We start from the raw sequence: 72,089 nt of genomic DNA on the forward strand, positions 1-72,089 counted from the left end.
CTCTGCCCAATGTATCTCTTTCAGAGCGGGACAGACACAGGCCCTGGCTGTACCCTGCTGGGTCCTTCTGAAACCAGAGACTGTTGAAGTGAACGTCAGCACTGTCCAGCCAGTCCACAATGTCTTCCAGCCTCTCCGACGCTCCATGTGCCCTGTCGCACAGAGATGTTTCGGACAGTCTGGTCAGCCAGGCTGCTGTCCCACACCCCCCTCCATTCTGACTCGACCAGACCAGGGCACGGACCACCCTGGGCTGGTCAGCAACCCCTGCTTACACCTGCCATAAAACTTAAAAGCTACAGTCCCATCCTAAGGCTTTGAAGTGTTCAAAGCATAGCTCCCTGACCTTTGATGCAACTTTGGCCGCAACACATGTTTGGCGCACCACGTATAAAGCAAACCTCTCTCAGGCCTCGGTCCATGGCCTGTTGGTTTACATGTGTGAGATGCAGGGGCCCACGCATGGCAGCCATGCATACCCATCATGCTGTTCCCACCAGCGAGGGGGGCCCTTGAGCGGGAAAAGAAGAGGGCAGGAAGGACTGGCCCCTTCTGACCCCCTCATGTGTTCACTACTCATCCATACAAACCAACCCAACTCCCATCCCCCCAGTGCCTCTTTACAAACTCCATATCTCGTGCTTCATACGCCAAAAAAACGCTTACTGACTTCAGGAGGCATTGGGAAGTGAAAGCAAAATCAATGAAAACCTAATAGGGTGGGCCTCTTACACCGACTAAAAGTGTAACAACGAATTTTAGACTAAAGAATCGATATTCTTGGCTAGAAGAGCTGTTTTGTCTGACAAAACACTGAATCTTTGTGCAAGAAATATACGTAGTGTTTGTGCAAATGTGAATATCATTGATTCAGGATAAACTTTCAACGATTTGTGTCCCTACAAACAGAAGGGTCTGTAATTCCCTTACGTTTTCATTGCCATCCCCGCCAGATCAAACAGTAAAGCATTATTTGCAAGCCCGGCTTGTCTATGTTATATGAGGCATTATACATCTGCATAAATACTGGTGCTCATAATCGCATAAGGCCCGATTATACTACCTTAACCGATCATGGCTCTGTAAATGTCAAACATAGCACTTTGATATAGTGTCCGCCTCAGGGTGCATACTTTTACTGTCGGAGTGACAGTGTCATAATGACACAATGCCCACATGACCTGTGCTATAAATGCATGGAATTGTATAGCGCCATTCAGATCCTTTAAACTCACATGCATAAATGCCTGTGGTAGGTGTTCTTACATATTACACATACTACATTTTGTGCAATAAATAAGACCATGTGTAATTTAAATAGTTTTAAATGTGTTGCATTAACAAATTAAAATTGAATTGACATTTCTTTAATGTAACTTAAAAATAGAATGGTAACACTTCAAAATAAGGTCACATTTGTTAACATAGTTAATGTATTATCTAACTTGAACTAACAATACGCAATACACAATTGTTCGTTAGTTCACAGTGCATTACGTAATATTAACAAATACAACTTTTGATTTAAAAATGTATTATTAAATGTTGAATTAACATTGTTTACTAATGTAGTAAACCAATGTTAACAAATGAAACCTCATTTTAAAGTGTTACCAATAGAACATATAATGTTTAAAATTACATATGTTACAATTGCATTCAAATTAAAGATTAAAATTTGAGAAAATAATGTGTGAAATGTGAAACACTTCCTGTAAGCTTGCAAGTCAGACAATAATTCCTCCACTACATGAGCTTCCATCCACGATGCTTTGTATACATCATTTAAGATTATTGCATTTCTGCTTACGTGCCCAACTTCACTTCTACAGTTTCGTAATCCGTTACTGGAAATCTCACTTTTGTATTTATCCATGAGCTTCAGGAGTAGCATGTGCATCTCAAGGCAACTGAACGGGTCAGACAAATGCTGACTTGGCTGAGACAGCAGCTCCAAATGCTGTGAGCTTTCTCGGACTATGACCTTTGGAATGCACAGTCGACAAAGATTTTCGGTGCAAGATAGTTCTGCAAGAAATTCGTCTCAATTCCGGTGCATCATTTATCCCGTCAAACAGTCGTAGCGCTCATATTTAAACCCGGTGGATTGGTCGTGCACAACAAAACGATAATCCCCATGTCTCAACAGGTTTAATCCAATAAAGACTGCGATTGCGTTGCTTTTGATCATTTAAATAACAAAAGCGCAATCTGAATTTGTGTTGTGAAGATTGGCAGCATAATCTTACTGTTCTCCATTAGATGAAGTGTTTTGAATACGTTGGCCTTCTGGGAGTTAGACGGGGCCTGAGCAACACCCTGCAACGAGGATTACTATAGCATAACAGTTCTATAACAGTATGGGCGCAAGTCATTTCAGTATGGCTGTCAACACCTATGTGTCTGCTGACATGACAAGCCCTTTAAACTGTGACGAGCATAAATCAAGAGGCCATTCTGAAACAACAGGGTCGTATTCTTCCCCTGTCGTGCTTGGACCTCCAGTCCCTGCATGGGGCACCATTCCAGGCCTGGCTGGAGCGGGGTGCGCCTGAGGAGTGCCATACGGAACCAGGCACCACACGTCTCCTCCATCAGTGTAAATTCTAAAACCTGCACAACAACGTTCAACAAGTCATCACAGCTTTAGTATACCTGTCACTGCTGTTCAGGGAGTGCACGATTGTTGCTATTCATTGTGCCCACAAGTCTCAAACACCCACCCGCTCCTACGCCCACTGCTGCCATGAAGATTGACTGCATGCTTTTTTTTTCTTTTTTTTTGATGACATTATTATTATTTTATTTCAGAAGAGAAATTGAAATGATCGTTTTTGAAAGTCAATTTAAAAGTGTAGTTTACAAAATGTGTAGGTTTGCAGAGTGGAAACATGGTGACAGAACAGATCTTCATTAGCCTACTCCAAAGACTGCTTCTCAAACACACATGATGTGTTTTCATGTTTTATGGGGACAAAATGTATATTGTACAAACTGTATATTCTCTCCCCTTACACTAACCCTACCCCTAAACCTACCCATCACAGACAACTTTCTGCATTCTTACATTTTCCAAAAAATATGACAGTATGATTTATAAGCTGTTTTCCTCATGAGGACCAAACAATATCCCCACAAGGACAAGGATTTTGGATACTGCCAACTTTTTGGTTTACCAGTCCACACACACACACACACACACACACACACACACACATTGGGTTTCCATGTTTTATGGGGACATTCCTGGGACAACGATTTTTATACTGTACAAACTGTATATTCTATCCCCCTGCACTAACCCCTAAACCTACCCATCACAGAAAACTTTCTGCTATTTTAGATTTTCAAAAAAGGATAATTATGTAGGCCTATGATTTATAAACTTGTTTCCTCATGGGAATAAAACAAAATCCAGAGGTCAACATTTACTGGTATTGCTATATTTGCTATATTACAGATAAGGTAGGGAATAATGTATGTATGTCCTCATATTGGGAGGACATACCTATATAGGGAGTATAGGGAATACCCTCCAACACACACACACACAAAATGTCCCGAGTAATTAAAGTGTTAAACAATAACCATTCCCATGATGTTCCATTTTAAACAAGGCACTGCATTATCATTATTCATTCAAGTTATTAACTTCAACAAGTTATTCAAGTAATTTCAATTTCATGTTAAAATAAACTTTTTTTTTTCAAGTTTTTGTAAAACTTTGCTCAACATGAAATATCCGTATATCTGACCTGTTCTCCGTAGGCTATATTTCAAGTTGACTGTAGAGGGTTTTACTCTGTCCTTTTATCTCCCCGTGAAACTCTTGAAACTGTGTCAGGCAGTTAAATTGAGCATGGAAAACACTTTGTGTTTGTTTATTTGTTGGTGTTTGTTTACGGGTGTGCGCAACCACATGAACTGATTCTATGTGTTCTCGTACCTCATTAAGCATTGACGCGAAGTTCCGAGTGAATGGACATCTGGGAGAAAAAACTTTAGAAACACAGATAGGCTACACATGTAAGTTACATGCTTAAAATCAAGCCACGGGAATTGAATTGGTCTATATGAACATGAGCATTGTATTGTGGAATATTTAACTCAATTTGATTTGTTCTTTTAAATTTGTTAATGAAAAGTGGGCTGCGATATTACCAAATTAGTAGCCCACTTTTTTGATGTCTAAGCAGATTGAAGACATAGCGATTACCAATAACTCATTCACGCAAATCATGTTGACTTTGACCAGAGATGACACGGCCTGCTCTTTGTGTGTGTACACCCGTCCTCTACCTCGAGACTCTCCGTCACTCCAGTTCTCTTAGAGGGCTGTTTTACTAAGACATTGTGAAGGCCACTGACAGTGTCTTCAGTGGAGGAGGTGAAGGCTGAACATCCCTCTCTGTTCTTGTGCACTGAGCTGACTGAGGTCAGTCTATCTCGGTACAATGGTGGGCCGGGCAGCTGTTGTGGCCCGACAAAAGGTTCAGTGCTGTTTACTTAGCAACGAATTAAAGACGCATGTGTTACAAACCTGCACATGCGGGATAAAAAAGCCTTGGAGAAAAATCTGCCATGCGAGATGAGTTTCAGGAAGTGCTGTTTTTCTTTTTCTCCATTAGATATGTCATTGCAACTCACATTTAGCCTACTTCAGAAGATTTTTAAATTTGCAATTAAAAATAAAGTAACAGTTTATGCTAAAGTAGGTCTATATTAGTAGACCATTAACAAACATTTTAGCATACTTTAAAAATATCTATTTTAAATGTAATATTTAAGAATCGCTCGGCATTGTGCAATGTCTACATGCGAAGTGTAACCCTCAAATGTTTTCAGTTTAAATTAGTGCTGTCATATATATATATATATATATATATATATATATATATATATATATATATATATATATATATATATATATATATATATATATATATATATATATATATATATATATATATATATATATATATATATATATGTATATTATGTGTGTGTGTGTGTGTGTTAAATCTGTATACAGTTTCTCTTAGCCTCTCTCTCTCGCTTCATTGAGGGTCTTTAACTGCTTTGGCTTCGCTTAGGAGAATGTCCTGGAAACGGAGATCAGGCGCCTTTCCAATTCTTGCCAAGTACTTAGAAGTCAACATCGTCTATCTTTGATTCACAGACGCATCCACGCTCCCAAGAGTTCACCCTTTGATCCCTTTCATTTTTTTTCTCCCTCCTGTTTCTACACCAGATCTGTTATGCGCTAAAATTCTTTGGTTTTCCATAGAAACATCTCCTTTCCCTGGGAATATTGATGTTTTCTTCCTCGCGGGGGTTATGATATGGTGAATCAGAATCTCAAAGCCACGGACAATGGCAGTATTCATGGTCACTTTTTGTCTTTGTCTGGTTTTGTCTTGTTGTTCAAACCCCTCGTTTCTCAAATGAATACAAATATTGTTTATTCTGTTGATGTCCACGTTCTAGTCACTTCAGCTGCTTTTCAACGTTTCAACTCTTTGTTGGAGCAGCAGGTTCTGTACACTGGAGAGAATATAGACTTGAAGGAGGCCTCTTTCTTTCTTTCTTTCTTTCTTTCCTTCTTTCTTTCTTTCTTTCTTTCTTTCTTTCTTTCTTTCTTTCTTTCTTTCTTTCTTTCTTTCTTTCTTTCTTTCTTTCTTTCTTTCTTTCTTTCATTTTTATTCTTTCTTTCGTTCTTTCTTTCGAAATGTATCCATGCACGTCAAAAAAAAAGTCCATCGTTAATTTTCCCTGTATGGAAAAATGTTTCACTTATATCAACAATGTGTTGCGGAATCATATTGTGACATGTGCGCGCGGAACGCTTAATTCCCCTCAGTAAGCCATGGCAAATTCATATGCTCTATGAATTAAAAAGAGCCCTTTTCCCGTCTTCTTTCTCTCCAGCATTGACATATCTGCTCCAGCACACTTTCACTCCCCATTGTCATCATGTCACCCCAACAATGTTCATCTCCTGGACACCAATTTTAGAGCTCTTTGATCTACCGAGTGAAAAGAACAAAGTTATGGAGAGAAGGGGCTTTTGTGTTCCGGCTTTTAGATGTTCTTAATATTACTGGACAATGTGGAAAACCAGATAATTGATGATTGATGTCATACAGTTTAAGAATTTTTCAGCGGAGTTTCAAATTATGCACATATGAAATGAACCAGCTGATGAAGACAGATACATGAGTAAAATAATACGAAGTCGCTGTAAAAGTAATTGTAAAGTCAAAATGAACTTTTATTGTTGCTAATTTGATACCGAAATCCAGAGATTCATCTGGTCCCCGTTGGCCAGCGTGTTTAATATGGACCATGCATTAATTCCGAGATGCGGCTTTTATGTGTCTAGTGTCAACTTTCATGGCTCTCTGTTTGAATTACATGAGCAATCATCAAGTAACCCTCCCTCCCCCCACCCTATCCACCTTCCCTCGCGCGCGCGCACTCCCTCTCTGCCTTTCTCTCTCTCAGTCCTTCTCACTATTCTTCAAACATGCATTTTAAATGTAATCTATTTTTAAATTAAGTATTAAAACATCAATAATTCACAACAACAATAATTTCTTTAAACATGACATACTCCAGTGAGGCTGTTTAAACGTCAGTGAACAACATTTAAGCTACATTGTTGTTATTTCACTGTCAAAAAAATTATAATTTCATGATTTATCACAACTTTTTCCTTTTTTCACATCAACTTAGATAATTAATGTGGTTCAGATAACATAATATTGTATTTTTTTATTAGTTAAACCAATCTATTTCGTTGTATTCTTCTTTTTTATTTCAATGAACTAAAAGTTTTAAGCCATCCAGGTAACTTATTTTTTTTAAGTTAAACCAACTATATGTTTTTATGATACTGACCAATAGTTTTTCGTGAAGCTCGGCTTTCAATCAAGTCATGTACTTGTTGCTAAATTTCCAAAAGGAGTCTAATTGGACATTAAGACGACCAAACATTATATATATATAATAATATATATATATATATATATATATATATATATATATATATATATATATATATATATATATATATATATATATTAATCTGCTTTCATAAATCATATCATGCTGCTTTATTTTAATTTAGGATTTTTAAGGGGACACCTCATTAAATGTTTCAGATAAGTCGGTTTACTTTTTGCTCCACAATTTTGATAATGCGGAAATAGGCTAAATAAAAAGCAAATTGTGATTAAGTCATTTGTCTTTTTTTATTTTTTACCTTCTTTAGGCTATATCGACTGGACTTTTTGATTTTAGCATAGTCCCCAAACTATAGACTATCAAATATGATTCAGATCCATATTATTACACTGCCATTTTTATATGCATTTTAATATAATTTGTTAGGCCTATATAACCCTAATGCCTCTTCACACACACACACACACACACACACACACATAAAAATAAATCCTTGTCGATGAGCACACTGTCTTAACATTGATTGAAAACAGAGAGCAGACACAAAAACGGTTTACAAACATCTAAGCCATTCACATCTACGGGATTCATTCTCAGTGCGAACATCCATCTGATGAAAAGGAGGTGTCAGGCCTGCGCAAGTCCTTTAGAAAGGCCGATTGTCATTTAGACAAACACTGGAGGACAACATAAAGGCAAAGGTCAAGTCCTTTTCCAGTTCAAGTGTGTGCTGATTCACCTACAGGTCGACGGGGCACCACTTTATTACATCTCCTCATGGTGAAAAAATTATCTATCTATCTATCTATCTATCTATCTATCTATCTATCTATCTATCTATCTATCTATCTATCTATCTATCTATCTATCTATCTATCTATCTATCTATCTATCTATCTATCTATCTATCTATCTATCTATCTATCTATCTATCTATGGGATGGCAATAAATAAGCAATGCGAATCTCCTCTAACCATCAATACTGAAAATTATGAACTGCAGTAATACCTTTTACACTTTGGTAAAATATGAATCAAATACACTGCACTTTTTTAATGGTTGCGTGCTTCCCTCTCGTTCAATTATAACTGTGAGGAGACAGACGGATTAAAGAAACAAGTAACACTAATTGCGCGGCAGGTAACGAGGAGGTCCAATCTCGCTTCCTCTCTCTCTATTGAGTTTGTGTCGTCTTAATGAATGACAGGTAGAGCTACTTCCTGCTTTCACACGTGCAAAAATAGGCCTCTCTCTGCTTGCAGCCATGGACCCTCACTGAGCTCGGGAAACAATTGATTTTAAGCATATACTTAATTATGTTCAAACGGAAATCGTCTTGAGTCCATCATAAAGATGCCTATATTATTCTTTGGTCTCCATCGTGCATCATGCAAGCAATACATTTTATGTGGTCAGCCATGAATGGTTCATCCTTTTTTTCTTTTTTTCAGAAAAAAATAATAGTTCTTACCTTGTCTCTTAGATCATTTTTATGCCAAAAAGTATTTTCTTTGGTACAGCCAGCGTCTGAATCTACACATTTTAACTAGCTGTTAACACTGATTCTGTGCAAAAAAATGGAGGAAATCTCAGACTATTCCTCAGCCCTGGTCTGTGGAGTTTCCTCAGCCACACAAAAGAGTATTATGAAAAATAGCCCAAGTCCAAAGAATGTCACAGTGGTCGACTTATTATTTAAATCTTTCATTATATGGGGTGAAAAAACAACAAAAAAAACGTATAGGAACTTTCCTTTTGATGAATTAACTCGTGCACAACGGGACAAGTCTCGCTAGACATAATTCTGCCCTTTTTATGATGTTTTGGGGATTTTAAAAGAAAGATCATCAGCTTTTGTGTGTCAGAATCAAGACGTTATAGATGCAGCATGAGGTAGCGGGAATGTTTTTGAAATGTCGGCTACAATTTTAATGTAACGTTTTGATATTTGTGATCAACTCTGTTTATGATTTTTCTTTCATATTAAAACAACGGTCAATGATTTTAATAATAATTATAATAACGTCCCTATGGTGTTATTTTCATGCAAAACTTGTATTATATATGTTTTTGTCAATTTGTAAACATGACTTCTTTGTTTTGGTGCTGTCAGGGGAAAAAAGATTTCGTAATAAAAAAGATTGGACGAGTTATTTCATTATACATCAGACAATGTTGCTACTGACACTCAACTGGAATTTCTTTCCTTCATCTACACCTTTAAATTTCCTCCAAGACAGACTTGAAAACGTGTCATTTGTCAAGTACAGAGAGCGCATGTATCGAGATAACTTGTCTTGTGTGTGTCTAATTGGAAAAGTCGATGTTGGAAGCCTGGCCACGCGTCTGTAGCTCTAAGAAAGAAAGAAAGAAAGAAAGAAAGAAAGAGAGAAAGAATGCCGGAGCGGAAATGAACTGCAGTTGAATGACACTTTACTTGCCGGTGATTAATATTGATCCACACCCCCTTCAAGCGTCGTGCTTTAACAACACGCAGGTGGCTGTTGACATTTCACTCGGAGACTCACCTCACATAAATAACGTACACTAAATAAATAAACAATGCACAAATTATTAATAATCAAAAATTATTAATATTCTGATGACCCCCCTCGTCATCAGAAACAACAATGCTTAATTGCAATAATAAAAAGACAATAAAAATTATACATGCTATATTGAAAAAAAGAATGAAAAAATAAAATATATATTAATGATCTTAATAAAAGGGAAATTTACGTATTTCAAAAATAAGATCTTTATTTTGCACGATTTCAGGATGTAGACTGATGTATATATATATATATATATATATATATATATATATATATATATATATATATATATTAAAATAAATAAATAAATTCTACAGTATATCATCTCAGGTCATGCGGAGCTCTTCTTTGTCCTCTCTGTCTGTGGGTCATTTGTTTCCGGGTTGTGTGCTGATACCTTCAGCAGGTCATATAGTCACTGTGACAGCACAGATATAATGCTGTTTAATAGACCGTGATGATGCAAAAGACATTAAAGTTAACAAAGATGTGTCAAACATTCACATAATGCTCCATATGTTCATTAGAGTGATCTCAGAGGGCCGTGGAACATTTCATTAATTTGTAATTTATGAATGTTTGGCAAATATTACAGGGTATGTAAATATGAGAGGCGTAATGTCTTTTCTGCGGGAGATGAAGAAATGACCCAAAGTCTGCGTTGCTGCTAGAGTGATCACACGAATTATTCCCCTGCTCAAACTGTGCTTTCACCATGCACAGCACATTTCCGAGCGTCGTGTGAAATAGTGCACATAAACCAATGACTTAAAACGTCACGTTGGCAGTGCGCATTTGCATGTCTGAAACATTTCAGGCTACTATGATGCATGATAGCTTGCCTCATCTATTTGCGCTTCTGTTTTTCGAAAACTCCTAGTCTAGATATGGCATTTTAAATTCTATTCTATTCTATTCTATTCTATTCTATTCTATTCTATTCTGTTGTATACTCTTTTTCACCTAGTTCATGCTCTCATTCCAGGCAGTTTGCTGCCCTATGCACTACTTTACCTTAAATGTAAATTGATCTGTTCATGGCGGGTGTCAGAGTTTGTGTGCGAAGGCGCTTCCTCGCACAGCAGAATTCTGAAACATGCCTCGTTCAGGTGCCAGAGGTCAATCTCCACTGTTACTCTCAGACGTCTGAAACCCGACACCTGCGGAAAGTTTCACAAAACCGATTCACAACCTGTTGCTGAGGCTGTATAATAATAATAATAATAATACAAAATAATAAATTAATAATACATATATAGCCTACACTAAAAAAAATGCTGCCCCTAAATTGAATACAATGAACTTGGATCTTTAAGTCATTTTCAATCAGATCAATTAAATTTATTAATTTATTTTTCTTCAGTGGTGATATATGCTTGTTTTCCAGAGGTTTATGTCGGGTTAGTGCAGATGTTCAAACGGAGGAATGTGACTGCGTGTCTTAGAAGCTGGTTACACACTCTTTAAGTACGCCTCTTTACTGACCATATACAATAACTAACCATTCTACCTCACCATTATACGCCGTGTGTTCAAGTGAGTAAAACAGATGAAACCAAAGATTTGCTTTTGCTGGGCAACGCTGTCTTCCGGGAACAGGGACTAAGTGTAATGCTAGTTTCATGACACGGAAGACGGGAAGAATAAATATTTGCAGTTCGACGTCTCCATTTTGCGGATATCTGGAGACAACACTTTCTTCTTCTGCCTTAAACTTTTATAGCTGAAAAACGTTCTCGCCTCCATTTCCCTTTCACAAACCACCTCATATGCTGCTGGTAATATGAAATATGAACCGCGAGATGATAAATTATATTTCAGAAATACTTAATCGCTGAAGGGCACATTCTGCAATTCATTATCATTTGCCCATGGTGATGATGTATGGCCCACTTAAATAAATCTGATACTCCCATAAAAAGGATTTCATTATTTTTACTTTTCATTATCATCATTACCCTATTGTAACGCACGCTTAATGCTGGAGCAGTTGCATTGATTGATGCCTCTTGTATCATCGTTTTAGAAGACTATACATGGCCTATTGCCAGCACAGCTTTGACCAGTCAGTTTAAGCATCTGGAGATTAAGGTGGACCATCCATAGGGATCACAGAAAATATGGAAATTCACTTAATTTAGTTACTTTTGTTTGCATTTCAGTGCCGGTCTGTGCGGTGATAGACATTGAATTAAACTGTAATATCTGCGAGTACTTTAAGGAAACCCAACTGAGTTAACAATGTTTACGATAGAGGTGGGATCATCAATAAAATGGGTTTAGCTGAACATATTGCGTGTATCCAGGTCTTGCAGACAAACAAACAAACAAACAAATAAATAAAGCCATTTTACCCGAAACTCATAACAAATCTTCTAGGCAAAAGTGAACTAAAACACGCTTGTGTTCTTTTTTCTTCTTCTTTTAAGTCACGTGAAACATGATGCGTTTTGTGGTGAATATGCATAAATACCAGAGATAAAATAACTGCAGGTAATACTTGGCAACTTACCTGAATGTCGTGACCCACAGAGTGCACATCTGGGTTTTGTATTGCATCTTAACTTGACTTGGACCTAATATATTTAGAGGAAAAATGCAACGTTTCCCTCATTTCAGCAGTCAAGCATTCTGCAAATGATCACCTTTCCAATGGCTTTAACGTATAAAGAATGCAGTGTTTTCTTGGATCCTTCTATTAAACGCATTGCCGTTGAATAAAACAGCAATGACATGTGCTTTCACTGACTAAATGTTTTTTAGTGGAAACGTGCACGATGCTCCCCACATAGCGCGCTGCTTTGCATGCATCTATCCTGTTCATGTGGCCCTTATAGACACTAATGTTTTAATAGCAAAGAGAAAGTCCTTGTTGCAGACTATACGAACAAATTAGAGAGAGAGAGATCAGAGATCAAAGGAAGCGAAATAAGCACGGGTCGCTCGACTCATTCATGCAGCTGCTTTGAGATTCAAGGCCAACAAGCGTATCTTACATTGAAAGAAGGTTCCCATTCAGAGTGCAGGTGCGAAAGTGCGGCACATTCTGCTACATTATTTGAAGGTTGTTAGAGATCAGTGTTCACTCTGCTAACTATAGGGGCTGATTCTCACTGGAGAAAAACTCCTTCATCCATGAAAGTACAATAACTCAGCGCCGACGAATAGATGATGGTGGTAATCTGACTATTTAGGCGCTTATTCAATCAGGCTACCCAATTTATTAGTCATTTCTCGCTATTTCTTTTCATTTAGTCTATGGCAGTTACATTTCTCTTCACCATTCCACCTCCAAAACGGTGCAGGAAGTGATGTCATAATGTGTTAAGTTCAAGTTTGTTTCACGTTGTTAAACTATCCTATTTTTATTCCTGTTGCTGCCAGGTCTGCAACGAGATTTCTCTTTTAGAGGAAACTTATGTTAGTGCAATATTAACTTGTTGCGTTTTCATATAAGGTAACACTATTTTACAGAGTCAGTTACATATGTTACATGTATTTAGTAGGAAAAACTATAAATTATGCACAATTACATGCAACTAATCCCAAACAAACCCTATAGTGAGTACATGTAGTTAATTATTATAACTCAGTACTTGTTTAATAACAGTGTAACAAAGATACCTTCAAATAAAGTGTAACCAAAAGATCTTTTTCATAACAGTGTTTGTGTTGTAATTAAATAAGAAACATGTATACATGTACAAAAAGTGTATTAGAATGGAAATACATGTGCTATTATACTGTAATTAAAAACTTGTCATGCACACTTTATTGCAAAACAAGTGGTGTATACTGGGATGGGGTACATTGCATTATCGCAGCATTATAGATGTACTCAAATTTGGCAAATGGTTGTACTTAATTTTAACTCATAAAGTGGCTTGCACATTGTTTATTAAAGTAATGTTCAATATAACACACTTGATGAATTACCTATTTGTAAGTCTTGGCTATACGTTGATTCAAGTTGAATTATAATTTCACCAATACCAAATCTTTATAACCCTTAGTGTACAACTTTTAGAAATCAAAACCTTTGCAAAGTTGAGCATTATAAAAACATCTAAACTTGACTGATTGATATTCAACTTAATAGACAAAGCAATGGATACAGTATAATTAACTGCAAAGTAACATAATTTAATGCAAAGTAACAATACGTATTAAACTATTTGAACAGTCAGTTGGTTTGTGTAGGCTTGAGTTGGAGGGGGCAAAGAGGTCTAAAAGTAGCCTATTCTGTTTTAACTTGCTTTGTGTTATTGACTAGTTTATATATTTATTTATTTGCCATTGCACCTGTCCTTTCATTTTGCATGCGAATTCCAGTCGGCCCTTGTCATGTAATTATGACATTAAATAGAGCGTTGAATGGTGTGGAGAGAACCGCTAATCCCCTATTAAAAGAGCTTTGTTAAATAATGCAGGACAGTTTCCGGAAGTGTGATTATCGCCTCAATTATTTCACAAAGAAATTATATTTCACACTCAAATGAGCTCTGGTTTGCATTTAACAAAGAAGATTTTTTTTTCTCCCTCCTGCTTCATTTAGAGAGGCAAGCTATTGCTTAATATAATAAGAATACGAATTCAGTTCGGCCAAGTCCACCATATTGTGAATAAACTATAATTGAACTTTTATCATGAGAATTGAAAAGGTTAAATGGATGTGTTTCATTTGTGTTTCACTTCACACTTGTAAGCGCTTCCTTTGTATTTGGAAGAGGTCAATTATTGTTATTATTATTATTATTATTGCCCTTGTAGCTTCTTTCAGGAGACGGCTGAGACTGTTATTTTGGAATGGTTATTCCTCGTATTTGAGACATTTACAATACGTTTCCCAAAACAGCTCGACACCGCTGGTTACAATATAGGCCTATAACTAACGAATGGTTGGCTTATTTGGAGAGAGACTAAGGAAAGCGCATTCGATACTATTCAAAAGCGGGAAACTTTTGAAAAGAAACATTTATTGTTCTGTTCCCTTTAATTGCAACTGTGACACGCGGACGAGCGCGCGCGCTCTCAGGCTCACCAGGAGTCAGCTTGTCGATAGTTGATATTACTTGGAAGTACTTGTTTCTGGTCACTTCGTCTCTTCTTATTTTGTTGAATGGAATGAAAAACTTGAAACACATCACGATCAGAATGGAGACGGAGAGATGCCTTTCCATGTCATCAGCGTCGTTTAGACGACATGCAAGAATCCCTTGATAATAAAATCACTTCAAAGGATCCTGTTTCAATTGAGACCAAACTATCCCTTTCTCCTCTGATACAGCTCTGACAGACTACGCCACTGTTTGGCCTTTTCCTGTTGTATTTATTTTACATTAGATGCAACAAAGAAGTTTAAAGCTAAACGTGCTAAACAGTCACACACACATTCGATGCATAACGCTGAGTTTGCCATTTTAAAGGGATCGGTTGAGAATGTTTTAGCTAAACTCACATTGGTAGATTTTTGCATTCGTTGGATGACGATTCCTAACGTGAAGAAATAGATATTGATATTTATAATGACTTAATTGTACATTAGCTCGGATATGCAATTGATATCAAAAGTTGTTAGTTGTTATTCCAAAACAATGAGCACAGGCATATTCCTCTTGTGAGAATTTTTTTTTTCTTCAACCATGAAAAATAGCCAAACTAATAAACGAACGAATAAACATTCGTTTGAGTAAATGGTAAAAGTAAATGTTTCTTCAGAGCAAATATTGCATTCCTTCTGACAACATATTCCACGGCCCCGTCGCCCATATTATTTAAATTTGACTGGGCTTTTGCTATTGAAATCTTAACTCACCATGAAGATTCACCGTCGTGGAAAAAAATGTCTCTTTGTATAAAAGCCTCTTTGAAGTCTGTGTGAAAATATGCAACTCTTTCATCAATTGCTGCCCATGTAATTGGAGTGTAAAGCTAGGGTATATCTGTGTGTATAAGCAATACAAAAGGAAATAAAAAAGTTATTGCAATGGGGTTCGCTTAGAGAATTACATTTATTTTAAGTTGGCTGTATCTACAATGACGTTTGAGTTTATTTTAGGAGCATGCATATTTGGATCATTTAGGGGGTTTGTATTAAATGATGACTAATCAATATATTATACCTATAAAGCTTAAGGAGGTCTTTTAGCTTTGCATCATACACAATTTATTCAAAATACTGACAACGTACAAGGCATTTCGGTACACATTTTAAGGTCTCTTCTGATAATTCATATTTTTCATAAAAATGGATTGCTGACAAGTTTTACAAAATCACAAAATAACCACATTGATAAATGACTAATCATAAATGAAACGTCATATCAAATACAATAACGCTGTTCCCTTCAAATTGGCTTGGGTTGGAGAAAGCACAAATGGAGGAAAGAGTCTACGTCTTTATGAAATTCAAATAATCCGGAATATTAGTTTTGTACAAAGTAGAGTAGCAAACATTTAAAAATTGTCTAAAGACAAAACCTTACAAAAGTACTGTTCACACATAGACATTAAACCGTCGTCATTTACAACTGTACAGATTTAATAATTAAGCACTTTGGTTCAATAATACAAAAAGAAATTCTTTACCGATTAAAAAATAAATTAAGATATTGAAATCAAAGCGGAAATTTACAAAATGATACAGTGACATGCGTACGGCCAGTACACTATTTATAAACATAGACACTCGGGACATGTTTTAAATCGATTGGTGGTTGGGCAGTGACATTAGCTGTCAAAGGGCCAGTGCATCCTTCAGTAAGGCAGTAACAGTGGACAAGCCTACTCTTTGAACGTCAGCCTGTGACCGTTCAGTCCAAAATGGACTGTCCAAATAAGAAAAGATGTCAAAGTCATTTCAGTCCCTTTGCCAAATGAATATTATGGGCTAATATTTTGTTAGAAGGCGTCCCTCCGTTCAGGATTGCCGTACGTTGGCCCCTCCGTGTGGCCCGGCGTGGAGGAACCGCTGGGTGGGGTCTGAGGGCCACTGGCACCGGAGCTGTGACACACGTACCATTCGCTTAAATTGGCCGGTTGGGACGATGAAGAGAGCGGCTCGGAGAGCGCAGAGGGAGCTGGCTCCCGTCCCAAGTCCGATGAAGGAGAAACAAGAGATGGAGTCGATGATTCGTAACCAGAACTCGGAGGTGGAGACTTGCAGTGCACCTTCATGTGTTTTCTCAAAGAGCTGGGATGCGTGTACGATTTGTCACAACCTCTGACTTTGCAGTTGTACGGCTTATCGCTAGTGTGTACGTGGGAATGCTTTTTCCGGTCACTGCTGTTGGCGAACCGTCTGTCACAGCCGTCAAACTCGCATTTGAAAGGCTTTTCACCTAAAACAACAAAACAGTTGTGGACAATGGTCATTATAGGCAAAGAACATCACAATTGTAATCATTATAACGAGCGCATAACCAAATATACTTTGCATTAGTCAAACGCATGTCAGTCTGAAATCAGCTCACATGAGCCCCATGATATCGTGATTATCTTTTTACTGCCCTGTCTGCTCTCATGGCAAAGCCCCTTGTGACTGAAACAATCAGACAGCAATGATTTCTTTTCACAATTACAGATTATTGGACATCCTTTTTTTAAAACATGCACGCGCTCTCATAGTAGTTTCATTTACCTTTGGAATGTCGAGCATGAAGATCTCATAAAATACATCTGATCCACCATCTAAACTGCTATTAGGCCTGTCCCACTGTAACAATAATAGCTGCTGGAGAAGGCGGCCAGGCAATAGAAATGTTTGAATTAATTACATTTAATCACATCACGCTTATTTCCGAAGGACATAAGCTCCAGGAGTTTATAAGAATACGTAATTGCTGCTGTCTAATTACAGTTGCTCGCTGAATATCAATTTGACCTTCAGCTGTTGGGCCGAGAAAGCCAATCAAGAATATTAGTGTACTACAAGAAAACAGCAAGGAAGAGACCCTTGGGAAACCATATCCATAACCAAAGATTCAAATACCGCCCAAGCTAAAAAAAATGACGTACCTTCCCGCGGGAACGTCGCACAGAAGTAATAAACAACGTTGGTTAAACATCAAAACCGAAGGGTTGTTATCTTAAATGTAGTTTTCAGGTAAACGTTACACGACTTAGGTAGTCTCCTTTTGAAAACCTTATTATGCCAAAAATGCAAAAACATAAATAAAAAGCCTAAAATAATAATAATTAAAACGCACTCACCTTATCTACTAAATCTAGTGCAAAAGTGCAAAAAAAAAAAAAAAAACACCTTCCAGTTGTATAGAGCCCACAACGCATTAAAATAAATAAAAATAAACTTAGTAATAAACAAAGTTCATAACTTTTTCCGACTTGTTGCATGCGGCCAATCTGAGGTTTGTCAACAGTGAATACGTAGTTTCTAATATCGTCACAGTTCAGACATAAATGTAAATAATTACAACATCTTGTCTCTTGATTCAATTCATGAAAGTCGATTTGGACAGTTTCTTTCTAAAGCCTAGCACACACACATACACACACACACACACGCACACACTGCAGTGTAAGCAAAACAAGACACTAGCTCTCTAAAAATGCTACCATGTTCATGTAGACCGTTCTGAGGGGATTACAGAGAACTTCAACAAATATTTCTAGGATAAAAAAAAATATCGTAGCCTATAACAATTTGCAAAGTAGATAAATACTTGTGTGCAACTTACAATAATTGTAAACAGCCGATGTCCATATGCGATTTATAGTGGGGGGAAAAGGCAGGACTATCTTTTCATCTCTTATTTTTACAGCCGACTAAACGCAGTAGGCCCCAAACACATGAATGTGTTGGGACATCATGAAGCTGTTATGAAGTAAGGACTGCATTTAAAAAAAAAAAAATTTTTACAACGCACCATATTTAAAAAAGCAAGTAACGTGAACACAGTAACACTCAACAGTGCTCTACCGTTGTGGTTGTTTTTCTTTTAAAAACGACTATTGCTAAACGAGTATGCTATATGATAGGCTACTCTATTAGGTGTAAACTAAATAAATGTATTCATCACATGGAGTAAATAACAGCGATAACATTGAAAATTATGCCAGTCTTCTGCGAAACTCTTTACAGATAAGCTGATGCATGTTACATTTCTATACAGAAAAAGCGGCATTTTAGAAAACTGTGCATCTATGTAGCATGCAAGCTAGCTCACGTCATTAATAAACTAGTTGCAGTGCATCGATTTGTTTACACTTCAGCATTATGAGCCGCTAGTATTTAACCCAACTGTCCTAAGGGACAGCAAATTAAGTCACTGACCTGTGTGTGTCCTCTTGTGGATTTTCAGATTTTCCGATCGGGCAAATACTTTTCCACAGCCGGGGAATGGACAGGGAAACGGTTTCTCTCCGGTGTGCACTCTGATGTGATTCACAAGTTTGTACTTAGCTTTAAACGGCTTTCCCTCTCGTGGACATTCTTCCCAAAAACAGATATGGTTCGCTTGCTCTGGTCCTCCAACGTGCTCCACAGTCACATGCGTCACCAGTTCGTGCATGGTGCTGTAAGTTTTGGAGCAAAGTTTCTTGGCGGAGTGCTCTGGCTCCAGCCACTTGCAGATGAGCTCTTGCTTGATCGGTTGCCTCATGTAACGGAAAAACGCGCCAGCTCCGTGATGGTGGTGGTGGTGGTGTGCGCTGAGATTCATGTTCAGATTGAGTCCGCCGTATCCGTGCAGCGGAGAAGCAGAGAACGGGTCTGCCCTGGAGCTCGCTACTTGACTCAAATGATCAGACCGAACGTACATTTCGGCAGGTATTCCTAACCTTATTTGTCCGTTCAAGGCTTGGCCACCTGGTGCTCCGGTAGATGGCTGCTCGTGATGAAGTCCAGGGAAGAGAGTATGGTTCCCAGGGTCGGGGTGATGACCATAGTGTCCCGGATAGCTACCTGTTGTTGAGACAAACATTCCGTGGTGAGAGGCTGAACCAGAAGTCTGATCGGTCAGCACGGGCATGGCTTGAGCTGTCAAATCTCGGCGAATGAGGAAATCCCTACCTGCGGATAGCGCCTGGGCCGTGTGAGACATAGAGTACGGAACCGTTGCCGCCTGCACCGGGCCAAAAGCTCCCGTTTGACTGGAGACCACTTCACTGTGGCCTGCAATATGATGATTGTGGTGGTGATGGTGGTGGGGATAATGATGGGTTGGGCTGATTTTGAGGGCCGCGGAGTGCCCCATGTGTTCTGGCCCGAATGGACTCGGCCCCAGGCGGGGTTCCGCAGTCATCTCCCCAGGGTGCGAGTGAGCCATTGAGTGTGGATGGCTGCTGAACCCCGGGAAGCCTGTCACGCTCTGAGGGGTATGGTGGTGATGATGGTGATGGTGGTGAGCCCCTGCCAAGTCAACTAATCTCAGCGTCGTGTTCCGTTTGGAAAACGCGGGGTCCATCACAGGGCTTCCCAAAGCATCCACGCTCATTACTCCTAATTTTAGAATAACTTGACAGCAGGCAAAATAATAATAATGATGATGACAAATATATTTTAATCGCTTTGAAGAATACAGAAGAAGAAAAAAAAATTAAACTTCCCCTAAAGTTTAGTTGCTATCTCAGTGCCTACGTGGAATCCCATTCGGTTGAGAGGCAGCAGCAGGACGCTTTGATATACTGAATAGAGATTCATGGTAGGCGCTGCAGCCCGTGGAGCCAAACAATCACCGAGCGCTCTAATTGGTCAGTGCTCCGTGATTGACGTCACTCGTGACAGTTTCCAATGCGAAGAAAAATGTTTTAGTGACAGCAAACAGCGAGCGCGCATGCGCCGAGCCTCAGGCAGCGGATGAAAAAAATGCTTTTGTTATGCAAAGGTTATTGTACTTTTAACTGCAACCCCGAAGTTGCAACGAAGCAATGTATCCTTTCTTTATATTACAGCTGTGGAAAACGTGCGACTGCGCTCTAAAAGAGCGCGTTTTAGCTACTTACCGCAATAGGCAAACTAGAAAGAGTGGGCTTGCATGCAATAAAAATGCAACATATGTTCCGTCTGGTGTTCCGTTATAGAAAGCATGAAAAAGCGTCGTAATAAACCTCAAAAACGGCGGTAAGTACAAAGTTAAAGTTTGCAGTAGCAAGCTGCTTGCTCAGACCCCGATTGTTTGTTCCTGTAATTAACCATTTTGTTGAAAAAAAAGTTTTCAGACCCCTTGTTTTCCTCTAACGGTGCTTCTGCGTCGTCATGGGATCAGTGTCCTGTGAAAAGCGCGAAGGTCGCCTATTGTCCATAGGGGGAAAAAAGTATCGCAAAAGACCTGTTGTTATGATCGGGGGTAATTTTCGGCCCCAGTTGTTCAGCGGCGGCGTATCAGGCACGCAGGAGGTGGTGCTTCATCAAAAGTGCACAGGGCAGCAAAGCAAAGTCTTGGCATAAAAGCTCGAGTAGCTGCTAAATAAAAATCCTAATACACACTCAATGCAGTCTTTCCGAAACGTAAAATGTATCTCACACATTACCCACCGTTATTTCATAAACACACTGTTGACAGTGCACCTGTTATGAATAAAGTACAACCATGAATCAACAACCGGCTGTTGTGTTGTGTTATCTTGGATAAAAGGCTTGAAAGCAAATGGACAGTATCCACCTCATGAAAACAAGCACAAGAGATTTAATGACATTCTTTGAACTTTGCCCAAGGGAAGGCATTTTAAGCGAATGCTGATATTTCAAGATATAAAATTGGCTTTATGGTCGGTGAATGTATATCTAATTGGTGCTTTAAATGTACACAAGGTGTAGAATATGATAAATTAAATGTTAAATTCTACACTACTTCCACAACATAAACAGTATAATATATATGTATATATATATATATATATATATATATATATAATGCAAACACACACACACACACACACACACACACACACACACACATGCAGTGTGCACTTTAATACAGTGTCGTTCTTAAAATGTTTTAAAATTATGTTGCCTACATGTTGCGCAAAAGAGAAAAAATATATATAATTGTTATAAGAGGAAAACTTATAAAATCAATCCAAAATAGCATAAATTATAAGACAAAATAAAAGTTTGATCTGATATTGTTTGTTACTATGTCATTGTATCTAATTTTCCAATATGCAATAAAATAAGCCATAAACAGTGCAGTTTAAATCACCATGACGAAGTGAAAGAAGTTTTGGTGCATGGAATGTTTCCTCCGTGCACAATAAAAATGCAAATACTATAACTCCAATACAGAATGATAACCTAATTGCTGTTTTAAAGCTTTATCTTAATCAAGCCGGCCAGACACAGATAGGAGTTGTTGGGGGAACTGACCTACAGGTCATAAAGTTACTATTAGATTTATCTGGAATTACGCGGATTATACGTGAGCGTATGGAACAGCATTTACATTGTTTTAGTGCTCATTGGTCTCGATGAAAAATGGAAAAAGTTGACACCCCCAGCCCACATTGCTTTGCAACTTCATTCAAAGGTGTATAGTTTGTTATTACAGCATATCAGTGCAAACCGTAGAAACAGAAGACGACATAGCAAAAAGTTTTTTCTTTCAGATTTTTTTTTATTTTATTTTATTTGATTTTATTTGCGGTTGCAAGAATGAAAATCGCATTTCACGAAAACATTACTTTATCTGAGGGCCATTGTGATCGTTTTATGTTCACGTATTACGATCACATGTGAATACAAAAGTCTAAAATCCACAAATGTAATCTTTGAAAATAATAAAAGCGTGACCTTAGACATTTCTTCAAGTTTAGGTGGCTTAATTTTAATCAAGGTCAAGATGTATTCAATTACTGATGCAAATGAATTGGTATTCCCTTGAGGAAGGTCATGAATTGATCTGTCAGGCCTCTGGTGACAAAACCCCACAATCCGTGTCATAAATACGTAAACATTGTATGAACTATGTCGAATAGTGGATAAGTTAGTCAAATGGCTGGGGCTCATGGTCGATTGGATCGCAGTTGCATTCTTCAGGAATTTCTTTAGCATGTAACTTAAAGTTTATTTTTTAGCTTCTTTTCGTGCAGTAAAGGGAGGGAATATATGCAAAGACACAATACGCTTTTGATTTGGCAATAAAGAATGGAAAACTCAGCAATGAGTCAAATATTGGCCAAAATCATTAACACTGAGTAAATCCAATTGCAGGCCAAAGAAAAAAAAAAACGTTCCAAGCACAGTATACTCATCAGTAGTTAAAATAAAGTTGCAATGTTTTTTTTTTTGTTTTTTTGTTTTTACTCTTAGGGCGCATTTTGGCTTACTGAAACTTTTAGAAGATTACAAAAAAATAAGTTGAATAGCACCAAACAGAATATGTGTGCTTGTCCTTTTGATATTCTTTAACTTTTAATTTATACAAAATATTATAATAATTATAATAATACAGTACACTTCACTGATTCCAGTCTTTTAAAAAACTAATTTAACTGTTGCAAGCAATACTTGCATATGGAAAAAAAAAAAACACGTTATTAAAACACGTCAGTTAATATTTCCAAATGATTTCCGCCTCCAAAACTTATGTCGTCCCCACGCTCGAGTCTTACCGTTTTTCACCTGTTGAATACACCGTCCAGATTTCTTTTATAAAGATAACGTCCGTTTGACAAAACATTCAACTCAACAGCTTTGCCTGGCCCTCTCTCCCTCCCTCTCTCTCTCTCTCTCTCACTGGAAGGAGTTTGAGAGTGTATGGAGCTGAAGGCTGCAGTCTGGATGATATTTTAATGGTTCGTCTGTTCATGCGGCTTTGAACTCCAGCCGCCGGAGTTTCCTGCAGAGAGAAATCCCACTTCACAACTTCCACAACCCACAAGTTTTACTCACACACAAGGGTGATACATTACGGCCGTAATCTTTTAAAAACACAGGTTATACATATGAATTACAGAAAGACACACCTCGTTCGCAGGTTTGAAACTATCAGTTGATGTTTGAAGGTACCTATGGAAGGCCTATGAGTTTGAGCAAAGAGCATGTGCTGTTCAATAAAAGAAGAAGAAAAAAGAAAAAGAAAGAAGTTAATCAGAGGCCTACAACGCACTGCGTTTTCGTTTAAGTATATAATGTGGATATAAAAGCAATAATTAGATTCCAACAACAGCATCAAACAAGTGCTGTGCAGAAGCGCGATGCAAAACCACTGTGTTGAAGGAACAGTTTCCTCGAGATCTCTCAAAGTGAGAACATCATTAAAATGACGCCTGCAAATAAAGTAAACTATACAATGCCCACTGTTAAAGTAGCCAGAAACGTGCAGGCCTTGGTGTTGCAGCCCGTGCATTACAATTATCTTTATAGATAATATTTTTTTTTTACAAATTTGTGCATTCATTTCTTAAAGATGTAAATAGCATGGCGATGCTAAAAATTACCACTTGAGGCATAAATATTGATAACTTACATGTAATTTTAACTACACATTTATGGAAAGACCATATGAAACACAGCATTTTTTTTTTTTTTAATAACGCGCATGAGTTGCATGTCTTGTAAGAACACACTGTATCACATTTCAGTGAGTGTTTACTAGATGCGCGCCAGGGTCTTCTCAAAGCACCAGGCTGCCACATAAGTAGGCCAAACGTGGAAGTAGCTACTTCGTCTAGGACAAAAGCCATTATTCGGCCATGCATTCACTAAAGTCTGTTTTCTGAATTTTAACATCCAGAGCAAAATCACAGTCAGCAACCTCCCGACAATCCCATAGATTGATGATGTAAACCGACCAATCGCACTGATGCTGAGGCATGGCGGGCTGTTATTTGGTGAGTGAATGTTAGTAGGGGGAGAGCGCCCTCTCCAATGATGGTCCAAGCACGGGGTCACGTGCTGCCCCCCTCCTTCCCCATTCATCAGGGGTGGACTGTGTTGTCTTTTCAATTCATTTATCTGCAGGAATGATTGCGACTATCAGTCTGAAGCTCACCGCCTGACTGAGGAGGTGAAAGTTGCGCCACAGGAAGATAAACCGCAAAAGACAATATTGCACATGATTTGCGTGTGCATCGGATGAGCAGGAGAGGGAAATTCCTCTCGACGAAAAAGTAAATAGGAATAGGGCATCGGAGTTTGCCTGGCACAGACTTAAGTCAGAGAAATAGCAAGCAGAGACAGTTGCTAGAGATTCTTCCTCTTTCAGTCTCCACCGCTGCAGACTGAAGATGCTCTTGGACGCAGGACCACAGTATCCCACCATTGGAGTGACTACTTTCGGCTCCACCAGACATCACTCAACAGGCGAAGTTACAGACAGAGAAGTGGCTTTGGGTATCAATCCGTTCGCCGACGGTATGGGCGCTTTTAAAATCAACCACAGCTCCCACGATCTTGGCTCTGGCCAAACAGCGTTTTCCTCGCAAGCCCCCGGTTACGCCGCCGCCGCTGCCCTGGGACACCATCATCACCCCACTCATGTCAGCTCGTACTCCACCGCCGCCTTCAACTCCACTCGGGACTTTCTCTTTCGCAATCGGGGTTTCGGAGACGCCACGAGCGCGCAGCACAGTCTCTTCGCCTCCGCCGCTGGAAGTTTCGCCGGGCCACATGGACACTCTGACGCCGCTGGGCACCTGCTCTTCCCGGGACTGCACGAGCAAGCGGCCACGCACGCGTCCTCCAACGTGGTGAACAGTCAGATGCGCCTGGGCTTTTCCGGGGACATGTACGGGAGGGCCGAACAATATGGTCACGTCGCGAGTCCGAGGTCCGAGCATTACGCGTCGACTCAGTTGCACGGCTATGGCCCCATGAACATGAATATGGCTGCTCATCACGGGGCAGGGGCCTTCTTTCGGTACATGAGACAGCCCATAAAGCAAGAGCTCATCTGCAAATGGGTCGAACCGGAGCAGCTGACGAATCCGAAAAAGTCCTGCAACAAAACTTTCAGCACCATGCACGAGCTTGTGACCCACCTGACGGTGGAGCACGTTGGGGGACCAGAGCAGTCGAATCACATTTGCTTTTGGGAAGAGTGTCCCCGGGAAGGGAAACCGTTTAAAGCAAAGTATAAACTTGTGAATCATATCAGAGTGCACACCGGAGAAAAACCGTTTCCGTGTCCATTCCCCGGCTGTGGAAAAGTATTTGCCCGATCGGAAAATCTGAAAATCCATAAAAGAACACACACCGGTAAGAAATTCATTATTTTCATATACATATTTCTGTATTGGTATCTTTTTTGTATTTGTATATGTTGTAATTAAGGAGCCGTAAATACGCATTTATTGCCAAGCAAATAATGCTGGTATTATTATTATGATTATTTGTTTCTTTGTCCTATATAAAAATGCTCACTCTAAGCATAATTCTATGACACGAATTAGTATTTATGTTAGTAATGGGTGGTATAATATCTAACAAATTAAACGCGTGGAGTACGGTATCTTTGCAGATTAACGTAGCCTTGATAATTCAGGCGAAATTTAAATAATTTATTTTTGTGAGTTGTGTATAGTGGAGTAGGGACAGTAACTTTTAATATTTGCTCATATTTATTTGCTCTATTTATGTAGGCATATCTAGAAATGTAACAGATTTTTTTTTTTAAATGCACGTGTTCGCCTCATAAAATTGTATTTTGAGAAATGTTTGCTCTGTGTTTCTGTTAGGTGAAAAACCTTTCAAGTGTGAGTTTGAAGGCTGTGACAGGCGCTTCGCGAACAGCAGTGATCGTAAGAAACACATGCACGTCCATACCTCTGACAAACCATATCTCTGCAAAATGTGTGATAAATCCTACACACATCCCAGCTCCCTCCGGAAACACATGAAGGTAACAATGACATTACAGTTAATTATTTTTCACCTATGTTATTTGATGCATTTTCCATTTTTCCCCCCGTTTCTGTGTAGCCTACTGAAACGCTGTTTTCCAGTTTACTTTTATTTTTGGCCTCTTATTGAATCTTTTTATAGTGTTGAAAAATTTGCACTAAAATTATATGCCATGTTATAAAAGCTAACGCTATAAATAATCGAGCCATAACGTTAAATACATACTGGTCGAATCTATGTGATTGTTACAGTTTCCTTGAGATTAGAAACTGATTTGTGTTTGCCTTCGGAGCAGGTTCACGAGGCTTCGTCTCAAGGACCCCAACCCTCCCCGGCCGCCAGCTCCGGCTACGAGTCCTCCACGCCGCCCACCATCGTGTCCCCTTCCACAGAAAACCAGAGCAGCAGTTCCATATCACCAGCATCATCCACAGTTCACCACACGAGCAGCCACAGCACCCTTTCGTCAAATTTTAATGAATGGTACGTGTAAATATTTTCAAAAGACTGCAGAATTAAGACTGCTTTGGAATCAAGACTCAAAAGTCAGCCTATTCTCGCGTGGACCTACACACACACACAATGTGAAGAATCTGAACGGTTTTCTGAACCCGCTGTCTAAAGAGAGCAGTGCATGGACGGGGTGTGCAACGCTCTTGACAGCCGATTTTTGTCCACCATTTCTTTTGCCCCCCCCCCCCCCCCCCCCCCTTTTTCTTCTTCTTCATTTTTTTTTTTTTTTTTTTTTTTTTCGGAAGACTGCACAGAGAACTTCAACTGCATGCTAGCAGGTCACAGCCTGTTTTGTTTTGTACATAAAGATTTACCTAGTTTAAAATGTAATATTTTATTTTGTAAATAGCCATAATACAATTTAAGGGAATTTGTGAAAAAATGTGGTCCCTAGATATATGGAAAATGAAATGGTTTTACGAATATTGCGATGAATAGTCTTGACTGAAAAGAATGTTATAGTTTATGTGTACCAAATGTGAATTACCCAGTATTACCACAGTCTACACGTTTACCTAACCGATTAGTATTAATGTGCTTTTGTATCCAGTGCAACATTTCGTCTCCAGTCCAGTCTGAGTAGCACACAGTTGTTGTTATTTAATGTCATGTCGATAAACCGTGTAGTGAAAGCCTGAAGCTCCGTGTCAATCTTGTTTATGTAAGTGATAAAATATAAAACTATCTGTCTATTGCATTGGCAACTGCAAGAAATTATTACTTGTATATAACTCAATTTTCCATATTTATCCGCATGTAAAGGACCGGTAACACATGTTAGAGATAATCGGTATTTATGGAAAATGCGTTCGTAGGGTATGTAAAATTTAGTTTACAAAATAATGTTTGGTTACTTTTCGTACAATATTAAAGAATTAAACGTACAACAAAAATGACTTCAATATTTTTTTTTCTCGACTGTTCTTTAAACAAATGAATTGTAGGTTGAGAAATACCAACAAGGAAACTCCAACAAGTAACCTATTTATTATTTATATTTATTTTTCTATCATTTTGAAATAATATGAGTCTAAATTAAAACATCACACAACTACAACAATAACAACTGGTGCTAAGTAGGCTATCACAATGACAAGAGTTAGTCTTAACGCTTAAAATGGAAATGACATTTCAGCCCTTAAAAAAAAAAAACGCTTGCTTTTATTTTTTGCACCACTAATTCAGCAGGACGAATTATTATTTAAGTAATTTAATTTCACTTTTGTTCCCCTCATTATTGTCAGAGATTAAATATAACCAAGTCCCCAGAGTAACGTTTAATGCATTAAAACGTTGAAACGTGACGAATTTATCTACGTGGTTTTCTTGAAATAGTTAGCATTACTTGACTCTGCCTTACGTAATTATGCTTGTTTGGGACCAGTATATGGTAGGAGTGGAGGACTTTAGTCCGAGAAAAGAGTCACTGTTGGGCTTTTGTTCTTGGCTGCAACTTGCTTGATCGCCCCATTAGGCACATCAAGATCATGAGCGTGCTTGATATAGCCAGTGCACAATTCTCAAAAGATACAAAATATGCTATTTGGATATTAAAATCTACAAGATGATAAATTGTTTAACCATTGCGTATTTCTTCACGGCCAGAAAGTGCAAAGTTTTCTAGAATGAGAGAGGGAATGTATAGACTACCTATGGAGGGAGGGGGCAATCTGAGCGCAAGCACGCGGTCTGTACTATTAGGAGTAGCATGCATGCAACTTTGTGTGTGTGTCTCAGATAACACAAGATCATTAGCATGTGCAAATTTAAACTGTGCCCGAAGGCTATGAAACTAATGAATCGAGCATAGCAGTGTTTCTAATTCGTGGCCATTTGGATGTATTTTTGTTTTTAAATGCGATCCGGCGACATGTTAGTAGCAAAGCGGTGCCTAGTCGCTTAAAGGAAAATACGATATACCCTACAATGTTTACATGTTCCTCTTGGGGGGTGTGCACAAATGCAGGCGCGAGAGTAGACTGCCGTGCGCGTGCATGCGCGTGAGAAATAGCCCACCGACAGGAGGAGATACCGACTTCGGGAAAATATAAACATATTGGCACATCAAACAGTAGGGGCGAATACGAAATACATTATGTCGGAGGTGATTTTTTTTCGAAATATGCTCATATTCTCCTTCCACGGGTTATTAGGTTTTGAGATATGTGAATGATGGTAATAAAATGAATTGTTCGACTCTATTTAACACTCTATCTATTCAAACGTTCTGGTACATTTTCATTCATGCACCGTTAGAGTAGCAGTAGAAAGTGTTATGTATTGATCCGTACAATGGAATGCACATTTTTGAAGGAAGTCGTTTCGCTTGCCTGTTATCCTCATTACTCCTATTTTCCCCCAGAAAATAAAAGCACAACAATCATATCCATGGACAAACGCCATTACAATGTGGCTACGTTAGATTATTTGATGGATATGACTGTTAACTAAAATATCCGTGCTTGTTTTTTGTTAGTTTGCCCGTTGTGGTACCCCCAGCATTCAAACAAAATTAAAGGCAAAATGGCTATTAAAATAAATAAATACAAAAATCCATTCAGGTGCGTTTTACACACATAATATGCATAATAACACCCCATAAAAGGGGTACAGATGACAGTTCATAAACACGCTATAGCCGTAAATAACATTTTGCATTGGTTTCGATCCTAGCACAAACACTAGGCCTACCATTAGTTCAGGAAAATGTGAACGATCTTGACCTAATACAACGGATTATGACTCTAGTTATGAATTGTCATAAATAATACATATTTTATGATTTTATGAACAATACAAATATCTGATATTAAAAATTTGAAAACATAAACAAATATAGGCTATTAAATATAAATCTTAGACCTTGGCGACTGATTGAAAGCCGTAAGGGTTTCTGTAAAATATATTTCGCAAAACTCTCTCAAAGAGCAGCATATTTTAATAATACGCTTCTCTTTCGACGCCAACATCTAGTTTAACAGATAATTAAATTCCCGTTTAATTTGAGCGAAGACTTGAGCGAGTTTTGTCTAATTTTGTCATGCAGCCTAAACGCACAACGCAAATGTCAAATAAATAAGTCAAAGCTTTTTGACATTCAAACGTTAAACACAAATCACGTTACTGTCCAAATTTATTTAGGAACTGAACCTTCGCTCCATCGTATATTTTCATAAGCGTCTTGCTTAAGAAGGAAAAATGGCAATGTACTTTCCAACAAGTTACATAACAGTCAATGCAAGCTTTACGTAACTATTAACCTTAAACTGCACGTGTGCAGTCCTAAATAACTGTTGGTTGTCTGTTTTTAAGACTCTCCAGTATGTTTTCCATAACCAGATTCTGAGCTGGATTTAAATTCAGCGATGAACTTTCTGTTATTGTTGCACAGAGATGAATGCATCGCTGTTCTTTCTCTGTAATGTAAAAGTAGCTGACAGTTTTCTCCTCTCATTCATATGCGCTTGACCTCTCTCTGACTTCAGCGCTGTCTTGTTCGGGTGAACACGTAGAAATGAGAGCAGGATGAGAGAGAGAAAAAAAGACATTTAACGTTGAACGCAGAGTGCAAATTGACAAGAGTGCGCCAGAGAGTCTGTGGAGGGTGACTGTTATTCTGCATTGAGATGGATGATTATTTTCAGAGTATTTATCATTGCTTTGTAAAGAAAGCAGTATTGGTAGTGCAAAGACATGCAAATAGGTCATTTTTCTTGTTTTGATAGGTCAGGGGGGCATACAGAGACATGTCATATTTTACCGTAATACAGCCTTGTATTTACCGAGTGACCACACACTTGTTTGTAAACAGTCAATTTAAAAAAAAAAAGAAGAAAATAATTATTTTAGTCTTCCCGCATAGACAACACACTCTTAAGTTAAATTAACACTTTTTACATTGATCGTTTCACAGTGTAATTGCACTTGTAATTACATAGTAATATATATTATATTTTAATATTTTGAGTTATTTAAATGCTTAAATAAACTTATTTTATCACTATTATTATTATTTTAATCAGCCTAAATGTACACATGTAACATGGACACTTTAAGATAAAATGTTCCTGAATAACTTAACTTCTAGGTCTACCTCTAAGGGATCCAACAGGACCTTGGAGAAGTCTGGTGAACCTAGCCACATGTTTATTGAGTATGGCCATTTGCACACTCCATACTGGGTTTTTTTTCCACTCTGCCCACAGCTTGGATTCACACTGCTAAAGAACGAGCCGTCAACTAACATGAGTCATAAGGGTTTTTGTGACCCCTCCAGTATTAGTTGTGGACACCATGACACGCTATTAAGTTTGGACCACAGAAGATTTGTGGAGGCGCTGACATTGTCTATGTTGTCGTGTTCCCTTGACACGTTGCTAAATGGGGTCATTCCAATTAGTTGTTTGGGACAGAGCTGGACTTCTTCAGGGATATTCACACTCTGTCTCAGTATCTAGGGGAAAAATAACAAAATAGGAAGTCCATAAAAATCAATACATTTAATAAAAACAAAGCATATTAACATTTGTTTCCATCTCAAACATAAAACATAATACTTTTGTCATATACGATATACAAATACTAAAGGTATGAAATTACATATTAATAATATATAAATGATAAAGAATAAATCAGTAGTCTGCACATTTGTAGAACCTTTTCAAATCAAGTGTTTTCCTAGGTTACCTGTCGTGACGCCAAGCAAAGTCTTTTCATGGGTAATGTTATTGTGTGGATTGGTATTTTATTTACTCGTCTCAGATGAGAGCAGCTTGTGGACATCTGCTCTTTTAATTGCATCTCATCAGTATAATAAATGTTAAAGTCTGGAGGTGAGGCAATAGATTGGAACACTCAGATAATGGCCCTTCAAATGGAGTCTTGGAAGGTTATTCATTAAAGAAGTAATTTGTAAACTTAATGCACTTATAAAATAGCTTAATATTGGGTCTTTTTTTTTGCATTTCATGCCAGACATTAGAGGCAGAAAACAAGAGAGTGTACTCAAATTAAAACCTAGACGGTCAGACCTACAACATGACATCCAGGAAAATTCCCTCTGCACACTGTTTTTTTTTTTTATATCAGATATATCATGTTTGTAAAGTGCAAGATTTAAATCTTGCGAGAAGGGTTAGAGTGTGTGTGGATAGGTATATTTGTTTAATTTTTACTTCTGGCAAAGTAAAAAAAAAAAAAAAACAGCAAATAAATAGTAAAATTATTTTTAATGTTTTATATAAAGTCTTTACAGAGTGCAAAGTTCTTTAAATGTCCCTTTAAAGCGTGTAAGCTGAGAACTGTATGCATTTCAAGCATCCAGTGAAGTTTTCGGGCTCTTCATTAAATCAGAATACAGAGAACTAATTAAAACATGCTGTAGAATGCTCCCCAATTAACATAATCATTGACCTCATTAATATTGTGCATTGAACCAGAGAACGGAAGTTTGGGCTCTTTGTAATTAGATACAAAGATATGTTTGCATCTTGGAAACAGTTGTTAAGAACATCAAACACACCTTGGAATAAAGATAACCGGAAGAAGCTCATTTTAGAGGGAAAATGTTTGTAGACTAAAGTTATTGAAATGCACTTCACAAATAGCTATGTAATCTCAGACTATCTGAGAGAATACTTGATGAATGGAACGGTAGAGGTCAGAAATGAAGTGTGCAACCCTTTATTGTCATGACCTAGAGGTGACTGGAATATATTAGTCATTGATGAGATATGCTGATGATAGCGTTTGGTGGCTGCCGCATGAAGATTTGTTGATGATAATACGATCATAAAACATTTCCAATTGCAGATGGTAAATGCCATATAGTGTATAGCTCCAAATTTAAATTTAAAAAAATTAATATTTTACTGTATGTTCTGGCAAATAATTCAAATTTGGTATTAAACTACTAACTGCAACATTGAGCCTTTGTTTTAGCCTCAAAAGTTGGCTTTGAAAGAGCAAAAGTTGGCTTTAGAAAAGCCTTGGCTTTAAAAGAACAACAATTATTCAAGTCTATGCTGTAGGAAGAATAACTTCAGTGCAGAACACATACAAATCAACATCAGTGACTTACATTCCAAAAATAAATCCTAAAAAATTTAGTCATCTGTTCCTTCGGTGAACTCATATATCAGAGCTACCACTGACTAAGTAAAGAAGGCAAATAAGGTAAGTCAAAAATCTCAATAAATCATTTTGGCATGGTACTGTGTTCTTTAGATCTGCTGACATACTTTAACTATTGTCTTCAAAGTGTTGTAATATACACATTTTCATAAGAGGAGACAATATACCAAATCCTTCCAGCCAAAGAGGAAACATTGTTTTGGCAATCTACGTGAACCCATTCCCGAGTTCAACCTTTAGTTCTGCCGTGTATCCCAAGTGTTCATGAAATGTACTGTTCTTCTGCTGTATGTTTTCCTCATGTTCTAGAGCTCGAGGACGAACTGGATAGAGATGTTTTATTTCAGCTTGCTGCACATGCCACAACACTTCCCTATAATTTGGCATAGCAAGGGTTGGAATTTCACAATTCATAGTCTGCATTACACGGGGGCCATATTAACAAGTGCTGTTTTGTCTGGTTAATGCTGATGGCTGACCTGCCATGTTTTTTTTATATATATATATTTTCCATTTAAAAAAGAAATAGGTTGTCCAGCTTTTCATTTTCGAAAGGAAAGAGATGATGTAATTTTAAGAAATGTCTATTATCTCCAGTCCATTTTGCATACCAAGAACAAATGGCAATAATAATACCATTTGCCATATATATATATAACTTGTGGAATGGGCAATACCCTTTTTAGTTGTTAAAGAGATAATCCTAAGCAGAAAATCTTGGCTAGATTCAGAACCAACTGTGTTTCTAGCTGATAATATAGTTACTCGCTGGCGTCAACATGCAGTTGACATTCACCAAACACAACATAAAATTTTATGTTCATGTATTCATTTTATTTCCCCCCTCTAAAAGTAACCACTACACAGCAGTGTTTTTATATGATGCCATCGTCAAATATTTCCTTTAACTAACTGTGGTGTTATGTTAACAGAAACGCATCCATGAACCAGAAAAAGACGCATGTATTGTATTCAGCAGGAAAGATGATCCTTCATGCCAGATGCGACTACAGTTATGCAGATAACACCATTTGTGCGAGCTTAGTCGTTTGGAGTCAGCTACCTTCTCGTGATTGATAATTATCAGCCCAAATACCTTGGGTTGGTCCAGGTGGCTGCCATTTATTACGCTTCTTTTCTTTGCTCTAATTAATTACTAATTGATTTTAACACCTGCATTGGCAAAGCAGACTTTTTTTTTTCGCTTCTCAAAGAGGCGTTATTTAACACTCAAAACTACAAACTTGCTCGTCTCTGTCCAGCTGAGCATAGTATTTTATTTACTTTGTTAGATATTATTTAAATATATAATTATTATGTTTCATATATCAAAATATATTGTATTCACAAGCTATTCTGTTTAGCCATAAAGACAAACAGGGCTTATGAGGAAAAAAAGAAAAAAAGAAAAATTCTTGGGGGTGTTGGTTGACTGGTCTCTCTCCGCAGTTTATGTGCTTCAATCAACATCTGTCTTTGAAAAAAAGAACAAAAACAACAATAAGCGTGTCCATCACGTTTGACAACAGGATTCCCTGTTTAATTCAAGTCCATCATTCCTCTCCGACATCTCAAGATTCAGATGCGTCCAAGGGACCGATCTGGTGTATCCAACACCAAGGCAACCATATGTACATTTTCAAAAACTTCTAACTTTTTTATCCTTTAATTTATTCTCTGTAACCTGGGAACATACTCATGATAATCTCAAGACCTTGGCAGCTACAAGGTCCAGGAATCTTTCCAACAGGCAGTGGAGAAAGCCAAGCTTCTTTTCATAACCACTGCAGGGCGACTAGGTCACGTGACTATTCTCATTGCTCGGGTTGGATCGGTTCACTGGAAGGAAATGCATCGGACAGCTAGCAGTCAGACATTCTGTAAAGTTTGATAATCTGCAATGACTTTGTGCTATTCATTTAGTGTTTTGTTTTGTTTTGTAGTATAAAGTCAACATGAAACGACAATCCATTGGACTGTAATGTGACATTTTTTCCATGTGAAACAGGAAATAAATGCAAATAGGCTTCTTGACATTATTGATTGGATTGTGAAAAGTGAGTGTTACATATCAAAAAGGAAAGTAATTTCAGAGGTGGAGCAATTACCTTTATGATTAAATATTACAAAAGGAAAGCTTGTAAACTTATTTGGAATAGTGTGCACTGACGAATCACAGTGAATCACTCCAATAACACGTAAGGACATTAAATAGGGTCATTTTTGATTTGCAGTTCACTTTAAAGTCAGAGCAATACTTTGTAATATTTAGCCAAAATCTCATAACTTGCTCTTCCTGTGATACTCCTCTCTGCTACTTGGTAGGGGTGTAACAATATATCGTGCCACAATATATCGCAATACAAAAATGCAACAATATGTATCGTGGATAGTTCCCCCAAAATAAAAATTACTGTGTGAGAAAAAAATTAAATTTTTTCAGAGTTTTAGTGTCAGTACTACATTAAACTACTATACATAATGTTGATTTGATTATAATGTATACTAATGCAACGGGGGAATATTTGTGGGTCAGGATAATGCCAAATGTCTTGTTACCAGTAAAAAGTGGCCTACATTATTTTAAATATATCTAGTCAGTGACAGAGTGCAAGCATATTCGTCTAAAATAACTCTGTATTTTCAGCTTCAGAATCATGAATATTGTTATTCTGGTGTCTCTATTGTCCTTGGGTAACAAACACCAGGCCCGAACCTATTCATTTAAACCCACAATGTAATATCAAAGTTAGCATTTCAATCAACAGTACATTTTTTGTTAACCTTTTATCATATGTCTTGCAGTATCGCAATAATATCGTATCGTGAGTTCAGTATCGTGATATGTTGGTATATCTCACTTTTCACAATCCAGTCAACAACCATGTATAAAATCAAGTCACATCCTACTTTTCTTTTTCATTTTCGACAAGCTGTTTTGCTCTTAAATACATCACAAGACGAAAGTCAATCACAACGTCCTTTGCGTGCAGACTTTAAAGCAGTGCCACGATTCAGTAAAAAATGACTAAATGTGTGAATGTATACATCATTTAGAAGCAATCAGGACAAACAATCAATGGAACGCAATAATTTTTCAGAATTTTCTTCTAAATCTACCTGAATGAATATCAACAATTGTAGAAACTGAAATAACGTACACCTTCAACCAGAAAAGCTGAAGTCCCCTTGTGGAGTACATGGCTGAAGCCCTAAACCATTCGAAAGTAATCAAACAGAAGAAAACAACTTTCAGAGAGTATTCGGTTACGTTTTATTTTAAGGTGTCCGTGTTACAGTGTTATTATGCATGTAAGTACTGAGTAATAATAAGTAACTTCATGTATTTACTACAGGGTTAGGGTAGGATTAGGATTTGGTTGTGGGTTAGTTGCATGTAATTATGCATAATTTACTGTTATTACTATGGTATAAGCACATGTAACATATGTAACAAGGACACTGTAAAACAAAGTGTTACCAAATAAAGTGTCCAAAAGTGTTACCAAGTATTCTTTCATGTAGTAGCTATTTCATTAATTACAATTAGGATTCATTCCAAATTGTGTGGTTACCATTTTAACAGACCAAGTCACAACAGCATTCATTCATTTTAATCAAATTAAACCTGCTCTGCCAATATATTTCTGGAGTAAAATTCAAAGGATCATGTACCTCAATAGCAAAAAATAGCATTTAATTTGTAAAAAGTACTACCAAGGAGTTGGACCCAAAGTTATGGAGGACACCAGCCTCGTTCCCTCGCTGCAGGTCTGCAGTAGACACTACGCCTGGACTGCCAACGCATTCCTCAATGACATGATGTGAAGTCACTACCTCATAAATAATGTTACATGATATCATAGTGGCTTTTCAAAAAGCACATATGTGGATAAACTATTGTAGCATGTTTATATGTATTCTGGTTATTGTTGATTTCATTTTATTTTAATCAGTTGACTCAATTCTCACTGTCAAAACAGCAAAACACAATATCAATGACCTGTCAGTCAATATTTCTGAAAGCACTGCAGACACAGAGTTAGTCTCAAACATTGATGCGATATAAAGACATCCTCGAGGTGAGCAGCTCATCTCTCTAAATCAAATGAAAGCCAGAGACCGTGCCGTGGCCAACAGACAGGAACCCTGTGGCGGTTTGTGTGGGAATGAGATTACACAAGACTCCCTATGTTAACCTATCTGCATTTTTATACCTTTATATAATTACACAAGCACATCGACATGCAATTTGGACTCATTTTATAAAGATAAAATTTGATTTGGGTTGTCAAACATATAGGTACATGAGAGATGTAGTAATATTCATAATGGGAGTTGATTATTGCAACAGTCTTTTTATTAGCACTTTATGAGTTTCTATCCAGATTTTGTCAGAATTTTATTAGTAAAGTAATTCAATATGCTACGAAATGTACAATTATTTAAATAAAATAATGAAACAAAGTTAATCTTTTTAAAAGCGTAGCATGACAATTTAAATCCTACATTATATTTTCTGTAATTTGAACCAAGAAAACTGATGGTATGGAAACTTTGTGGTGACAAAATGTCAAATAATAAGTATATATATATATATATATATATATATATGTGTGTGTGTGTGTGTGTGTGTGTGTGTGTTTGAGCTTATTTGCAAGATTTTTAAACAGCACTGAAGATAAAAAAATATATAAAAAAAAATTAGGCTATTGATGAAAAACCCTGATATTTGATAAATATAATTATTTTATTTGTTTTATTATTATTTTAAATACAGGCAGTTCTTGTACTGTAAGTGTGAGTTTTCATTTTGACTTAATTTACTCCCATTAGTTTGATTCAATTTCAGTGGGTTTTCTGAGATGTATTAATGGTGTATGATGAAAATAGACCTTTAGTTACAGGTCTATGGTCTGTTGACTTTTGGTGTGATGATTTTCCATAGTAATATCTAAAGCTGAATGGTGTATTGACATCATATGAAGTGAATGCTGGCACACATGCTGTAATAACATGGCCAGAGTGGAGCACCTGTGGCGAGGAAGGGTATCTAGTATTATACGACTGGACGGCTTTTATCCCTGTTTCTACTATGGGCCAGAGTCAATTTATACTCTCAGCATGTTCTTCTGCCAACCCGCAACTCCAGCAAATCCAATCAGCTGTCCGCGGAATAGAGATGCTTCTTGTCATTGATAACCGAGCTTCATCATGACATATCTCCAATGATTTTTGTTAAATAATACATTACACTTTAAGGCCTTGCCAAAGTAGTAATTATCTCTAAAAGCTAATTACGCTCGAGTAATTAATGCACATCTGTAAACATTCCAAGCAATTATGGATTACTCTCTCACGTTTACCAGTGTGATTTTACATCAATTACTCATCAACAGCATGACCGTCTCCTACAATCATACGCATACACACACGGCGTAGAGTTCTTGGCAGTGAGGTCGCAATCTGGCTCCGCACCCCTCCTGCCACCCCAGTTTACCAGGGTACCCTCATTAAACCAGCATCCAAACCTCCCCATCCCTTCTGCCACCTGGGTCTCCCACCATTTAGAGAGAGCGAGGGATGAGCATCCTCTGTTACAACCGCTAACTGCGACGCCAGCAAATGAAGGCACTATCTCAGTTCTAAAAGATTTACGAGCCTTTTCTTGGCCCTGAGTGAGCTTTGATAGGGCACTTCATGGATGGAAGGGGGTAGTATGGTTTTTAGGGACAGCAAATATAGTTATTTATGTCCCTCCTGTCATATTTTCAGAAGGACCACAGGGGCAACAGGGCTCTAAATTAAGCATGGCATGACTGGAGAGCTACGGCCCAGTATAAACCAGTGGTTCTCAACTGGAGAGTTGAAGCCCCAAAAAAATGGGTTGCAGGTCTGTTTAACTGTGGAAAGCACAAAAAAAAAGCAACAATGCAAAATGCAAGCATACAATACTTAGGATAACAAATCAAATAGGCTTTTAAAATACTGTAGGTAACACTTTATTTTACAGTGTTGTTGTTACACGTTACATGTAGTTGCTCTAGTAATTACTATAAAGTATGCATAATTACATGTTATTACAATTACAACTACCGGTAACCCTAAACCAAACCCTATAGTAAGTACATGTAGTTAATTAATATTACTCAGTACATAAATGTGTAACTACACTGTAACAAGGACACATTAAAATAAAGTGCAACCAAATACTGAACTCGTTTCTTGAACTTTACAGTTATTGAACTGAACTGAATCAACACTAAACGGACTTGAGCTGAATAGTGATACTTTACAGACAAATTTGAAGTTGTCTCATATTTGATGAAATTTGCATCATTGATTCTGTTACTTTCCTGTTTATTAATGTTAAGCTGCTTTGAAAGAATCAGTATAAAGTGCTATATAAATAATGGTGACTTGATTTGATTTAAAGGAATATTATGGGTTCGATACAAGATAAGCTCGACAGCACGTGTGGCATAATGTTTATTTTCTCAAAAACAAATTTCTACCTGACCCTCATTGTTTAAAAAAGCTAGGGTTGAGTGAGGCGCTTACAATAGAAGCAAATGGAAGTTAATTGTTTCAAAAGTAGAGCCACAAGACGTCAATACGCATGTTAACACGATATTAGCGTGAAAGAAACCATTTACTAACCTTTTATTTGTAAAGTTATGGTTACACATAATTTTGATAGTTTACTTTAGACTTTTTCTTAACTATAAGTAGTTTTGCATCAGTCTTCTAACAATGAGTTAGTTGAGATGTTAGGATAGGGTTAGGGTTAGAGGAAAAAGTTGACATGAAGTTGCAAAGTTACTTATAGTCAGTAGAATGTCTTTTGGGAGCATCAAAATAAAGTGTATAGCAGATATTAATAATAAATAATAACATTTATATAGCGCTTTTCTCGGCACTCAAAGCGCTTTACATAGAGGGGGGGGGGATCTCCTCAACCACCACCAATGTGCAGCATCCACCTGGATAATGCGACGCCAGCCATATTGCGCCATGTACGCTCACCACACTGGTGGAGAGGAGACAGAGTGATGAAGCCAATCATATATATGGGGATGATTAGGAGGCCATGATGGACAGAGAGCACTGGGGCAAATTTGGCCAGGCTGCCGGTGTTACACCCCTACTCTTTCGAAAGACATCCTGGAATTTTTTGTTACCACAGAGAGTCAGGACCATGGTTTAACGTCTCATCCGAAGGACGGTGCTCTTTGACAGTATAGTGTATTAAGCAGACAGTCGACTAATAATCTAATGACTGCTAATTAACATTTAGTAAAATGACTAAAGTGGACTATCGAAATAAAGTGTTACCAAAGTTATTTTCAACTTTTTTTTGCCATTACAACATAACACCTGGAACTGTAAAATGACAAAACAGCTTCACAGTTAAAATACACAATTTTTACAGAAGAATTAATGCAGCATATAAGCTTTATATTTCTGAACTTTTCCCAAAATTGGCCTCATTCACTTCTGATCTATACGTGCCTCACTATAACCTTGACCAAGTAAATGCAAATTGCAAATGCAAATGCTGATGATTGAGCTAAACTTGTATTGAGCTTAGAATATAAATTTAGCTTCAACTTCTAAAAGGGAGGATGAACTCAGGATACATCAAATTTTAACAAGGATTTTTTTTTTGCTTTTGTCTTGCTTAATACAATGTATTTTCTGCTGAGAATTATCAGCTGACCATCTAAATTGAAGAGACACTTAGGAACCAATGATGAACCAAATAATAAATTCAGAATTCGATTAAGGGTGTTGCATTTACGTTTGTACAACAAATAATGTTGGTAATGTTGTCAAAATTGGATCGCTACTTGATGTCTAGTGTAACATTTGTGCCCTCAAGCAAAACCTCTGCCTTCACCACCACCTCCTGAAAAAGACTCAAGCTCCCTAATCGTGCCCCCCTCCCACAATGACAGGCCAACTGGGTCTCTAGACCAGATCGTATTGCTTTCCCAGTGTACACCCTGCCAAAAGATCACAGTCCCTCCACCTCTTCATCCTCCTCTGATTGGCCCGTTTCCACACTCATTAGCATGTCCCATTATCTTCCGGAGTAGTCTCTGGTTCCCGCCATTCTAATTATTATAATAAACAACATGCTTTATGACTTTCAAGATACTGGAAGAGCTTCAGCTTTTTCGTCAAGGTCCTCCGTCACATGTGGGCAGGATTTTTTTCCCCCCTTTTCCAAGGGCATCTGGTTCTGGCTGTTCCGATGGGAGAGAGAAAACAGGGGGGATGCCGGGAAAAAACCTGGATGTATCCACCTAGAATTTGTTGAATCAAATTCTTGCACCTGGATATAATTGTTGTGCCGCTGTGCTGGGACTTTCTGCCGTTACAAGTGAAGCAAATTAGTGAAACGAAATCTGGCCTCCAATTGCGAGATACAACCTCACCTGTTCTCATAATTTACCCTGGAATAAAAAAGAAAAGAAAATTCTGGCAATGCAGAGTTGACTGAATTTGTAGAGGTAAATATTATACATCTGAAGGGAAGGTAATGCCGTTCAAGCATTTCATATCTAAAGGTCAATGCATTACATTACAGGCAGAGTACTGGAGGTATTTTCTGTTTTATACACCTCGAGATGCAGTATGCTTTGAAAACCCACTTAAAGTATGGCTTGCATTCAATGCATCCTTCACAAATGCCACTCCATTCACATTCAATATTCACTCAGTGACAGGCATAGAAATGTAAACCTACAAGCTAAAAAAAATAAGGTCAAAACCAACATGAACATGAATTTAAATTATAGCTGCCATGTGTCTTTTACTACAATTGCAGGCCAATAAAAACTAAATTTATATAAATCGTGATAAGAGTGAGTTAACCACAGGTAAGGAATCTGTACAGGCACAACACATAGTAATAGAACAAGTTTATTATTATTTATAACAGAAACTGCATTTCCATTGGTTTATATAATATATTTTTGGTATAAGAGGCAATAAAAACAAATTTTTGCATCAAAACCAGCACGTTTAATAATGACCAAAAATCAAACATAGTTCACCCCTCACACACATTATCACGTCCGTCAAAAACTTAGGCTGGCGGTCGGTTGGAATGTTGTAAAAACATCGACATATCACTCATGGGCATCAATCACCTCACTAAGATGATAATCTTTTCAAATCCACATAATTTGAATATCATGACATTGATGTCTGTCAAAAAAATAACGTGCACAATACATGGTAGTATTAATGAGACGCAGAGGTCCAGCGAGTCACGCATTTCCTGGAAAACCCACAGTACCGGATGATTTCAGTTTCAGTATGTCATCATTTTCAGAAAAGAGGGTGAAAATGGCATCCTGAGCAGCTTCAACATGCTGTCTGCAAAGGCTGATTTACACTTCTGCGTCGGACCTACGCCGGAGCCTCTACGCTATAGACTACGCGTTGGTTTTAATTTATACTTCTGCGTCGTTTTCCGCGTTGACGCGCAATTACACATGCAGAGGGAGCATGTGAAACCCAGGGGAGCGGTTCTAGCAGGCCAATCACAGCGCTTGCGGTACGCGTAGAATTGACGCGTTGTTACATTTTTGGAGAGGTGCACGTCAGGGTACGCCGAAAGGTACCCACGCTACACACAGCCTACGACGTAGGTACGGCGTGAGTTCGACGCAGAAGTATTGAGCTTAAGAGACGATAACGTGCATAATACATTACGCACATGAGTATACATTTGTATTATTCACTGCTGAAATTGAATCTGAATGATCAGAGAATGGAGCAAAATACTTCACACGCATGCTAAAGAGAATAAACGCCAATCCAATTGAAAAACTTAGACCTGTTAGTGAACATCATTCAACATGTGTTGAATCCTGATGGAACAGGAAGTATACACACACACACACACACACACATTATATATACAGATTCCCCCTTCCATGTAAAGCGCTTTGAGTACCCAGAAAAAACGCTATATAAATGTAACAAATTATATATTATATATTTAAAAAAAAAAATTTATATGTACTGTAGTTTTATATGCCAGTACAATTTGACATCTGAACAGCTCCAAACAAATACTGTTGGTGTTAGACTCTGACTGGCTGGGATTGAATCCTTGAAAATCCAGCTTCTAATCATCATATGTCTGGGATCAAGCAGGGTATTTCAGCCGCATTTGTATTCATACATCCTAAACACACTAAGCCGATACAGGCATGGAATCGCTTTGATACAGTGTAGCCTATGCGCGCTGTCCTCTGTGTAACAGCCTCGTGTACAAGAAACAGAATTATGCCCTCTTAACTGAATAACACAGTTTACCAAGATGACAGGGAAACAGATTAGTGCCCGAGGGAGTCCAGGGAATATCTACCAACGAGCATTAACATACAACACAACACAATGGCCCTGAATTCAATAAGGCTGAAGTTTTGAATTCTGCGCACGCGAAATGATATTTCATCCCTCCACCTCTTGCTCATACGGGTTTATTAGTCACTGTGGAAATTATCGCCGTGTAGCCGAGGTTTTCAAACATGTAATCTCTAATTGTTTTATAATTACCCAGATTGTTTTCTGCGAGTATGGGAAATTGCACATTGGAGAGATGGATTTCTGATGGGGGTTTTACATTGAGTGACAGACAGACTGGTCTTGCGGCCACATGCAGGAGCAGTGATAGGGTGTCAGAGATGTGGTGTGTGCCATCGGGGGTGGTGTCGCAGGGCTTGGCAGGGGCTGCCGGGAGCAGGGGGCTTTGTTTCACTGAGTGCATAGTATTAGACCTCTAGGGAAGCCACGCAGCGGGGGTTGGATTAGCCCCTAGTTTACTATAGCACGTGCTTCTCAGTGCATGGCAAACTTGCGCTCGCTCCTCTACCCCCTTATTAGAGACCTCCTGGGATTGCCGTTTCCAACCCCATTTTCTTTTACCCATTTGCTTCGCACACTTGTCCTATTAAACGTCACTCACCTGTGATTTACATAATTGAGTCAAATTCAGCATGCTTCTTTTTTTAAATTAAAGAGCAAATTCTTATTTAATGTGTGAAATACTTCCCAGGTGCTTTCATTCCCCCCCCCCCCCCTTAAATCTGTTCATCTTTTGAAGCAATCGATTCTCTTCAGAAAATTTGGACTAAACCGTTCGATTCATATGGATTAGTATTATGATCTCTTTAGGAACTTTTTGAAGCATCAAAGTGGTAGTTGCGTAGACTGTCAATGGAGGGACAGCAATCTCTCAGATTTCTTTAAAAATACCTTAATTTGTGTTCCGAAGATGAACAAATGTCTTATGGGTTTGGAACGAAATGAGGGTGAATAAATGATGAAAGAAATGTTTAGGTAGGCTAACTCTTCAAAACACGTGCTTTAAATACTTAAATTTGTTACTGCCACAGTAAGTTCAACAGTACCATGCGCTTGCAATGTGTTGGCCAACCCCTAATAGGCCAGAAACACACAGTTTTGCCAAAGAATGCCATTGTTTACCAGCTTTTAAGGAGTATACAACTGTACACACACACAGAGACACACACAATTGGTCAGAGCAGGTCCACTTTAGAGGTTCAGAAGGTCATGACATATAAAAAGTCTGAAATTAACGCAAAGTACAATAACAAAACAGCCTCGAAAGTGTTCAAAACCAGCGTAGTATAAGAAGCTCCACATCTGTGCACCTGGTGGTTGCCTGGGGACTGTCTGCTACTGTCTTTAAGCAAGACAAGGAGAGATTAGTACACTCCCATTGGTTGGCCTTATGGCATTGCTGGGCTAAACAGCTGACAGGTGTTCTCCAGAACCCTTTCCCTCTTTCCCAGCCAACTTGTACATCTACCCCCACAGTGTAGGCATCCCCCTGATATATGCATCATGGTTACTTCTGCCGTGAAGTTCATATAAGAGCTTGTTTATTGCTCAACGGTTTTCACAGGATTTGAGCAGGAATAAAAGCGGCAAGTCGTCTGTAGACTCTGGTGATTGTGGCTCAATGTTAGCAGGCTTAACTGAGGTTTCTTTATATTCGGAATGTGTGTTGGCAGTATTCACATTGACGTCAGACTATTTAGCAGTTCACATTCAGCTTTCGGCACCAGAGGTGTCAGAGGTGTTACTTGGTGGTCCGTCCCCTTTGAGGATTCACTGGTGATGTTTTAACAGCCCAATTTCACTCCACGAGTTTTGTGTTTATAGTTTAAGAAGTAGTAATAAGCTAGTTCAAATTTAAATTGACATTGCTTGACTGCTTTATGTAAATAAGAGATTTAATTAAAATTTAATTAAAGCCAACTTGAATTTATATATTTCATATTTTTCTGAGTGAAACGTGATAAAAAAGGAAGAAACCCATAAACACAGTACACTCACTATAAGCGGTTTTATTTTGTATTTGTACATTTGAATTGTTCTTAACTTGAAATGTTTGAGTACACTAATTCATACATTTAACTTAAAATTTCATGTAATCTCAATGTGAACACTTTTATTAGTATAAACTTAGCTAGCTTTAACAAGCTAGTTTGCTAACATACTATTTTGTTAACATCTTAACAATAGTATGCTATACAATAACACTTGCAGCAATATAAAGGTTTTATTTGCTCTCAAATCAAGCTCATGCACCACTTGTCACCATGATGGTAACTATCCTAAAACCAACATTAACAGAAATTCTTCTAAATTAGCATAACGAAACATTAATCATTACTAAATCACCCGCTTAACATTAATCTTGCACAAAAAAACATTGTATTACACTTAATTTTAGCATTTACTCTCCCTTTCGAGTGCCATCGGCAAAGCATGCTGGGAAATATACATCCCAGCCGTTTCAGTTAAACTTAAGTTCGTCTAAATTAAAAGAAATAATTTCATAAAACTCAAAACAATGAAACAGTTCAGTTTACTTAAAATATATCCATTCTGTGAACTTGAAAGAAAAAGAAAGTGCTAAATACTCATAAAAGTTAATTTGACTGAACTAATTAGTTTAATTTAAGTTTTTCCTACTCAAACCAATTAAGTCTTTTGAGCGTGAGGGTTTACAGTGTAACGTTAAGCAATATATACACTATATATATATATATATATATATATATATATATATATTAAAGTTGGATACATTATATCCAAGTTCATCCGCATACATACAGTACACTCGTAAACAGTGAAGCAATACTAGGCTATATAGCAAATCTCACATGCCTGATTTTTGATTTTGTCAAAACATTTATATACTGTATATATATATATATATATACACAGTATATATAATATCGCTTTATAAAACTCTTAATATACAGTTGGATGTATTAGTATGTCAACTTTATCCACATGTAGTACTCACAGAAAGCAATATACTATAACAAATCTCAATGGCCTGATTGCTCATATCATCGCAAATTGTAAACTATATTATCGCCCACCACTAATCCACTAAAAATAACTAAGATATTACGATATTATAAACATTTAATTCACATCAATTTCTGTAAAGCTGTTTTGAAACAGTGTTTATTGTGAAAAGCATTATATAAATAAATCAGTCAATATCAAAAAAAGTCAGAAGTGTGGGTTACATACCAAAATGGAGTTTTGCGAATAGTCGTTGGAATGATGTGCACCAATTCACAATAAGTGGGAACGTAATTAGGATCTATGTTCACCTTTGCTAAACGTTGGAGTGCCTCTGCAGCGACACTGCATCTGGCCTGAGGTCCACGTGTCACACTCACGGCCACTGGTGTCAGACCACACAGGTCAGGGGTCGTGACCCTCACAGGTAGCAGTATGCACACACTACGAGACCCCACGCACTGCCGCGTTCTGTTGTGACGAGGGACAGTTCCCTGACACCGCAGATTCGCAGCCCGCTAGCGACTGTGGTTTGATTTGTCGATTGGGGGGGATGTTGAGGGGCAGAGAGGAGGCCATTGCTCTAATGGGTGGTGAGACAATGGGCCATCACTAATCAGGGACCTCAAGGTTGCCATGAGGTTAATTGTAATGCAGGTGGCACTTGTATAAGGGGGTGAAAAACCCCCCCAAAAAATAAAACAGTTGACTGCTTTACTGCTCTGGTGTCCATTGTGTTTTAACATCAGCCCCCCAGGCCAGGATTTGCCTTTCTCTCTCGTTCTCTCTCCTCTATGTCCCCCTTCACCTTTTAATCTCTTATTATCTACCAATTCTCATTCGGGCCTCTGTGGGTTAAAGAAAACCTTTCACCAAATTTCAAAAAGGAAATGTAAATATTGAGCCTGTCCTGCCCTGCAGTGGCTGTTGTGATGCGCAGGAGATCCATTGATGGGCCCATTGCTCCTTCACACTGCATTTTACATTCGCTGGAAGTGTCCTTTTGTATCATTGTTATTTGTTTAAATTGACAGAAACAGCAGAATTTGCGTGTCATTGTGAGTCTCTGAAAGAGCATCTCCAAATAAGAAGGTCTGGGTGAATAGAAGATGGCATGGCTTCCTTTACATGTTTACATTAGCTTTGTTAAGTCGCATTGTTTGTCACAGCTCAATCTCCACTTAGTTTGTAATTCACATTTGTCTCTATTGGTTTTAAGGACTTAAGATGCATCAAATGTTTGAGGATTGAGAAATAATTTGCTGTTGTGATCTTTATACAAAAATAATTGATTATATGTTGCAGACATGTTTATGTATGGTTGTTTGAAATTCATTTCTAAGAGCTTTAAACTTAAGTGCTATTTTAAGATGCAAGACAATATCTTATATAAAAATTACGGCTTTTGAAAGAGTTCAAATTTGTTTTTGTAGCAAAGTTCGTTATTGTGGGACGGAGGAGGCAGGAGAACATCCACAGACTTTAATAATAAAATGAACAAATACAAAATGAAAGTAAAAGATTATTAAAATTAAAACACAACATAAATCCAGGCCTGTTCCTCTCTCGATCTTCACTGTCGTCGCTCCTCCTTATGCTTCTGCTCCTCCGGGAGAGATACGAGACCGGTGCGTCACGCAGGAGTCGCTCATTATCAATCACGCCACCGGCCTCGCGCCGTCCTCCCACGGCCCTCGGCCTCGTCCTGCTCGCCACAATCTTATATCAGGTTTTTTTCATTTAATAAATTGGGTACATTTAAGGGAAAAAAAAATATTAATATAAATGTTTTTTCTTTAGTTTAGTTGCAATCTTATTTTATTTATTTGGTATTTTTTGGTTATTTAGCTTATTTTATACATGTGGGTGGGGGGTAAATTATTTGATTATTGCATTGAAAAAAGTTTGATAGTTTGACTTTTGGTTTAAAATTGGTTTCAAGGCATTGTCTAACTTAATATGCATAAAAGAGAGAAATATTGTCTCACTTAATATGCATAAAAGAGAGAAAAAAAATATGGGTGGGGGGTAAATTATTTGATTATTGCATTGAAAAAAAGCAGATAGTTTGACTTTTGGTTTAAAATTGGTTTCAAGGCATTGTCTCACTTAATATGCATAAAAGAGAGAAATATTCAGTTGATGCAAAAATGCATGAATACTTATTGCAAGGTGTTGTCTGTGGCATTGATTACAAAATTTTGTCAACATGCATTTAAACTCTAAACTTAAGTGGTATTTTAAATGCAATATAACTAAAATGCATGACTTTTGAAAAAGTTCTAATCTAAATTTGTATAGGTGTTATTTTTCATTTATTAAATGTGACTTTTTTCTGACATATATCAAATTCAATTAAAAAACTTAAAATCAATTATTTTAAAGTCTTTTATCAAAAGCAATAAATCAATGTTAAATGATCAATTACGTTAAATGTATTTGTTATTTTTGGGAAAAAATATAAGTCATATTTTAGATTAAACAATTGAACCGATTGATTTCAAAAATTGAATTTGATATATTTAAAGGAAGCATTGATGCACTTTCATATTGAAGAGATTTGTTTAAGTTTTACATTAACAACACTTTTTATATAAAATGTATGTCTAATGAAAGAGTCAGTTATTAGATATGATAGCATTTAGGGAGCTTTATTGAGTATTAGTTTATTAAGATTTCAGTCAGCACTCAACCTGCAGCACTTCATGTCACTTTAGCGAGAATAGCGACTGCTACCCCTTCATTCATATTTCACTCTGTCAATAAATTCTCTGACACTTCAAAGTCCTCCCCATTTACAGAGTGCTCGTTTCCAAAAGATCAGGCCTTAGGCAGCCCTAGCCAGCACATATTGAGAGTCTGACACACTTGTAAGTTAGTATGGTCCCCCCTCACCCTTCTGAAACCAGGAGGAGGAGAAGGAGGATTGTGTGGGGAATAGGTCTGAAAGACAAACATGGCTGTGGCTGCCAACCTGCCCAAGCAAATGCTCTGTGTGTTTATTCAGCTGATGATTGGACAGTGGCCAGCGCATGTCAGTCCTGGGCTGTCTTTCATATCACGGCTAATGTAAGGGAAATACGTATAAGTGTGCACTTGAAAACATGACAGATGAGATGCTGTGAGGTTATGGGAGAGTCTGTGATGCTTGTGTGACAGCAGCAAAGAAGGGGGAAGGAAAGAGTGCCACTTTATTTCTGCCAACTTCTTTTCCTGTCAAGCGTCCCCTTTGAAAGGGGCATTACACATTCAAGTCACTGTTGCGTCTTTCATAAAACGCACAGGGTGAGAGACAGTCTCAATACAAAAAAAAGGGAAAAAGAAGGGGTAAAAAAGTGTGTTACAATGGATTATTTTCTGGGGTGAAAAAGGAATGAAGACACTGTCAAGAGCATTGTAAGCAAAAAGTATAAGTTCCACTATGTCGAGGAATCAATGGAGTCTTGGGGAGACACTTGTGACCAACCCTAGGTTTCCAAATGCACTAGCAGTGATGAACGCTTCAGTGAGCCAGATTACTCTTTAATTCTCTCCTATAGTGACCCAGTCCTGGGCTGTGTTTAAAATCGCTCACTTGTACACTCATTCACTATTCCCTATTTAGTGAATACAGCTAAATTCCCCATAATAATGAGGAAGGAGCAAATTAAAATGTTTGAGTGAATATGAACGCTGATGTAAATACTGTGAGCCGGAGAGTGCTGTAGAGGTTTATCTTATGTACCAAATATTGACTATAATAATTAAAACCAACAACTTTACTTCACACATGTATTTTGTCAGTGTCGATGATTCATGGGAAAGGTGAATCATGAATTCATGGAACATAATGATTGTCCTGTTTTAAAAAAAAATCCAATAATGATTAAAAAAAACTGTTAATATTTGTTTTCAAATGAACAAACATACATTTTTATTTATGAAAAAATAAATAACATTTCTTTAATAAATGACTACATATTTTATATTTATTAAACAAAGATGTATATATAGATTGATTAAGTTAATGCATTATTATTTAACAAATAAATAATTTATTAAATGCAATACTACATTAAATCAATAAATAATGTATTATGTATTGTAATTAATGTATCGTTTTTTTTTACTCTGGGCAGTGATCTATATATGAAACATAAGATTCCCATCCTTGTCCCTGAAGTAATAATAAAGTAATCAATATCTTGTATTAATTAACTATAATAGCAGAGAGAGTATGAGGAGAAGTAGTAACACTTTCTGGTAAAAGAACCAATGAGCATTTAGAAAGCGCATACACGTTAGCTGGAAAATAAGTAGTGCAAAGAAAGCAACATTATTGATAATTATTCATTTAAAGTCATCCTTACATCCTGGATATTATATGTTGGAAAGTGTACAATACTGTACAATCAGAATTCACTGAATATTACTGCTAGGTGGTTCACTAAGAATTCAGACATCAATACAAAATGAGCGAAATCCCATATTGTCTGATTTCGGACACATCTCCGGTCAGGGAAAGCATGAAGGCATCTACCGTGAGTGTCTGGAGGATAAATGCAGGTTACCCGCTAAGCCACTTGATCTTGTATGACTGCCATACCATTCTGCATGCAAAAATATGCAATTTTCTCCTCTCAGCTTTATTTTAATCCAAGAGTTTCAAACTTACACCATTCAAACAGTATTAACACAGCGATTATGCACTTGGCTTCTGTAAAGTTACAATGTGATAAACAGCTGTCATCTTTCGCCCCGTTTGCCTGGCCGAGGCCTGGGAGTGTGACTGAGCCTGATAAAGCACTGCGATTTTATCCATCACACCATATTTAAGTGGATATGTGACGGAGAAGGCGACAAGCAGAACCAGCTAACTGATTAAGGCACCTTCATTACCTGTGCCTTGGAGACATCCGTGACTTCCCCTCATATCCTCTCGCTCAAGACAACGTGGGCAGGAAATCCGTCTCATTCTACACTTCTTAAATGGCTTTGAAATCAACCCTGTGACGTGTCAGCCTATGAACCACTTTTAAAATGTGGCATGAGACTTACCTACCCGAACGTATCATCTCATGTTAGTTGCGGTTATGGGGATTGGATTGTCAAATCGATATTAAAGGGGTAGTTCAGTTCATCATGTACTCACTATTATGTTGTTCCACACCTGTATGAAATCCTTTTTGGAACAAACAACTTTATTTACAAACTGCTCTTTTCACACAACAGCTTATATTAGGTGGTCCTTTTTTAAATGGTCCAATCGAGACGCAAGTATTTAATTAACGGACAATGGCTTTGAACAAATTTGGATAAATTTACTTGAGACATGCTCCCAATTTTATTTTTATATTTTGGCAAAATGGTGTCTAATTCTGGCTAAATCTTACAATATTATTTGCATGTTTTCATACGATCTGCAATGGGGATGGACCATTTTTTTTTTCTATTTAAATTTTTTTACATTTGCATGTTAATCACATTGTGCGAATTCATTTTAAAACTGTAAACGCGTAAAAATGTGTTACTGTACATACTGATAAAAAAAAAATGATTCTGTGGTAAATACTACAGAAAAAACAAATGTAATTTCAGCTGAATACGTTAGATCAGGCAAGAATTGAAAAAAAAAAACATTCTATATTAGTACTCAATTTTATAACGTTGATATTTACAAGCTTAAAGAGGCTATATGCGTTTTTCTGACATTTAAACTCGCGACTGACACCTGTGGCCAAAAAACAGAACTGCTCTTCCTTTCTGCTCGCTCTCGCAGCGCTCGTACGTGCACACTTCACAAGTCATCTGCTGCAAGGAGGTCAACATTATGTTTACAGAGGTAAGAACAGTCAAAAAATCGCAAAATCCATTGCACTGCTTGCGAGTGTAGGCTACTTGCTGACTAGCGGTGGTGGCAGAGTGGTCTGAAACGTTTAACATGAACGCGCCTGACGTCACATCCGCAGACAGCGAGGGGAAATCCGACCCGACAGAAAATAGGAAAAATAGAATACAGGCTTATAGGTGCACCCAATGTGAGCAGACAAGGTGTCAGTTTGCTCATCAGGAGATGTTTGAGTCATAAATGGTCAAATGAAAAGGCTATTGTTACGTTTATTTTTGGGAAAAAGTTACATATAGCCTCTTTAAATTAAGTAAAATATACTCAACTTTTCTAATAATGGTGTTCCCATCATGCACTGGGGCATGAATAATTAATTCACTGTTTTATTATTGATTATATTGTTAGGTTTGGTAACTTGCTGTTTTATGACACCTGGAGTTCATTTTCTACTCAAAATGACAGATTCATACTCAAAAATGATCCATTGAATGTAATGGTACTCAATACACAATAACGAAGTATTGAGGTCTCTGTGTTAAGACGGGTACATTACTTCTATGTAGATATGTCTACACAATATCTACTGTATTGTTTACTTAAAGGTCCCCTGACATGAAATTTTCACTCTCTGAGGTTTTATTAACATTAATATTAGTTCCCCTAGCCTGTATTTGGTCCCCTCGTGTCTAGAATTTTCAATCGGTGTAAACCGAACTTTGGCTATTTTTCTCTTCTCTGCAGCTCAGACGCGCTGATCTTGAATCTCCTCGTTATGACGTCATAACGAGGAAAGGTTACCTCCCCTTTCTCTGCTTTGCCCGCCCGGAGAATTTGGCTCGCCCATGAAAAAACGAGCTAGGAACAGGAAGTACGAACGCGCCGGCGCGATTTTAGTTTTTCCTAGAGAAATAGTTTTGAGATTTGAGTTTTTCCTCGAGAGATATCATGGCTTGCAAACGAGCGAAGCATGGCAGTTGATCAGTGTTCGGATGTACAAATGAACACAAAAGTATTTTTTAGTTCCTTCATCCGAGCCTCTGAAGAAACAATGGGTTAATTTTATTTTCTCTGGAAATGCGCCGACACAACTTCCCAAAGTTTTGTATGGTCCAAACATTTCACCGACGACTGTTTCCTCAACTCGATAAACGTCTGAAAATAAATCGATCGAGCTACCAAGCAACAATTTCAGATGTGTAGCCTAATTGTTCAAGTTCAGACAGGTAAGTTAATCTTTCTCTCAAAATCGTTCAATACGGTTTATGCATCAGTAAGTCAAGCCAGTGACTAAAATATCAACTTCACATCGTTTCTTTTAGTAGGATGAAAATAATCTTATTTAAATTCTGAACAAATTATACAGAAAGAGATCAAAGAACAATCTTTCCACACAGCGCGAGTTTATCTGACACCTCGTTATGAAATCAATGACGCACGTTACACTGCACAACGAAGCTCTTACTGTTTCATCGTGTTTGCATTGGTGAAAGCATTAGAGAGAGTGCAGAAACTGCGTTGCAATGATAAGATCTTCATTCTCGCGATCAACAGACTGTCATCTGCTTGCTCAATGCTCATCACGGCAACATTTTATGTGATGGGAAAAGATCTAAATACTTTAAAAACTTCTCACGATTCGTTAATCTCGATAGCTGTAATAGTAAAAACGTATAATAGCTGTAGTAAAAGTATTCGAGAGAGTTTCACATGTAATATGTAGCTATTTCATATGCAAGCATGTCAGCCAATCACAGCAGTGTCCGGCTACACTGAATCCCACAGCAGACACGCCCCTTCAAACAGAGCGTTCAAATCAGAGGCTAAAATCAGGCTAGGAAAAATGCCTTTTATTTCTAAATTATGACTATTTTTGATCTAAAAAACATACTAACATTATAAGGGCAACCCAGAAAACATTATAAAATAATAAAATAACCCCATGTCAGGGGACCTTTAATGTTCTCATAAAGCAAACACTGTATAAGCATGGCTTAATTCAGTGTTATATTGTGTGAGTAAAATTTACTTGCAACATAAAATATTGAATATTGAAAAGTAAACTTTCTTTTTTTTACTAAAAAGTAGAAATTTCTCATCAAAATGTATTTGCCCACGTCTTTGTTCATTTTACTTAACGCAATTCCAAATGCGATACGATTGAGTCGGAAGCTACAGCACATGAGATATTAACACTTGTTTTCAGAGTATCATGTATCAGAGTTGCATGTATCTTTATTATTAAATCATATACAATCACTGCAGATTTTTTTCACTTGTTTTACTATAAACAAGTTTAAACCGAAAGAAAAGTGCAGTAAGACAAAATACACATCCAAGAGAAACATTTATATGTATTTTCAAATTGCTTAAGCAAATTTATGGCACTAAATTTGAGAGCTTTGAGAGTCTGTCTGTTTCTGACTTAATTAGAATGTATTTGTTTCACATGAAACTGCTTTTATGATTCTGTTATGGTGTTTTCTTTTTCAGCTTGTCGGTCTCGGTGCCAATTCATTTTCTTTATGTGGAAACTTCAGCTTTTGTGTTCCACAGTAAGTGACACAGGTTTAGAATGACAAAGCGGAGTAAATTATGATAGAATGGGGGAAATATCTTTTTAAATGCAATTGCTTTTGATTTCATCTGCACAAACAGAAGCAGGTGATTTGACTTTCATCATCCCTCTCGCTAATCAATGGGAGGATTTTCTTTTTCTTGTCACTGGCTATTTTATTAATATTCATGACATTCATTAGCATGAAGCCATCTCGATTGGGAGCTGCCACACTAGGGCTCTAATGTAGTCACTTGATGGAAGTAGTGTTTCTAGGGAAACCAGCTTAATGAGTTGCCGTCAAGAAGGGTGAGCTTGTAAACTGATAACACCTTCTCTTGGTGCTCTCCATATTTACACATACACAGACACACACTCTTGAGATAGTGCCTAGAGCAGTGAATTGGAAGTTAGTTGTGTGAAATCCCTTTCCATGTTTACTCTTTTCACCCATTTGTGTGCTAACCAAACATGCTAGCTGGCTTGCACTTCTTATCAGTAGCAGTATAAATGGTTGCTAATTGTCAACAAGCCTTGTTATGACTGAAGACTCATTCCTTCAATGGGACTTTCTGGTTCTGTGAAGCTTCATTTTTGTACTGAGTTAAATGGTTAGATCACCCAAAAAAGAAAAAGAAAATTGTCATCAATTACTCACCCTCATGTCGTTCCAAAACAGTTTGATTTTTGTTCATCTTCGAAACACAAATGAAGATATTTTAAATGAAAATCTGACATATTTCTGTCCCTCCATTGACAGCTAAACAACTACCACTTTGTCGTTTCAAAACGTTCATAAAGAGATCGTAAAATGTATCCATATGAATCAAGTGGTTTAGTCCAAATTTTCTGGCTAGATCGCTTTATCTGATGAACAGATTGAATTTATAAACATTGATCAGCGAACATAAACAGAATCTTCTTGATGCGCGAGAACAAACCTCATTGGTTCTTGTGGAAGCTCAAACGCGCTGGTGTTTCCCGTACAGCGATGTAACTCGTGCTTAACCACCATAGAACGATGCATCGTTGAAGAAATCATCTATATAGCTAGTCACGACTGTTTCCCGAAACTGTACTGTTGCAAATTTGTCGTTCAACCACGTTGGTTAATAATGTCACGCAGGTAGTGGAGTAATAACTTCTATTAATGAACCTGTTTGAGATCTAATTAATGGTTGATGTTTTGCTTTAAATTACGGACATGGCATATAAGGAATAATTTTTGCTTTATTTCCAGATTCAATCATAGGCTCGTTATTGCATACTAGAGCGTTCACACATGCGCACTCTTCAAAAACTTTGCTTTAATTCTCTTAACGAACTAAAAGACATAAATGACATTTGTATGTATTCTAAATAAAAGATATAGATTGTACTGAATGTCAGCTTGCTTATTTTGCTCCAGATAAGGATTTATTAAGTCCACATGTCATGCAAACATGAAACTATGCTTCAAACCACAGGTCGAGAGCTGTCTTTCCAAACACAACTTTGCGATGCTGTTTTGCGAATGTTCGTTGGAACGATGGTTTCGGGAAACACAGACTCTTTGAACTATGCTGATAAACATGGAACTTGCGACCATAGTTGGCTAACAACACTTTCAGGAAACACATACAATAATGAACCTCATTGGTTTTTGCACGTCAAGCAAACAAGCTTGAGCTTCCGTTTACCAAATCTGACGTGTGCTTTAATTAATGTTTATATGTGAATAAACTAAATTAAGATTAAATCTGTTCATCATATAAAGCGATCATGTCTCTTCAGAAAATTTGGCCTAAACCACTCAATTCATATGGATTAGTTTTACGACCTCTTTATGAACTTTTTGAAGCATCAAAGTGGTAGTTGCTTAGACTGTCAATGGAAGGAAAGAAATCTCTCAGATTTCATTATAATATCTTAATTTGTGTTTCAAAGATGAACAAAAGTCGAAATGAGGGTGAACAAATGTCAATTAAAATTTTTTGGGTGAACTAACCATTTAACGAAACAATATAGTATCTTAAAGTTGCGGTGAAATGGAAGCAACAACAGAATTTTTTCTTCCGTATCAGAGTGTAACATTACAGAGAAAAAAAACAAGTAGGGTATTTTGAGATGTGGACGTTGCAGGGTTTAAGCGGACTAAATGATTGGAGAAGTCCTGCATATGTCACCAGAGAGAAGTTTGACATTTTAACTGGAAGGTACGGTTATGACATTTTGATTAAACATTACAAAGGAATATATATATATATTAGGGCTGTCAAATGATTAATCACGATTAATCACATCCAATATACAAGTTTTTTTTACATAATATATGTGGGTGCATTGTGTATAATTATTTTCAATATATATAAATACACACACATGTATATTTAAGAAAAAATATTATTTATATATAAAATATTTATATATAATATAAATTATATATAAATCTATATACAGTATATACATGAAAATATTTCTTAAATATATACAAGCATGTGTGTGTATTTATATATATATAATAATTATGCACAGTGCATCCACATATATTATGTAAAAAAAACTTTTATTTTGGATGTGATTAATCACGATTAATCATTTGACAGCCCTAATATATATATATATATATATATGCACAGATGAATAAATAAGATCCATGACATGCATCTAGAAAACACAGAAGATTAATTTTCATTTCATGCTGACTTTAACTCACAAGCTACAGCCAGAGATCAGGAGGCAAATAACCAAAATAAGGCATGTAGGCTAGGCTAGGCATTTTAACCGATTAACATAATTTGTAGTAGACCTTATTAGCTTTAGTCAAGAAATTAGAGCAACTTTGAAAAGGAGACATACAGGTATGCAAATAGAGTCTTAGTAAACACAATTACTAAAGCAATAGGTCAAATCAAGACCGAACAACAATTATTTTACCATAGAAATGGGGTGTTAGGCCTAGTGCGAAAATACCCTCAGCATTGGTAAAATCATTGGCCTTTAGATATTTTATATTTTTGCCAACTTTATGGGGACATTTTCAGCAATTATATCTCCACAAGAATAGCTAGGCCAGAAATGTCAGGTGTGGTGGAGGTGAAAGGAGCGAGGACTCAGGTGCAGAGATGATGGGTTCTTTAATGATAGTAACAAAACAAAAATACAAACAAAACTACACCGTAGGGGAAAACAAATGACTTGGCTGACTTGACACAAGGGGTAACACACCAGGTACATACGACAACGAAACAGCACAGGACTGCAAACACAGGGAGAATAAATAGGGAGACCAAACAAAGGAGGTAACGAGGGAGGACAGGTGGGGCAGATGATTCAATAATCAGGTAACAAGATGGGAGGGGCTAGACAATCAACAGGAGAGCACATGGCACAAGGAAACATGCATGACAAGCCATGTGCTCACACCAAACGTGACCTGAACACAAGCACATGGCCAGTAAAACCAATCACCAGCCATGTGCTCACACAAAACTAGACATGAACACGCAGCTAATGAAAACACTCAGAAACCACGTGTTCACACAAAACATGACAACATGAAAGCACACAGCTAGTGTAAAACACAAGCTGTGTGCTACACAGCACAAGACATGAAAGCACATGAAACAAGGCACAGACAAGATAAAACAGGTGTGTCAGGGCTCTGTCACAAAACCAAGAAATAGACTAGACAGAAGTGACAGAACCCTGACACTACCCCTCCTCTAAAGGACGCCACCTGGCGTCCCTAAGGAGGAACACCAAAAAAACAAGACAGGAACATGACAACTCACCAACAGACAACACAAGACGGGAAGATCAAAACAGAGACAAAGAGGGGAGGAAGGGAGGGGAGCCAAGACAGAGCCAGCATGACAGTCCAGGAAGTCTCTAAGGGACCAGGGAGGGACGGAAGGGTTGAGCCAGGGAGGCTCAGGCGGGTCTGAAGTCCCAGCAGAGGGCCATGGCGGGACAGACCAGGCAGGCTCCAGCGGATCAGTAGTCCCAGCAGGGGGCCATGGCGGGACAGACCAGGCAGGCTCCAGCGGATCAGGAGTCCCAGCAGAGGGCCATGGCGGGACAGACCAGGCAGGCTCCAGCGGATCAGGAGTCCCAGCAGAGGGCCATGGCGGGACAGACCAGGCAGGCTTAGGCGGTTCAGGATTCCAGAATGAGGGCCAAGGTGGACCAGGCGGATCTGAATACTTGGCAGAAGGCCAGGGTGGGTCAGGCAGCAAAGACTGGGTTGGCAGGACAAGACATTCGGGTGACTCTGGGACGGCCTCCGGACTGGCAACGGGCTCTGGGACAGCCTCCTGGAGCTTGGGCAGAACCAGCCTGACTGGCAGCATGGACGGAGCCGGCAAGGCAAGGCGCTTGGGTGGCGCCGGAAGGGCAAGGCGCTGGGGCGGCGCCGGAAGGGAAAGGCGCTGGGGCGGCGCCGGAAGGGAAAGGCGCTGGGGCGGCGCCGGAAGGGCAAGGCGCATGGGCGGCGCCGGAAGGGCAAGGCGCATGGGCGGCGCCGGAAGGGCAAGGCGCTGGAGTGGCGCCCGCAGGGCAATGAGCCTGGGGACGGCCTCTGGGCTGACAGCAGGCTTTGGAACAACCTCCGGGCCCCGTGGTAAGCAGGAAGCCTTCTTCCTTCTCCGTTTCCTTGAGCGAGGCGGCGATGCAGCCTCTTCGGCCAACACTGGGGGCGCTGCAGCCTCTTCGGCCAACACTGGGGGCGCTGCAGCCTCTTCGGCCAACACTGGGGGCACTGCAGCCTCTTCGGCCAACACTGGGGGCGCTGCAGCCTCTCCGGCCAACACTGGGGGCTCGACAGTGAAAGTGGATGGCTCTGGGAGGACCAGACTTGTTAAGACAGAGGAAGCCTTCCTTCTCTTCCTCCGCTTACGTCTGCAAGGCGATGGTGTGGAGATTGCAGCCTCTGGGGGAAATGCAGCATTCACGGCCGCCTCTGGGGGAAATGCAGCATTCACGGCCACCTCTGGGGGAAATGCAGCATTCACAGCCACCTCTGGGGGAAATGCAGCATTCACGGGCGCCTCAGGATAGGTGGCAGAAGAGGTGGACCCGTTCTTACTCCTCCCTCTCTCCGAAGGGGTCATCGGAGGACTGGGGACCTGGCAGTTTGTGAGGTAAATGGGAGGTGGGCCAAGAGGCGGAAGACCACCCTCTTCCCCACGGTTGTATACAAACCCCACAAACTGCCAGAAAGACAGTATCCCCAACATTTCCATCTCCCAGGCGCTGACAGGCTCGTTCAGGCCGCTGTTAAAAATGTCTTTAAGCGCAGTGTTGTTAAGGTCGAGCCCCTCCGCAGTGATGCTGAACTGGTGGGCAAACTCTTTTACTGTGGAGCCCCCTTGGCGAAGAGAAAAGAGCTTGCCATAGCGTTCCATCGTCTGACGAGTGGAGGGGCAAGGGCTGGGAGATGGAAACAAGAAGATGCCCATTCTCTGCTGAGTCCTCTGATGGCTGTTTCGTTCTGTCAGGTGTGGTGGAGGTGAAAGGAGCGAGGACTCAGGTGCAGAGATGATGGGTTCTTTAATGATAATAACAAAACAAAAATACAAACAAAACTACCCCGTAGGGGAAAACAAATGACTTGACTGACTTGACTTGGCTGACTTGACACAAGGGGTAACACACCAGGTACATACGACAACGAAACAGCACAGGACTGCAAACACAGGGAGAATAAATAGGGAGACCAAACAAAGGAGGTAACGAGGGAGGACAGGTGGGGCAAATGATTCAATAATCAGGTAACAAGATGGGAGGGGCTAGACAATCAACAGGAGAGCACATGGCACAAGGAAACATGCATGACAAGCCATGTGCTCTCACCAAACGTGACCTGAACACAAGCACATGGCCAGTAAAACCAATCACCAGCCATGTGCTCACACAAAACTAGACATGAACACGCAGCTAATGAAAACACTCAGAAACCACGTGTTCACACAAAACATGACAACATGAAAGCACACAGCTAGTGTAAAACACAAGCTGTGTGCTACACAGCACAAGACATGAAAGCACATGAAACAAGGCACAGACAAGATAAAACAGGTGTGTCAGGGCTCTGTCACAAAACCAAGAAATAGACTAGACAGAAGTGACAGAACCCTGACAAGAAAACACTGCTATCAGAATATGTTGTGTAATACAAATTCAGCAAGCAATTGAAGATTTTCATAAGCCCAAACACTTCCAAAACACAATATATCAGTCATAGTGTGCCACTAAAAAAGAAAGACTAAGCTACATCATAATGGTGGACTAAATTAGTAACAATGTCTACAATGTGTGAATAATATTACTACTGTTATTTTCAAACTATCATGTACCATGCCAGAAAGATAGTTTTGCATTATAGAAAGGTTTATTTTCAGTCTAAATGGTATTAAAAATCAAATGCAGCATTGATGAAGAGATAACATAAAAGATAAAGAGAAATACATGCCTCATCCATTTCTCTCCGTAAATAGTTTGTTTGTCAAATTGAATGAATTTGCCATTAAAGCTGCATTTCTCTCTTCGACTCATTCAGATTTCAGAGAAAGCCACTTAAGAGGTTCTGTCACTCTTTCATTATCCTCCCATTTCTGAGGGACAGGACCGTTCTCCTTCGTGTTCGCGGCTCGTGCTGGCAGAAGCTCGGAAAACAAACCTATAATCCTACCCTTCGATTTCATTAGAGATCCTGTTTACGTAATTATTCATGCACTATAAATCAAGCAGAATCAATCTATCTCAAGGTGCTTAATTGAAAGCGATTCTTTTTCCACAGCCACATATTTGGACATGGTGGAGGAGCAGGCCTGGTGATAGATGGAGAACCCAGCGCAAACAGTTTGAGTGAGTCAGGTCTTGATTGATCAGTGCCCTCTGGGAGAAGAGAAGGCTGGATCTTGATCTCAGAGCTTGGAGATTAAAGCCTTAACAAGTCCCCTGCCCTTCTCACTTTCCTCTCAACCTCCTCTAAAGCCTGACCTTCTTACGTGCATCTGTATGATCTTGGCTTGCTGCTGGATCAGTGACTTAGAAATTGTCACAGTGTCTTCCTTGAGTGTCACTGTTCATTGGGCCCGTCGGTTTGATTTAAAATGCCTACAATTTATTAGTGGTCCCCACGGTGCGTTCTGTAATTCTTTAGACATTTTTGTAAGGGTTTAGTTGTGGTCTTAGTGATTCCCCAGTGCGATACTGTAAACCAACATCAAAGGACACATTATTCCTTCACACTGATGCCCATAAAGAGTGTAGTGCCCATACAGAAATGCATGGATAAAGAAACAAGCGTTGTGCAGCTGGAGTGATTCTTTTCACCTCTCCTTCTCATTTCTCCTCTTTTGTCTTGAATACTGTTGAGGTTTGACTCCTTAAGGCAAACAGCATGCAGGGATGTAGCAGCGGCATGTGTGTGTGTGTGTGTTTGGAAGAGAGCAGATGTAAGGGTGGATGTGCATGGGCTGGGAACAGCCAGAATCAGTCTCTCCGCTCTGTTCCTCGACTGACCCCGCTATAAGACTGCCAAAAGAGTCACTGCAGGGGGTCCGGAGCAAACAGACATGCATTTCATAAGGGGTTGTCAATGGAGAAAGTTATAGAAGGACATATAAATACAGAAGAAGAAAAAAAGATCTATACCTGTACAATAGGCTTTTAAGGTATTACAGAAGATTAAAGGGTTAGTTCACCCAAAAATGAAAATTCTGTCAGTAATTACTCACCCTCATGTTGTTCCAACCCCGTAAGACTTTCGTTCATCTTCGGAACACAAATTAAGATATTTTTAATGAAATCTGAGAGCTGGATCACTCCTCCATAGGCTTCTTAAGGGATCGAAACTGGCCGGCCCAAAAGTTATGAAAGACATCGTTAAAATAGTCCGAGTGACTACAGTGGCTCAATCTCAATCAGTGGCGCAAAGCTTCTAGGTTGTACGTCACGCATCACACACATGACCAGCGTCGGCCAATAGTGAGCCTACGTGTGACGTGCAACCTAGAAGCTTTGCGTAGTTTCACTACGTGAAATATCACGGCCTTACAGAGTAGTTGAATAAAGTCGTTCTTTTTGTTTGTTTATTGCGCACAAAAAGTATTCTCGTCACTTGATAAACTTAAGATTGAGCCACTGTAGTAACTCGGACTATTTTAACGATGTCTTTCATAACTTTTGTGGATTGTGAGGTTGTGGAAACCTCAAACCTTAAATTTTTTCACTTGTTTTGCCTGTAACTCATAATTAGCTTGTGCACATTACGACTCATTTTGCCAGCACGGGTCACACACACACACTCATATATATATATATATATATATATATATATATATATATTTTTTTTTTCACAAAATCTATATTCCAATGATTTTCTAATACTGCTAGACAAATAATCCCGGGGAAAGCCCTCTCCCACAACATATAAAAATAGCTCCGTCCATGCCCCTCTGTGTCAAAGTTAGGGCACTCAGTGGGGTGCAGACTTCAAAGCAAGAAGGGAATTCTCCAAAAACAACTGCTGGCAATTTCAAATCAACCCACCCTTTGAGTCATCCCCTCTCTCAGACTGCTATTCCAAAATATCTCTTCTTCCAATTTTCCTCATGATCCATGTGCCAATTACTATTTCAGATATGTAATTCCTGTAAATGTTTTTTTTTTCTCCCAAAATATAGAACATCACACTGAATACAACCTCAAAAACATTTTTTATTTTAAATGTTATTCAACTGATCAAACAAAATGAATGTGAATAAAAAAATCAGTTATTCACAAAATAGTTATCAATGAATTATTTGAAATCACAGAATTAGCTATGTTTCGTCATAAAAGCACGGTGGCCCCAGACAGCATCTCCATGCCAGATAAGAGAGAGTGGGAGGCAAGAGTGAGCGAGAGAAGCTGAGAGAGGGCCAGAAGAGGACCTGCCTATTTTGCTTAACAGTTGGTGGGAAATGAAAATGACCTGGTAGGGTTAAAGGCCAAAAAACATGTCAAGAATTTCCCAGGATACATTTCAAGGGCGACCAGGACAGTGAAAAGGAGGCTATAGCTTTCATTTGTGCTTCACAATCAGAAGCGTGTATTTCAGCGTCCGTTAAATGAAAAAGGAGAAAAGGCTTGTGAAATAGATTATGCTCCAGAGACAGAAGGAGACGTGGGTTATTGTGTGTTTGCTGATGGGTTTGGGCTGCATTGCACTGTGGGTAAGCACAGGCTCTCTGTGGCCTCAGCATGAAGCTGGCCGCTTTGGCCCGTCCTCAGGTGCTGTCACTCTCCCCTCCACCATATTAATTATAGGATAAAGACTCTAATCCTTTGCCTTTGAAGAACCAGGCTGGTTTTGAAGCTGGACTTTGGAGCACACAAAAAAATGATTGCTATATGACTGTGTAATAAAAAAAAATAAAAAAAAGACTAACTACCTTTCATTTAAATTTTTCCCCTTGGGTCTTGTTTTAACAATTCCCTCACCTTTCATCTCCATTTAGCACATACATAATACATTTGGTATTTGGTGTCTTTGGTCAAAGACTTGAAACTTACTAAGAGCAGCTGAGGCCTTGTTTACACTCGGTAATAAGATGCATTTTGGATCGATCAGATCACAAGTGGGCGGCGGTTATTACAGGTGTAAACGGGGTCTAAAACATTTTGAGCTTGTCCACTTTCGACCACTTCCAGAGGTAGGCTAGTCAAAAATTCGACAGCATTGCTTTCGGAGTGTAGACGCTCATGTGGTCTAATGCGTTCTAACAGCCACAAAAGCCCGTCTACTCTCCGCCTAATGCGCAAACATTATGGGAAGCGCGCCAATTTTGTTGTCTGGTGACCCAAGTTTGGTTCAACAAAAAAAACTTACCAAGCACAATGTTCTCTCACCATTTCAAAATTTCCAATAAGCACTCACAAAGTGTTCGGTCTTGCAGCTGTCAGAGCAGAAACGAATACTGCTGTTGTCAGTATGTTTTTCCATAATCTCCGGTCGCGTTCATTGGTAAATTGTGCAAGCTTATTTTGAGTTGTAGATCAAAAGCTCTGACAAAAACCCATACATTTACCCGACCATAGACCCTCCCCTCAAAGAAATCAGGACAGAAGTGGTTGAAAGTGGACAAAAGAGACAGATTAAAACACGAGGTGTAAATGTGTCTACCCAACCCGATCTCACGGCAATTCGTACGAATTTTACGAGGTGGCTAATTCGTAACAATTCGTACGACCTCACTCGTACAAATTAGTAAGATTTTTGCTAAATCGTACATATTTTACGAGTTGGCCAATTCGTATGAATTCGTAAGAATGACCTACCCCTGACCCCGCCCCTAAACCTACCCATCACGTGGGTTTAGACAAATCGTACAAATTCGTACGAGTGAGGTCGTACGAATTCTTACGAATTAGCCACCTTTTAATCACTCGTACAAATTCGTACGAATTGGTCGTGAGATAGCGTTGGTCTACCTCATCTACTTGTGATCCGATCAACCAAAACGCATCTTAATACCAGGTATAACAGGGCCTGTGATTGTGCTACTGCAATCGCACCGGTTGCACCGTCCTAAGAACTGCCCTGGATATACTACTTATTCAGTCCCTACCAATACGCATGATCCCCCTTCAACTAGCCAAAAATTATTTTCCATATATTGCTTGTTGTTTTGTTGTTTGTAAAGATGTTCCCCAGTTGTTGACTCACTGAAGCTACAGTACATATAAATTGATCCCAGGTTTAGTGTCCCCTGTTGTATGCTTTTAGCTCCAGGTATCATTAGCTTGCAGCTCTTGTGCATAGCCCTAAATAAACCTCTAATTGTCCCATACTGGTGTGTATTATATTAAAACTACAGCATTAATGATGCTTTAAAAAAAAAAAATGTGTATAGCAAAATGATTGCAAAGACTGAAATCCCTCCGAGGGGAGACTTAAGTAGTTTCTTTTCTTTTTTGTAAGCATTCAGGTTGTGTTGTCATGACATTATCATACACAACACTGTTTTTGCAATGTCAAGAAGGCTATATGATTAAACAGATGCAAAGCAGAAGAGACCAAACACAATTAAATGTTGATATTGAAACAATGTGTTTAGCTATTTCACTAAACTAAGCCATTTCTAGTATATTCTATCAGCCAATAAATGTGTCTCTAAAACTTTCACAAGGGCTCCCCCTAACTTGCAAGGTCTTGCCAGGTTTCCCTGGAAGAAAGGAAAACGTCTTAAGACCACATCAAAAGGGAGTCCCTGCTGTAGTGCCGGACAACATTGTCAGTGGCCAGGCAAGCCTGAGCTGCGTTCTGTGATGTGAATCAGTGGTACGAAGGCCGAGGTAAAGAGAGCAGGTTCTGGATGTATGCCTCCACAGCTCCACATGAAGCCATGGAGAGAGAGTGAAACCTACAGCCTGGCTGCTGTTTTTATGGTTGTTGTTTCAGGTGGATACCGTGGCTAAAGCAGCTGTGGGTTTGAATGCTGCCCTCTTGTGCTGGATTCTACACTGCCTGTATTATGGGCTGTGAAATGATGTTTACAACATATAGAAATTTCAGCATTGCAAGATGCTCTCCATTTTAACCATTGTGGTTTCGTCTTACATAATGCTACAAAATCGGAATGGATTGTTTCTCATTTCAGCTCAAGGTTTCTAGCTCAGTTTCACTCTTTCTTGATTGATTGATTGATTGATTATGTTTTGTAATGTTGCTTAATGCCACTAATCAGAGTTAAATTCAACTTATTTACATTTTCAGGGTGGTTGTTGCGACATTGCAAAACTGGACATTGGGAAACTGTTTGGGAAACCCTGTTCTACAGGATGCTGTCAGGGGCAAAAAAAAACAAATTGGAAATCTAGTTAAGGGAACTAGCCGAAGGTTTCGTATGAAATGTTTCTGTTGTTTTTATTTCATTTTATGGGGCTCCATGCATATATGATCAAAATATATTTTGTGTGGGTGTTATTCAAATGAGGTTGAATAACAGAATTACAATTTTTGGGTGAACTGTTCCTTTAACGGTGTCTCTAATTTTCTTCAAATGCGATTTCAATTATGCACTGTTGTCTTTGATCTTATTCAAATGTTCGGCAACAAAATGATCAATATGGCAGCATTAACCCCCAAAGATTCTTTTGACTTTTAAAGAAAAGCAGAAGTCATATGTGGAGAAAGACAAGAGAGAGGAAAGGAGAGGAAAAAATGACCTGCCGCTTTCATGAGGCCAAGAAAAAAAAAGGTGGAAGAGAGGAAATAATTGTTTGATCTGTCCTTTGCCTGTCGCTGCCCTAATCACTCAAGACTGATTCAGAAAATGCAGGCTTGAATGTCAGAGGGCCACCTGCGGAGAGCTAGTCCGTTTCCCCTGCTCTGCGCGCCCATAGCCTTGTAATCACCACTCTTTCTCTCTGCACAGACTTGGCACTCTACAGCTGCCTTGATTGAGCACCTCAATCTAACAAGGTATCCACCAGTCCTGCCAGACTATTGCGGACGATTGAAGATGCCCCTGATGATCTCAGAGCAGTGCTTTTCCGCTCTAAACTCTTCCACCATAAAGTCCAAAAACACAGAAGCTGTTTGAATGTAAAAATAAAGGAAAACCATGAAACAGAAAGACAGAACTGGTGTGTTATTCACTTACAGGGGTCATGCAATATTAGTCATATAAGGAAGAAGATCTTCTAACATCTTTTTTTTTTTCAATATAATGCATGTAAAATAATTATACGAATCGCATGAAAAGGGACCAGTACATTATCCAAAATTGTGTTGCATAGAAGAAAGTCATACTGGTTAATGTTTTTTATTAATAATTTTTTTGCAATGTTTGGTGCTAAAGGGGCTGAAATGAACGCATTTATAAATAATAGGGTAATATTCTGGTGTTTAGGACAATATATAGCCTACTTCATTCGTAAAACCCCATTATGAAAATCAAACATTTTGGAATGATTTTTTTTTTTTGTGTGTAGGATTTAAGTTTTGAAATATATTTTACATATTACATTTGATCCTTTTATTTCAAAATATGTAATATTAAATTGTTATAGGACCCGTATAAATTGTTATAGGTCCACATTAGACAAAGCAACGCCTGACAACAGTAAAACTACATTTTCTGTGATTTTATAGACATACATTTCAGAAAATAAGTTGTCAATAATTTGAAAGTTTTAATATTCTGCAATACTATATAAAACTGTGGGGGTCTGAACAACCAGGGTTATGGTTGTTCATGGCAGTATTGATTATTCATAATCATCACCCAGTGTCCAGACTTGCACAATTTTTGGAGAAAAAGAAGAATCAGAAAATAAAGGTAATCAATGGTGAAATACTGCTGAATGCCTCTATCATCATTTTCTGCAGTTAAGTGGGCAAAATATGTTCTACAATATCTTGTACAGGAAGGAGTTTGGTGAGAAGTTGCAAGTCCCCTGTGATTTCTGTGCCTGTTCCCACTGCCCCATGTCACCGCTCTGAAGGTCCCACGGGGAATGTCCCTTTAGATCTCTCGTGAAGACCTCTCACCCCACAACAGGACTAATTGTTTTCAGGCATGCACGTTTGAGTGACAAGGGTCTTGCTTGCAGCTTGTAGACTGCAGAGTCGCTGGTCTGTAGCATGTATCGTTTTAAGGGTCATTGTATGAAACTGGTGCTTTTTCCAGGTTGACAAGGTGGTTTGGGTTTTGGCAAAATGCAATGTTTTTTTTTTTTTTTTACAATATCAAAGCACTGAAGGAAGTGCATTTTTTGTAAGACTTATTAGAATAATGTGTTAAAAATGCGTTAAAAAAGTTAAATTTCTGACATTTCAATATCCTCCATTATGCTGAAACATAAAACATAAGATAAAGACCTTAACATCTAGTCTTGAAAGGACGATGATGTCATTATGATAAAGGTTTTTGATGTGTTGAATATTCATTGATTTAAAATGGCAAAAGACTGACAATCACAACTTCTAATAATACATTGTCAACTAAAGAAAAAAAATACACAACACACAAATCCAGTTACTTCATTTTTGTTACAGTTACTAATAAAAAAAGGTTTCAGCTATGCAATGTTGATATTAGTTTTGCATGTGTGTATGAGGGACACAAATGGCACCTGATTTGTACAATGACCTTGAATGTATTTAGGCCTGTCACAATCATGAGCTGATTGATTGTCATACAAATAATTGCGATTAACGATTTAATCCTGTATTGTTGGAATTAACTTGGAATTAAATAAATTAATAAAATAGGCCCATATGATAAACTATAATGCTGTAAAAAAAAAAAATAATAATATATCAAGATTGACTCTCCTGCTTCTCCCTACCAAACCGGAAAAGAAAAACAGGATATTGTGCATGGCATTTATTGAAGCGCCTACATTTTGCTTATTTGGATGGCAAATACGAATTATATTGAAACTGCACAATTATTGCTGCTATCTAAAATTATTGTGCGTAGCTTGAATAACCACAATCATACTATTAATCAATAATCATAACAGGCCTAAATTAATTTAAAAAGATTTCAAAGTTATCTATTATCTATTATATTCTTGACGCTTTGGAATGTCAGCTATGGAAACAGCCTTGGTACTCTTGAGGCATGCCACTAAAATTTATGATCAATTATGGCTTTTCTAAAGCTGGATTTAACATGTCATATATGTCACGCTTCTCTGGGAAATAATGACTTTGAATGGATTTCAGAAAGTTGAAATTTATCCTCCTATTGCCCTGGGTTCCTTACATCCGTTCCCTGCTTAATATAATACTGTTGATTTAACAATGATGTATTTGAACCTTTGGGCACTTTTTCATTTAATAGATGGTTTTGCAGGGTGCTGCATTATTCTGCTGGCTTGACTGAGTGATAGACCCACGATATGGCGGTGAGTCCATCAACAGCAGTTATATTCAATTTCTGAGGAGAGCATTTGTCACATGGGACAGGTAGCATTAACACAATGAAAGAGTCTTAAGTCACTGTTAAGTCACCGTGCGGGCCATATAACTGCACGTTTTGACGTCTCCTTTTCCGTAGTGACCGCTATACCTTTACCTCAGCACATAATATGACGGAGCATTGATTAATTGTACATTTAAGTGGATGCACAGCCCTCCTCTCTATAATAAATTATAGTCATTAATCAATAAAGCACAGTGTAATACAGGGACTTGGGGGACATGCTGCTTTCTAATGGAACACTGAAACTGGCAATGAATGACCACTCGACAAGATGCTCTACGTCTGCCTCCATCCAATTAAACCAGATAATTAATGAACATCCTTAAGTTCCATAATGGGATTTGCCATTCAAGCTATTCCGCCCATGAATGTATGATGGTCAACAACTTTGCAAAGACCTTATGTATTGAAAATACTTTTGAGTACGGTATAATGAAATCTACTATATGTTTGAATTGGTAAGATAATATTTGATAAATGAAACAGACAGACGTACAGAACACCAGCAATGATATGACGTGTTTAGTCTCTCTCCATGGTACGTCACAGTATAGCAAGGACCTATGGGAGACCAGTGTGGATGGTATTACTCAGAAACACTGAAGCTGGGGACAGGGACATGAAAAATAGTTTCCAAAACTGAATACATTATCATTTCAAATTTCATTAGTGGAAAATCACACAAAGTATTAGTTTGATTCTTATTGTCTAGGCCTATTCCTAATCTTATGATAACTGCATTTTGAAAATGCATGCTTACTTTGTGGTAACACTGAGGATAAAGCTTATTGGAAGAGTTCAAATAAAATATTTTTTTAAAAACCCGCTGAAATGATCATACTGTGAATTGATTAGGTCAGATGGACATATTAAAATAAACTTGAAGATCAAATAATTCATTATGAACACACAAAGCATTTGGGTCTCTGAGAACCCAGACATAGTGTCCAGTCATTGAGGGTTATTAATTGTTTCTCCGAGATATAGTGCACATTTACATGACCAAGAAAACTAACAAAAAACAGCTAATTTTATAAACCTTAACTTAATTTTATAAAAAACATAAAAGAACATTGTTTCCTAAAGAATTTTAAGAGAGGTAAAGTTGATAATTAAATGAAACAAGCTCCATTATACTCAAGTGTTATACGGATAGAGCAGCCTCTAAGCAATAGAATAGAATTTTGAGCTTCCATGAAATAAAATGGCATTTAAACTTATCAAAGCAAACTAAATAGCCAGGCTTTTCATCAACACAAGTTCAGTCATGGGAATATAAATGATCCAGGCGACTTGATTCTGCCTAATGGAACTGGATGAAAGGTAATATTAACTATGCTGAAGCCAGAAAAAAAAAAGTAGAAATAGATAAATAGATAATGCTGAGGAAAAACAATTAAGTACTTCAGTGGTGGATAAATGACTTGTAATGTTTGCCTGGCTACCTGAAAAGCACTTTCTTCATCTAATGCCGTCTGAAGCTGTCACAGTGTTGTAGCTTTAGCCCATTTGATTAATGATGAGCTGTGGGCACAGCTAGCAGCTAAAGTCTCAATTATGAAAAAGCCGGTAACTAGTGCAATGTTGCTGATGCCTTTATTCCACTGACAGCAGTGAAAAATCGCAATATTTCTAATCAGGCTAAAATCGTTCATCATTCATTTATTGGCATTTCTGAACATGCCCTTTGTGTCTACCTTTTCCTTCTTCCTGACTTTCACGCCACCCTGAAACCAAATCCTGCAGAGATTGATGCTTCAATCCCTCCGCTCTCCTCTCACTCTTACCAAAGTCTATTAAAGTTCAGCTTTAATTATTAATCTGAAGGTCATGACCCTGTCCAGCCCCATTTTTGCAGTTTAAGAGGAGACAAGAAAATGGATAAAAACATATCAGTGAATAGTTCATAGTTCGACAAGGATGCTTGTCTAAAATTAGCTAAACATGCTATAAAATATAAGCATTTTTCGGTAATATTTCTTTAAATTATCTGTCACGCACTTTTTATTTTTATTTACTATTTTTAAATAGATAGTTCCAATCCTGGATGCTGATTGGTAAATACGGCATTTCAGTCATGATGTGAAACACCTTTTGAAATATCTGCTGTTTATTAATATCCATATTTTCTTTGATCTTTTACATATAAGAGGTCTATGTACAGTACCATTAAAACATCCTGCAAGTTTCAAAGCTTAAAACGTTATAAACAAATTTATTTAATCAAGCTCCAAAAAAACAGCTAGTTTGAATATTGGGGGATTTGTGACATCATACGGGCAAATTCATTTGCATAAGCCTGCCTTCAGAGCCAGACATCAACGAATAGTTTTACATCATTGCACCATAGACCCTGCCCTCTGGCGATCAGTCGCTTAATGGCAAGATGCAAGCATCTCGTCAAAA

The 72,089-nt window shown here is 38.3% G+C and overlaps 2 protein-coding genes across 3 annotated transcripts; one reads left to right on the top strand and one right to left on the bottom strand.

Annotated features, from left to right (window-relative positions):
• Positions 1-15,640: 15,640 nt before the first annotated feature.
• On the bottom strand, positions 15,641-21,010 carry zic4 (zic family member 4). Of its 2 annotated transcripts, XM_056249921.1 has the most exons (3): positions 19,553-21,010; positions 18,815-19,444; positions 15,641-16,862 (listed from the first exon to the last, which is right to left on the bottom strand). In XM_056249921.1, the coding sequence occupies exons 1-3, from the start codon at positions 19,974-19,976 to the stop codon at positions 16,423-16,425; spliced, it is 1,494 nt and encodes a 497-aa protein (XP_056105896.1). In that variant the 5' UTR covers positions 19,977-21,010; the 3' UTR covers positions 15,641-16,422. The 2 variants fall into 2 exon arrangements, with proteins under 2 accessions (XP_056105896.1, XP_056105895.1); XM_056249920.1 differs by having other exon boundaries at positions 15,642-16,862; positions 18,815-21,009.
• Positions 21,011-24,425: 3,415 nt separating this feature from the next.
• Positions 24,426-27,475, top strand: zic1 (zic family member 1 (odd-paired homolog, Drosophila)). Its single transcript, XM_056249922.1, has 3 exons — positions 24,426-25,678; positions 26,158-26,321; positions 26,619-27,475. The coding sequence occupies exons 1-3, from the start codon at positions 24,709-24,711 to the stop codon at positions 26,814-26,816; spliced, it is 1,332 nt and encodes a 443-aa protein (XP_056105897.1). The 5' UTR covers positions 24,426-24,708; the 3' UTR covers positions 26,817-27,475.
• Positions 27,476-72,089: the final 44,614 nt, after the last annotated feature.

This window comes from Rhinichthys klamathensis, unplaced genomic scaffold (genome assembly GCF_029890125.1).
Source record: "Rhinichthys klamathensis goyatoka isolate OS25496 unplaced genomic scaffold, OSU_Roscu_1.1 h1tg000064l_1, whole genome shotgun sequence".
NCBI lineage: Eukaryota > Metazoa > Chordata > Actinopteri > Cypriniformes > Leuciscidae > Rhinichthys > Rhinichthys klamathensis.

Excerpts from the sequence above, each read along its gene's own strand:
- zic4 (XM_056249920.1), bottom strand. The coding sequence starts at position 19,976 with ATGAGCGTGGATGCTTTGGGAAGCCCTGTGATGGACCCCGCGTTTTCC. Across the intron at positions 16,863-18,814 it reads CCACAAGAGGACACACACAG|GTGAAAAGCCTTTCAAATGC; the intron begins GTCAGTGACTTA and ends TTGTTGTTTTAG.
- zic1 (XM_056249922.1), top strand. The coding sequence starts at position 24,709 with ATGCTCTTGGACGCAGGACCACAGTATCCCACCATTGGAGTGACTACT. Across the intron at positions 25,679-26,157 it reads CCATAAAAGAACACACACCG|GTGAAAAACCTTTCAAGTGT; the intron begins GTAAGAAATTCA and ends TGTTTCTGTTAG. Across the intron at positions 26,322-26,618 it reads CCCTCCGGAAACACATGAAG|GTTCACGAGGCTTCGTCTCA; the intron begins GTAACAATGACA and ends CCTTCGGAGCAG.